The sequence below is a fragment of the Melospiza melodia genome, chromosome 17 (genome assembly GCF_035770615.1).
Source record: "Melospiza melodia melodia isolate bMelMel2 chromosome 17, bMelMel2.pri, whole genome shotgun sequence".
Lineage (NCBI taxonomy): Eukaryota > Metazoa > Chordata > Aves > Passeriformes > Passerellidae > Melospiza > Melospiza melodia.
Window position 1 is genome coordinate 1963092 of NC_086210.1, and position 71809 is coordinate 2034900.

Sequence of the window (71809 nt, forward strand, 5' to 3'; positions counted from 1 at the left end):
TTCCCTATGGATTCCCATTTAGGTTTTGGCCCCAGCTTATACTGCACAGGTGCCACCTGAATCTTGGATACCACCTCCCAGTCCCCCTCCTTTGCTGCTTTTCTCCGCATCCTCTGCCAAGAATCCTTGGGCTCATCCTCACTCTCAGATAAGCTATCACTCTTTTCCTCTGTAGAGGAGGCAGGTCTGCTGGCAGAGGCGCAGGCCTTTGTGCCGACTGGCAATGCCTGGCGTTGAAGGCCTTTGGTAGCCAAAATGGCTTCCTTCTAGTTGGCCCCATGTCCGGTTCCAGTGATGTGGGAACTGGAAGAGGCTGGACTGGAGAAGGGGCCAGGAAGGGGAGATGGCAGACAGCAGATCCCTTGTCTGTGCCAAAGGACAGGCTCCATCTCCCATCCTGTTCTCAGGGAACCTGGGTTCGGGAACGTGGAGGGTGGGTTGAATAAACCAGGGCAAAGGGTTGGAACCATGCACTCATTAAATGATCCTATAAATTGAATGAAACAACAGATAAAATTTCTCAACTTTTAAAACCCCTTGTGTTTATAAAATATAAAGCTTTTCCCCAACAGCATCTCAAAATGGTAACTGATAGATAGAATCAACAGAGATATCAGGAAGCTCCTCAAATAACTACGAACAATACCTTTTAAACTCCCTTCAGAAAATTAACTCCCCTCTAAATTTAAAACTCTCCAAAACCTAACTAAAGCATCCTTTTCAGCTTGGGAATGAGTATTTCCCATAGCTGCCCCCAGTGGAAGAGGGAATGCCCACCCACCGGAACAGAAAATCAGAAGCCAAAGTGGGGCTTATGGGGCTGTCAGAGAAGCAGGTCCCATAGATGTTGAGGGGATTGTCAACTTCTTCTTCAGTGAGATTAGATAAAACTGGATGCTCACTTCAGTGTTGTGGTTGATCTGAAGGGGTACAGCTTCCAGTGATGTCTGGCTGGCAGGATCATTTCTGGAGATGCTCATAGGGACCTCAAGGAATCTGGTTCCTCTTCGGGCACCATGTGTAGCATCATGGCCCTACTGAGGCCCTTGGAACGTCCAGTACTCATAAGCCCAAACCTCACTGCTGCCTTAGAAAGCTGACAGAATGAGCAGGATTGGTTTTCATATGATCTCCAGCAAACTGGGTTTATTGGTACAGGAACAGGCTACACAGCTGAACAGGCTCCAGGGACAAAGGCAGGGTGTAGGCGGAGGGATCAGGGTCTTATATGGAGTAGTGAGGGTGGAGCTGAGGGTCAGGGTGTTTTGCAGAGAAAAGAAGAAACTTCACAACTTTATAAAAGTTGTAAATCTCGGTATGTTTATTTACAAGGCGCGCCGGGATGCAAGTCTCTCAACAAGGCATGCGTGCCTCTGAAGACCTCGGGTCTTCTTTTATCTCCCTTCTAAATGCATATGCATACAGTTTCACAATAAGTTCATACATATTCATTCTGTGTGACATTTAGCACCAGTTCTTCTTTATCAAAGGAATTTCTAAGTCGGGGGCAAATCGACCTTGTGGTCTTTGTTGTTTTTCTTTTACTGTCTCCTTGCTGTCTCAGCATGCGAGTTCTTCCTTTAGCTTTGGCCTCACAGACTTTTCACTTTTCTTAGACACTTCATTTAATTCAGAATGGATCTTTACTCTGTCTCATTCCCCCCTTTCCTAGGAAATAAGTAAATTCTTTTACTTAATGAAAACCTTTACAACAGTAAGTGTCATTTAGTGCTTCACCATGTGCTTTTGACAAAGATGTTAGTACAGCTATTCGTTGTAGCATTCTCTAGTTCTAAATTAACAATATAATAGATAATCTTAAGCTTACTCCTACTAATAGTAGTAAAACTACAATGGGGTGGCACAACTTATTAAAGATTCCATTTGCAGTTGGTGACCACCCAAAGATCACATCTAATAATCTTAACAAAATTACATATACAGAGATTAGAATGGTTTCTACTAGACAGAATAACATCATTGCTATCAATTTGTACAGCAGCACAAGCAGTTCTCAAGCATACTCCCTTTTCCAGTATATACGAGCACAGTTTTCTGGTCAGTGACTGGATGAATTTCAAAGTGACAAATACTCTGCTCAGTGTCTAAACACACATCTTGAGCATTAATAGTATTGCTTTCACAAATGAATCTCATCTGTTCTCTAGTAATGCAGGATTCTAAGTTTACTGTTTGCCACTTCTTATTCATCTTTCGTGCTCATACTTTATGTTCTGAAGGATAGAGTATTGTTTTTTCATGGTTTAATCTTAGGGCGATGATGGGATGGATAACATAAACAGTGGCATTACGTATGGTAAGCACAAAGGCAGTTGCCACATTAGAAACAGGATCATAGGTGAAATTTACCATAGTTTGCCAGGTTTGAAACTTCCTTTCAACATCAATTGCATTATCCTACACAATTTCTTGAATTTCAGCTGGAAAATTACCTTCACTCCTTTCTCATATGATCAGAGCTGCTGTTGCTTGTATCCATAACTGTGCTTGTATACAACTGAAAGCTAAAGACACATTATCTTGTATTATACTAAGTGCTTCTACTATTAACTTGTGGTCTTGGTCTCCAGCCTTTTCATACTTCTTTACTTTGGCAGTACTTTTGAAATTTGTCACTGGCTAGTTTCTAATGCCAATAGAGATTACTATAGAGGCTGCTTCAATTTTGTTAGGCTACTTGCTGCAGTGGCCAGTTTATTCACCAGTATTTCTGAATCAATTCTATTTAAAACTTCTCATCTTGTCCCTAATATGCCAGTTAGATGTTTGTTATGGGGAACAGGAACTGCTTTCTGTTTATGACCATCTCTCCCTGCCAGAGGGATGTGCTGGGCTCACACTGCAAATTCAGACACACTTCACAAGTGTATCTGACAGAGGTTTAGGTCATATTTGAGGCAGATGTTTGTTCGGAAATGCAGAGACCTCAGGGAATCTCTTTCTCCCTCTAGAGCACCTGATTTCTTAGATGTGTGGCAAGCAGGAATGTCTCTCCTGGTCTACGAAACCTCACCCACCTTGCTCTTAGCTTCAGGTCTAAGCCTCAAGTAAATAATGAAGGGGAAGTCTGAGAGAAGAGCCTAAATTCATTGCAGTGCCTCAGAAGAAACTGGGATCAGGTTTCTGCTACTTGAAACACTCAGCACAAAAGTGATGCTCAAAATCCTACAGCCTGCTGCTGAGCTCTGAGGGGGGGGTCTCTCTTTACCTCTTTTAAGCAGAATCTAACTGCTTCAGACTGGGACAATCACTGATCCAAATCTCAGTAGGAAAAGGGATAGCTATAAATAAAGAAAATCACCTTCCTTGCTTGGGTTAATTTACCACCTGCAGTTCAGCACCCTTTACTAGCCATTGCTTGAGTTTTCAGCCAACAGGCTTGGAAAATGACCTAAGGAGGTGTTGTTCAGTCACATTCTTTACTATGTTAGGTTCAAGTTTGGAGTTTGGGTAGAGTCTGAACTAGTATGGGGTGTATAAGGCCCTGCTGTGGTAAAAAGTGCAGTGTCCACTTTGAATTCAAATGGAAGTCTGATAGTAATTCGAGCTCAAAGGCAGGTCACTTCTACAGGCTGTATCAAGGTGAAATTACACCAACAGTCTGATTCACTTAGGTTATCACAGACTTCTTGGTGTTCATATACACTAGGGGAGGTTCAGACACTAATTACATCTGGTCTCTCATAAACTGTCCTATTGATGACCTGACACCCTACTTTGATTTCTTCTCCTCTGATTCCTTGAAGTGTCCACAGTTCCTGTTCCTGCCATTCTTGCTCCTGACATACCTGATTCTCGTGGATTACTACAGTAGATATGTTTAAATCTTTTATCTCAGAAGGTTTTCCCATGGATCCAGTATACTGATTAAATGCCAGGGACCAAGGCCATTCAGCATTGCTTTGGATAGAGGTACTCTCTAGTTCTAAAACTTCAGTTAGAATTACATACAAAACAATTCTGTACACCAAAGTATGAGCTACTCCCAACCGCAATATACTCATTTTGCCCGAGTAAGTTTTAGTGTCAGTTCATTGTCTCCTGGTGTCACTCCTGAAGGGGCTTCTGGGCCTTCTTAACCCGAGAGTGATGGATCCAGGCATTCTGCTCTTTGATTTTAATTGCAGTGAAGGTGGTGAGAAGTACTCGCAGTGGTCTGTCCCACTGTGGTTCCGAAGTCTTCTCTGTAAGAGACTTAACATATATATCATCCCCAGGCAATCTAACTCCTTGCTCCGAGTTCCAGCCACATGTTTCTCAATTACTCTGAGCTGTTTGCTTAATGCCACCATGTAGGTGGACATTCTGGACATTCCCTTTGCATTGTATGTGGTCTTCTATAAGGCATTCTAAAAGGACTCAGCATTCCTTTAGCTCAAGGTTTAGTTCGAATTTGCAATAGTGCTAGTGGAACAGCTTGGGCTAGGGTAGATTAACTTCTTGCCCCAGTCTTATGATTTGCTGCTTAATCAAATGATTCATTCTCTCCACCTGGCCGCTTGATTGGGGGTGGTATGGGGTGTGAAGTTCCTGATCTATGCCCAGATGGCTACTAATCTGTTGCACTATTTTGGAAATGAAATGTGATTCTTTATCTGAGGATATCGTGGCTGGAACTCTGAAGCGCGGTATTATTCTTTATAAAAATAATCTGGTCACCTCTTGAGCTTTGACAGTTCTGGTGGGGAATGTTTCTGGCCACCCTGAAAATGTATCTATCAATACTAGTAAATACTGATACCCCCCTTTCCTTGGGAGTTCTGAAAAGTTAATTTGCCACTGCTGTACAGGCCCATGGCCTCTCCCACTCTGACCGAGTTTCGGCAGGGGGCGTATTTTGGGGTTAGTCTGGAGGCAAGGATCACATTGTCGGCTTACCTGAGTGATAGTGGCATATAAATTCCTGACAACGATACAACGATTGTTTCAATCAGATGTGTGTAATGCACTCTGTATCACTCGCAGTCTTGGTCATCTCTAAAAAGGAGCCACACTCTATAAAAGGCTTCTAAATAGTTAGCCTCTAGTGTGTTTTCTAGTGCCTTTCTTTCACTAGTAACCACGAAAATGGGAAGGGATTACTAGCTCTCTTTCAATGGTAGCCCACCCCTTGCAGTTGTACGTCTCTTTTGGTTAGTATTATTGTATTATGGCTTACCTTCGAGGAAAATCTGTACCTCACCCTTTGCTGCTTTCTTTGCCTCTCCATCTGCCAGCTCATTTCTTTCTTCTAATTTTCAGCTCACTCTCTAGTGTGCCTTAATATGCCTTTTCAGGTAGCTGAACTGCTTCTAGCAGCTGGATTGTCTCTTCTTTCCCTGTGAGGTCAGCAGTCCCCTCTCTTTCTAGATGGCTCCATGTGCATGTATGACTCCAAATGCATTCCTTGGGTCTGTGTAGATGGTTATTCTCCTCCCTTTTGCCCTTTCCAGGGCACGGGTCAGGGCAATTATCTCAGCCTTCTGCGCAGAGGTACCTGTTGGTAAGGGTCCAGACTCGATTACCTCTCTGCAGGTAGTCACCGTGAACTTTGCAATGTCGCTTTCCTGTCAGTGAACCAGGTCTCTGCATCGTCCAGAGGAGTGTCCTTTAAGTCTGGGCGGCGGGAGTAGGTAGCTTCAATGGTCTCTAGGCAATCGTGGTGTACTGCTTCTCCTTGATTCCACTGAGAAAAGAAGCTGGGTTGACAATATTAGTCACCACTATCTCTACATCGTCTTGCTCTACCATGATGGCCTGGCATTTCAGAAACCTCTGTGGTGAGAGCCAGTGGCCACTCTTTACTTCCAGTGCTGCGGACACTGTGTGGGACACTAGCACAGTCATTTTTGTCCCAGGGTAAACTTGCATGCCTCTTGAATATTCAGCATGACTGCTGCTACAGCTCTGAGGCAACCCGGCCATCCTTTGGCTGTTGCATCTAGTTGCTTAGAGAAGTAAGCAACTGCCCTTCAGTAAGGGTCCAAGTCTCGAGCTAGTATTCCCTGGGCAATTCCTTGCGTGGGAAAAATAGAAAGAATGGTTTACTTACATCTGGAAGTTTCAAAGCTGGAGCTGACATGAGGGCACTCTCTCTAGCTGGCGAAAGGCCCATGTGGTGTCTTGTGTCCACTGGAGATCTCTGTTTCCATTGGCAATAAGAGCATAGAGGGGTCTGGCGAGCAGTCCATAATTATAAACTCACAGCTGGCACTACCCTACCATGCCTAAGAGGGTTCGGAGTTCTTTCATTGTCTGGGGTTTCAGGGTTTGGCATAGGGCTTCTTTGCTTTAAAGTCTGCTGCTCCGCACTCACTTACTCCAGGTAGATTACCTTCTGTTTCACTACCTGTGCCTTTTCTTTGAGACTCTGCGTCCTTGGAGTCCTAGGAAATTCAAAAGGCTTACCGTCTAGGCTTCTCTTGCTTCTCTCGTCTGAGTGGCTACTAGAAGATCATCTACGTATTGCAACAGCCTCTTTTCCTCTTGTGGAGCTTCCTGGGACTCTGGGTCTTTGCAAGCTGTTCTCTAGTCGGAGTGGGGAATCTTGAAGCCTTCAGGCACATGGACTATGTGAGCTTGAGTTTGAATGCAAAAATTTCTTGGCTGGCTTCGTGGATAGGGAGGCAAAAGAAGGTATCTCTTAGGCCTGAAACAGTGAACCAGGTTAGCTCAGGTGTTAAACAAGTCAGTAAGGTATATGGATTTGCTACCACAGGGTATAAATTCTGTGTTATCTTATTGACAGCCCTTAATCCAGTACTATCAGTTATTGGGCTGATTCCTTCCTTATTTTCTTTTTGAGGGTACTACACAGTTCTCACTAGTTGTGTTCTTTCCTTAAACTTGATGCTCATGGGGGAGCATCTTTCACTCTCCCTGGTACAGCAGAGGCCCATACCCTTGAAAACACTTGTTTACTTATTTTAATATCTCCTTACTAATGTCTTTCTTAATTTCAGTGTCTGTTAATGTTAAGCCTAACATCTTTATATCATTTGCTTCCAGAGTAACTTTTCTCATTTGAGAATGTTTAGCAAATTGAGCGAATTGTACAAAAGCTTTTAGGTACACATAGTACACATATTACTTTAAAGGTTTGCACAAGGATGCCTTCTCAGACTGGCTAGTTGTTCAGTTGTTCTCCACACTGCAACATAAGCATTCTCTACAGGTACTAAAGTTTTATTTAAAACTGAATATATGGCCCTTGTGTCAACAAAAATTCTTCCTTTTTGGGGAGGTCATCTTTATCCTTCCTCCCTTACTTTGGGAGGAGCCTTTAGCAAATCATATGTACTCATTTTGTGAACTGTGATTGCTTTGCATTTCAGCATGATAATCCTTGCCTGATTTCATACGTTGCTATCTTATGCTGCATGCTGAACAACATGTTTGATTTGCTTTCTCTTTGTCTTGTTTTCTCTTTTCAAGAAATCTGGGTGATTTCTTAAAACACAAAGACATTTCAGCATACAAAACTCTATCCCATTTATCTTCCTATTTTAAAACAGTACTAACAGCAATGAAGTATTATAAATCTTTTTATTTTCTGAGCTGCTCTTACTGGCAGCCTTCTCCCAGTGAGCCCCTCCCAAAAGGGGCTAATTTAGGAACCTTTTTGCTCTGGTCAGTTCTCATTATTTATTTCTCCTTGCCCTATCTCGCTTCTACTCAAACTTTTTTACAGACCTTCACAGTAGTTTCTCAACTTTCTTCTTATACACACAGCTCTAGGTGGCAGGTATCAGATGTGGTTCCCACACACAAGTTCTAAGACCTTAGGTTCTGAATCCGCTTGATTAGAAACTTCTAATTTACATGTGCTCTGACACTTATTAGAACAGCAAAACCAGTGTTTTTCATAAACACCGCACTGCAATAATAACTGCACATCTAGCTTTTGCTCACAGGCCATTCCCGTGTTCCCTGGGGAGACGGGGCAGCCAGAGCTGTCCCTGTGCCCAGGGGACAGCCACTGTCACCTCACAAAGCATGCTAATCAAAAACGTGATACAGACACTATATTCTGATCAAACAAAATATCAGTCTTTTCTAGTTCTCTTCTTGCACAATCTAATTAAGCCCTGTGTCTACTTACACTTGTTTTACTGTTTTGCAAAAAGGCTGTGCTAGTCACAGCCGAAACCATGATATGCCCTCAGACACAAACACTCGCACTCTCTTTTTATCTCAAATTCACTAGAGCCAAGGCTTGAATTGCTGTGAGGGGGGGAATTCTTGGAATTCCTTTAACTCTATCATAATTAAGCATAAATCACCGTACTATAGTTCTCCTATGTAAAATGCCACTCTTGTTGCAACAAAATCTTAAAATTTCTACAAACACTACTATACAATTTGAGAATCAAATTACCACAATGCAGCGGAAGAAAATCACTACACAAAACCACTGGGAAAGGGCATATCTCTCAAAGTGCTCGCTTTTCTCAACACAACACAGCATACCATAATTCAGCATTTACTCACATCAATTTTCTTGGACACAATCAAAATCAAACATCTAAGGCAAAGGAACTCTCTGAGCTCATACTCATACTCACGGTTAAAATGTACCAGATCTACACAAATCACTACATTTAAACACGATAAATACCATCACTGACATTCTTCCACTCGCTTCTCTGCGGGGCACTTCTGTCTCTGCCCCCGGCAGCCTGCTGCAGCCGGCGCCTCAGGCCTCACTCGGCTGCTTCAAACACCGGTAGTACTGACCCTCCCGCACTGTAGATTTATTCTCTTTTATACACCATACACTTATACACTTGCACGATTAGAAACACAGTGCACCGACCACACAATGCACACATTAACCATACAGCAACACAATGTCCGGACATCACACACACACAAACAAAGCACACATGGGCTCAACAGTTCTGCTCTATCAGAACTATGAACCTCCAACCCACACATACACGGGTTCACCCGGCTCACCCCCAGAACCGCTTGCGGTCTGCTCTATCAGAAAGATGAACCCCATCTCTAATACAGCTGCTCTATCAGCTGAACCCAGACGTCTCTGGGTGGTTTACTCCCTTGCTCTCCTTTCCCTCCCCCGGGGGCCCCTCAGTACATACTGTATCTTCCTCCGCAGGCCAGCAGGTCCTTGTCTGTCCTCGCAGGTGGCAAGTTGAGACGAGCGGAGCCCCACCAGGAAAAAAATCCTAGGGCGCGCCTTGGAGGTCCGTCTATCCCCCCTGCCCCTGCAGGGACAGAGAAGTCCCATCTGGGGTGCCATAATGTTTTGCGGAGAAAAGAAGAAACCTCACAACTTTATAAAAGTTGTAAAGCTCGGTATGTTTATTTACGACGCGCGCCAGACGCAAGTCTCTCAACAAGGCATGCGTGCCTCTGAAGACCTCGGGTCTTCTTTTATCTCCCTTCTAAATGCATATGCATACAGTTTCACAATAAGTTCATACATATTCGTTCTGTGTGACATTTAGCACCAGTTCTTCTTTATCAAAGGAATTTCTAAGTCGGGGGCAAATCGACCTTGTGGTCTTTGTTGTTTTTCTTTCTCTGTCTCCTTGCTGTCTCGGCATGCGAGTTCTTCCTTTAGCTTTGGCCTCACAGACTTTTCACTTTTCTTAGACACTTCATTTAATTCAGAATGGATCTTTACTCTGTCTCAAGGGTCCAATGGATATGGGGGAAAATGGTGCAGAGGAGGCGGTCAGATCTCAGGTCAGCCAATAGGGAAACAAGGGTTGAGGAATACAGCAAACTAGGGCAAATGGAGGGACAGAGAGAGAGCATTCTAGGGCCAAACAAACGTGGGCAATAGGAGTTGAACTAGGGTAATTAGGCCAATGGGCCAATGGGGTAACCTAACATAACATAAATCAGCATGTGTCTGCAAAGGTCAATATGAGAAGAAAGCATCTCACCCTAACCTGAAAGCCTATTCCTCTTATCTAGAACCAGTCCTCCATGTCTGGGGGATTGAGACTCTGATGGTAGGCCTCTGGGCCTCCACACGTCCTCACAGCTGGCCCAGAGCAAGTCTGGAGGGGTCTTGGTGGCAGGTTGGGCTTGGCACACACTTGAGGAGGGTGTCTGCTTTCAACAGGGAGCTTAGGAGTTTTAGAGCGCTAAAAGAAAAGAAAAAAAACCCTCTTTGCCTGAGAGCAGCCAGTTCTCCAAGCTAAGCTGATGCCAGGTGAGTGAGGAGAGACAGGATGGGGTTTGGAAATGTGGAGCAAGGCTCTCCACACTGTGCCAGATCTCAAGACACAGCTTCTCAGAGCAGGCCAGAGCTCCTTTAGCAAAGTCCCTGGGACAATGTCAGTCACAGAATTCTGCCAACATTTCTTCTCTAAATAGAACCATACACCCTTAAAACAGGAATGTGGATTTATTAGAAGCTCTTTGAAATATTTCTCCATAACAATAGAAAAAAACTTCCTAGTGAACTGCACTACAGTAGAGGGAAATCAAGGCAAAACCATGGTTTGTCAGGACTTGCTTGATTCTAATGAGCCCCATGGTGCATTTGGAGCTGAGCCCTTGAATCTCAAGGTCTGAGAGGAGATTGCACAAACCTTTCCAGGAGTCAAAGACAGAAGAAAACCCCAGAGTGTCTCAAAGCATGAATGGGCCCCACTGAGGTCCATCCCCAAAACATGGTCCTCATGACTCCTTGGAGGAGAGAATTGGAGGCCAGATGGCACAAAAACCTCTCAGAAGCCTCACTGAGGAAAGGAAATTCCAAAGCACCTTAAAAACCATTATTACCTCAAAGTATTAATGAGTTCCACTGAGTGTCAATACAAAGCTCTCAAGGGACTCGTTAAAGCAGATAACTGAGGCCATGATTGCACAAATCTCTCACGGAGTCTCTATCAAAAGGGAAACACCAAGTACCTTAAAATAACTGAAGTACCTTGAAGCATTAATGAGCCCCACTTAGGGTTGTTACTGACAAAGCCTCTCCATGGACTAATTACAGCAGATAATTGGAGGCCATGATTGCACAAAGCTCTCAGAGACTGCAAGGCCAAAGCAAAACCCAAAGTCCTTTGAAAAACCTGCAGTCCCTGCAGGGAGCATTCAGGAGCCCCCAGCGCCATTGCTGAGCAAGGCTCCCCAGGGACTCCTTCCAGCAGATCCTTGAGGCCGCTGGGATGTGAGCTAGGGGGGGATGCTGAGGGCAGGACAAGGGGCTGACAGTGCCCAGCCTGGATGGGGCTGTGCCAGGAGGCCCCAGTGTCTCAGGACAAGGTGTCTCCTCACAGCCCTTGGTGGCACAGACCCTGCTGTGCCCCTGGGCAGCAAGACTTGTCTTCTCTTTGTCCCCAGCTGTCATCAGTGCCTCCAGTTCTCTGCTCTGCCTGGGGCCTGGGGACACTTTCTCTGTCATGTTCCTCAGTGAGAACCATTAAAAGTCAAAGAAACTTTGGAGTTGGATTCTGACTTGGAGTTCTGGAGAAGTTTCTTCAGCTCCCTCTCAGGGACTGATGTTCAGGGCATCAGCACAAAGCCCCAGAGGCTCATTATAGTCTTTGTGCTGTGTCTGTGCTGCTGAGCTGGGCTGGGCTCCTGGCCCAGAGGCAGCTCCTGGCAAGGACAGCACTGCAGAGAGACAGCTCTGCCCAGGAGCAGCTCCTCCTGTGCACAGCCCAGCAGGGCTGGGGCACTGCCTGCAGCCACCCCAGGCACAGCACAGAGGCACAGAGAGTTTCAATCAGGCAGGGCTGGGAAGGGGCTGAGAAGTGCCTGGGGCAGAATCACTGCCAGCCTTGGCACAGGAACCTCTGGCTGCAGGATAATGCAGCTGCCGTTCCTGGAGTGATTTCCTACAGCTGGAACATCCCAATGCCTACAGACTCTGTGAGTACATCTCTGAGTATTTCTGGTGCAGGGGAGGTGAAATGCTCATGAAGCTCTGATATGCTGTTGGCTTCTGATCAGTCACAGAATATTTCCAAGACAAGGATGTTGATAAAAATGAGGACATTTCCTAAGACTTTGTCTTCAGATTCCTAATACTGGAGAATGACATAGAGGGGGGGATAAATATTAAAGGACGATTATGAATTTTGACAAGTCCCTGAGACATCTGAACTGTTCCTTTCAGTGATCAATAGGTTCACAGGAGATCCCTGATGTGCCTTCAGCCACTCTGCCTATGGTCAGCAGCAGCATCACCTTTGCTGGAGTCATCAGGCTGAGTCTGAGCTGTTCTTTCTCCAAGCTGCAAACAGAACCTGCCCCCAGACAGTGCCCTGCAAACAGGCAGGGTTCTGTAGGGCCAGGGAGAGTGCACAGAGATTTAGGGTCTGTGAGGGCTGGAAACCCCTGCAGGAGGAAAATCTCCAGCAAGCAGAGAGAAGATCAGGCAATGAGAGAAAACAAAACCCAGCAATGCTGTGGAAGGGTGAGTTGAGAGATGTCCACAGGATCCCCTCCAGTGCAGCCCCTCCCTCTGAACAACCCCCTCCCTCCTGTGCCCCAGCCAAGCCTCTGCCCTCAGGGCCGGGGCTCCAAGGCGTGCAGCCCCTCCTGTGCAGGCAGAGCTGCAGCAGAGCCGTGGGGCAGCTCTGCAGCCCCGGGCCCAGTTCCCTCTGCAGAGCACAGGGCTGGGAGCAGCTGCCCAGCCCTGGGGGCTCTGGAGGGGGCACCGCTGGCTCAGGGTGACGCTGTCTCCAGTGCCCGGCTCTGGGCAATGCTGTCAGTGCAGCCAGGGAAGGAGCTGCATCTCCCTTCATCCAATGCCAGCATAAGGACACTTGGAAGTCCCTCTGAGATTTCAGTCCAAGCCGGGAGCTTCAACCCAGCATGCAAACCTGTCCTAGAACATCTCTCAGTGATAAGATCCATGGGGAAAGGCAGAGGTGTGACACTGAAAATGCTGCTGGGTTGGTGAAATGAGCAATGTGAGTCCTTGGCTACAAATGTGGAGCTGGGCTGTGATGGATCCATCTGCGCTCAGCAGTGCCTGGGGGGTTTTTAAGAGAAACGTGGGACTGTGAATATTCTCCACCTGAGAAAAGTGAAAGCCCAGAGGAACTGCAAACAGAATGAAGTGACAGATCATCTGCCCCCAGTCTCCACTCATTATCTTGCCTCAGGGAAATCACTCTGTTCTACCAGAAGGCAGCAGAAATGCTGAGGGTTTCTGATATCCAAGAATACCAGGAAGTACATGGAAAGAGCTTAAAAAGAAAACATCAGAACTCTTCAACACAAGAGCATGTCTCTGTGTGTTACAAAGGAGGGTGTATGGGAAATTGCTTTGATTTTGGTTACTGGTATCTCCTCTAACCCTTCACTGTCCCTTTCTCCATGAACAGGTGCCCAAGTGCAGCTACAGCAAATGTCCAACAGCAGCTCCATCATCCACTTCTTCCTGCTGCCATTGGCAGACACGCGGCAGCTGCAACTCCTGCACTTCTGCCTCTTGCTGGGCATCTCCCTGGCTGCCCTCCTGGGCAACAGCCTCATCATCAGCACCGTAGCCTGTGGCCACCACCTGCACACGCCCATGTTCTTCTGCCTGCTCAACCTGGCCCTCACTGACCTGGGCTCCATCTGCACCACTGTCCCCAAAGCCATGCACAATTCCCTCTGGGACACCAGGACCATCTCCTACTCAGGATGTGCTGCTCAGCTCTTTTTCTTTTTGTTCTTTATCACAGCAGAGCTTTCATTTCTGACCCTCATGTGGTCCGACAGCTCTGTGTCCATCTGCCAAGCCCTGCACCACAGGACCCTCTGCCCCCTGGCAGAGCTTGTGCCCACATGGCAGCAGCTGCCTGGGCCAATGCCTTTCTCAATGCTCTCATGCACACGGCCAATACATTTTCCCTGCCCTATGTCATGGCAATGCCCTGGGCCAGTTCTTGTGTGAAATCCCCCAGATCCTCAAGCTCTCCTGCTCACACTCCAGCCTCAGGGAACTTGGGCTCATCATGCTTAGTCTTTGGTATTTGGTTGTTTTGTGTTCATTGTTTTCTCCTATGTGCAGATCTTTAGGGCCGTGCTGAGGATCCCCTCAGAGCAGGGACAGCACAAAGCCTTTTCCACCTGCCTCCCTCCCCTGGCTTATCAGTACTGCAGTACTGATAACCCCTCCTCCTCTGTTTATCAGTACTGCAGTATTTGCCTGCTGTTGCAGGCTCCCAGCCAGGTAATAATTAGCATTGACTCCATGATTGCAGAAGGCTGATCCATCGCTTTATTCTACTACATTACATCATATCATACTGTACTTATTAAGAAACTCATCCCCTTTCAGACAGTCCAATACAGCTTTGATCTAATTGATCAATCAATCCAAACACCATGCAGTGGCCAGGCAGAGCTGTCAGCAAAGGAAGGGCCCAGCCAGGTGGGGCAGCCGGGGGATGCCGACAGCCTGCAGGGACAGAGGCGCAGGGCAGGGACACCGTGGGACAGCCTGGGCTGCACAGGGCACAGGGATGGGCAGCAGCTGCAAGACAGCCCTGCCAGAGCCAACTTGGGCAGCACTTTGGCCATGGCTGCTGGCCCTGGGGCCAGGAGGAGACAAGTGACCCTTGCAGGCCTGGGGCCTCATTGCCTCCTTGTCCTCGCTCAGCAGCCTGGCAGGGGCTGCCCCATGCTCCTGCCCCTGGCATTGCACATCCCCCCATGCCAGTGCCCATCCCGGGAAGAGCCCTGAGGAAGCAGGGAGGGACAGGATCTGCCTGGCCAGGGGCTGGGGCTCAGGCCTTGGCCCTTTGCATTCCTCAAACACATCCAGGTGTGCTCAGCACCAGAGACACCTTTGCCTTGTTTGTCCCCACCTGCCTCCAGTGTTCTGCTCTAGCTGGAACCTGGGGATACTTCCTCAGTTGCGTCCCTCACAGGGATCTATTTTAAGTCCAAGAAACTTCAGTGTTTCAATAAAACTGAGTTCTTGAGGGTTCGGTGACATCACTGAGGCGGTTGTGACATCACAGAGCAGGATATGAGACTATATGGATATGAGGATATGAGGATATGAGAGCAGAGTCTGCCATCATAGAGGGTGGCTCTGTGGCATCAGAGTGGGTTGTGACATCACCCAGTGGCTGTGTTACATCATAGAGCAGGCTGTGACATCAGAGAACAGATTGTGAAATCACAGGGTGACTTTGTGTCATCGGTCTTCTGTGATGTCACAGCACTTCTGTATGACATCACAAGGTGACACAGAGTTGGCTCTGTGACAAAGCAGGAGGCTGTGTGACATCACAGATATGGCTGTGTGACATCACAGGGACAATGTGACATCACAGGACTGTGTGACATCACAGGTGCAGTGTGACATCACAGAGATGGTTGTGTGACATCACATGGGCTATGTGACATCACAGGGGCTGTGTGAGGTCCCTGGGGAGGTCACTCTGCCCCAGCCCCCCTCACAGCTCTCCCCAGAGCAGTCCAACCCTACTTGTGCACAGCAGGATTCCCCGTCCCTCTGGGTCCCCCCGCCCCCGGCTCCGCAGCCTCCCCCAGAGGATGTTCCACGAGATCGACCCCAGAGCCTGACACGGAGACGGGGGGCTGGGCCCTGGGGGTGGCACAGGGGGACAGGGACCCCCCGGCAGCGTCCCCGTGTCCCCTAGGGCCAGAGCCTGGGCCAGGGCTCCTTCACCCTGTTACGAACAAGGGCTTGAGAGCGCTGAAAAAATCCCCAGCAAGGGAGCAGCAAAAACCAGAGTTAATATTAAGGGACAGCAGCACAGAGTTCCTTGGCAAGAGTCACTCTGCTCCTGACTGGACACTTCAGGCACACCAGGGAAACAAAGCAACAACAAAACCAAACAGAGTCCAGGTAATCAAACCAGAAATGAACTGAGAACTGTCCCTGTGTGTGTGACACAAAGACAGTGAGGGCAAGGATAAAAGGAATACAGCCTAAAAGCTTAACAGAGCTCAAACTTAACAGGACTTAACTTGTACCTTAATGTTAACTGATACCTTCAAGTTCACAATTTAGCAAAAGAGCAGAGTGTAACAGCATTTAACCTAATTTAACCTATGACTTTGCAATTTAACAGAGGAAAAACACTTTACAATATTTAACTTAGCTTATAACTTATATTAAAGGTAACAACTTAGTTACTAAGAACTACTCTTAGCAGCATTTAAATTCACTTACAGCTTGTGATTTAACCTTACCTACAAGCCTGAGTGGCTCAGTTATCCAAGGCACTCAAACCCCTCAGAGAGCAGCATTTCTGCCACATTTCCCCAGCACAGGCACTCCTGTGTGCACACAGACACAAAGAGTCAGGGCAAGGCGCCTGTGAGCAACTCCCCTGAGGGCAGGCAATGCTCCCTGAGAATGCTTTGGCATCTCCCCAGCGGGCAAAGGATTGAGCCTGGAGGAGTGGGGGGATCAGCCCACCCTCTGTCGTTGTTCAGGATCCCCGAGTGCAGCAAACAGGGGAGTTCCCAGCTGGGAGAGGCCCCACTCAGAGGGAGTCGCTGGCCCAGGAGAGCTCCAAGGGCTCCTTTTGGAGCAGGGCCCCAAGAGAGGGGCTTCAGTCCCAGCAATGGTTCATCCTGGCCGCACTTGGCACCAACAGCTTTCTTTGGCAGGGTGAGAACAGGGATCTTGTGCCACTGAGGGAACAGAAACAGTTCCCAGGGCTGCTGCTAAAGGAACCAGGAGCTGGTTGGGCAGCAGCAGTGCCTGGAGCAGACAGTGTTTGTGATGAGCTACAGAGGAATCGAGCCCAGCGGCTGTTGGCCAAGGCCGAGGCACAAGGGGAATTTCTCAGCTGGCAGGGTGGCCTCAGAAGGGGAAGGGGGAATAATTCACCCTGTCAGTGAGCTCCCAGTCACTCCCAGTATTTCCACATCCGTGCTCCAAGTGCTGCTCCCAGCCCTGATCAGTGGGGATGGGAACGTCCCGCTCCCTTGCTGGGGCAGGGTCACACCTGAGCCAGGTGTGCAGGGCAGGACCTTGTCCTGACCCCAAGCACTGTCCCAGCTGCAGGATCTGCTTCCCATCGGCCTCTTCCTCCTGCAGCCCCAGCCCAGCTCGGTGCTGAACAAAGGGGCTGGGCTGGGGCCATCCCCCAGCAGGGGCTGCTCACCCCCTCTGCCCCCTCCCCAAATTCTCTCTGGGGCAGCAGAGCTGGGGCAGCCCTGTGGGGAGGGACAAGGGGGTGACACCGGCATGCAGGGGTCACACACGGCCCCTGGGGATCCCCCCTCACTCCCACAGTGCCAGGAACACAAACCCCTCCATGGAGCCCCTGTCCCCCAGCAGCACCTTGTGCGCAGGGTCTGGGGGCAGCTCTGGGGGTCTGGGGGTCACGACTGCCCTAAAACCCCCTCCCAGCCCCAGAGCCACTCCAGCTCCATCAAACCAGCCCCCAGATTCCTGCTGTCCCCCACACCCCGAACCACTCTGTGCAATAGAAATGGCCCCAAGATCCATCAAAACTCTTTCCCACCTCTGCCAAGACCCACCCAAGTTCTCTCCAAGCCACACAGCCCTTCCAGAACTCCCAAAACTCTCCCATAGACCCCTCTAGAGCCCCCTTAACCCCTTCCCAGCACCACAAATGGAGCCAAGAGCCACCAGAACCCCTTCCAATCCTCTCAGGATCCCCTAAATTCCTTCCCAGCCCCCCGTGGAACTGACCAGGAGAGGCTTGTGGACAGGAACATCCACAGGTGAGAGCAGCTCAGGCACTTCAGCAGCGTTTTAGGCACTTCCATCCCTTTGGGCTCTTCCCAGAGGCTTAAAGATGTTAGAGGGAGGACTGCAGAGGGGGATGAGGGATGCCAAGAGTGGGATTTTGGGGACTGGCTGTTCCTCCTGCCTGACTCCATCTCTAGAATTCACCAGGTGTTTGATGTCCATAAAAACCTCCAGACCACCAGGATTCGGCCACCCTCAAAAAACCCCAAACCACCAAAATTCAGCAAAAAAACACCCACCAAGGAGTTCCCCTCTCTGGTCTCCCTACTTTGCAGTTCAGGGGCTCCCTCCTGTCTGGGCTCCTGCAGCCCCAGTGTGTATTGGTGTCCCCTCTCTCTGGGCTGCTGGGGCAATCCCAGAGGTTCCTTCCCCGGGCTCCCCAGGTGAGTCAGAGGGGCCCAGGGGTGCTGCCTGTGCAGGGTCCTCATTTCAGCACCCAGGGTACCCAAGGGTGAAAAACGCCAATCACTTGTTTTTAAAATTTTAAAAGTTTAATAGTAATAAAATGGTTATAAAAATAGTAATACAATTAGAGCATTAGTAATTTGGACAATTAGGATTTAGGACAATATGAGACAACAAAAGCAAAGAGTAACAGACGTCAAGGTACCTTTTTCTGGGCAGCATAAGCCCAAAAATGGACACACATTAACCGAGGATTAACCCTTAAAAATAATAACCTGTTGCATATTCACACACCTCATACATGATGCATAAATTCCATTCAAACACAGGATTCTGTCTGGTCAGTGTCAGCTTCTCCCTCTGAATCCTGACAGCATCTTCAAGCCTGAGAGAGGCAGGAAGCAGTTAGTTTCCTCTGATGGGAGAGCAATAAATTCTCTTTCTCTGAAAGATTTAGGTGTCCTGTGGCTGCCATCTTGCTGTGAGTACCTCATTCCTTTCTTTAAAAAATACCTCACATACACAGTTTCTATTTTAACATTATGTTATAACCTAAACTATATTTAACACAATTAAAAATCAATTAAAAAATCAATACAGCATAACATCCTAACATAACACATAATATTCGTTTTAATATTTGCAAAGAGCCAATCATAAAATATGCATTCTTCACACCATGGGTGTCCCTTGTCCATGGTGCCACCATCTCCAGGCTCCTGGGCTCCCCCTTATCGGGGCGTCTGACACCGCAGGCTGCAGAGGCTCCCCCAGCTCCGGGGCCCCCTCTCCGCTGTGCCAGCCCCCAGCCTGCCGGGCCCGGGCCATCCCCCCGTGGCTGCGGGCTGGTGCTGCAGTGCCTGCCCCGGGCAGCCCGACTCCCCCCCAGGGAGGGTCCCCCGCACCCCCGGCCCAGCGCTGGTGCTCTGCCGGCACCAAACACCGGGACCCCCAAAATTCTGCCAGGCCGGAGCCGCCAAGGGGCGCCCGGCCCTTGGCCTGCTATAGATTGCAGTATTGGCTTTGTGCAAATGTTAACATGGATTTTATATGGGTGCTGTTAAAATAACTTTCTATATGGGTGCTGTTAAAAAAACTGTTATAAAGATACAGTTTTTATTTCTGTTGTTAATTACCAGCTATCAGCACTCATCCTCTGAAGGCAGTGTGGGCAGCGGCCAAAACTGAAGATGATAAGAAAGGACCAAAACCACAACCAAGGAATACACATGCCCTAAAAAGGTGGAACTGAGGAGGACCCATGCTAAACAGCTCTTGGAATACGGAAACTTCTTTGGGAAAAAAGTTTACTATGCATAAGTGTCACAGACATCTTTTATGGAAAATCCTTTCCTTAGGATTTTTCCTCCTGAAGAGCTGAGAGGCCTCAGGAACAAAATGTAAACATTGATTATCTGCTGCTGTGGAACACAACAGGTGGATCTGTGATTGGTCTCATGTGGATGTTTCTAATTAATGGCCAATCACAGTCAGCTGGCTCGGACAGAGAGTCCGAGCCACAAACCTTTGTTATCATTCCTTCTTTTGCTATTCTTAGCTAGCCTTCTGATGAAATCCTTTCTTCTGTTCTTTTAGTATAGTTTTAATATAATATATGTCATAAAATAATAAATCAAGCCTTCTGAAACATGGAGTCAGATCCTTGTCTCTTCCCTCATCCTTGGACCCCTGTGAACACAGTCACAGTCAGACTAAACAGCAAGCTGCAGACTGAACTCACAGATGCACATTTCACCTCAATCCAAATGGATTTCTCCTCTGGAAAATTCCACCTCTGCCTCAGAGCCCTCTCCCCAGGCTGCGCCCCAGCCTGGCCTGAGCACTCGATGCCAGTATTGGGAAAAGCTGCACTGCCAGAGGGATCGGGGGCGGGCCGGGCCTCAGAGCAATTCTAGAGCTAAAGCGTGAAAGACATCAGAGCCGCTCAGATAATACATGCCAGCGCTCATCCCGGGCCCGGCCACCGCCTCCTCCTCCTCCTGCTGCTGCTGGGGCCCTCCCAGCCCGGAGCCGCCGTTTCCAGCGCCCAGGGCCGCTCTCTGTGGCTGCAGCCCGGCCCTGCCACAGCAGCCCTTGGCCCGGCGCTGGAGCCGGTGCCGCTGTTGGCAGCAAAAACCCACCCCGGGCAGAGCCGCCCCGGCCCGGCTCTTCCCGCGGCCTCGGCTCGGCCCCGCCGCCCACATCGCCCTCAGCGCCCTCAGCCCTCCGCCGCCTCGCCGGGCCCTGGGCCTCAGCGCCCTTCGGGGACCGCGCTCGGGGCAGCGACCGCTCGGGGCACCGCGGATCGGCCCAGCCCTGCACCGGCCCCGATCGGGTACCGCGGATCTGCCCGGCCATGCTCGGCCCCGCTCGGGCACCGCGGATCTGCCCGGCCCCCCCAGCCCCGCTCGGGCACCGCGGATCCGCCCAGCCCTGCACCAGCCCCGGGCCCGGCCCGCACCACGCACCCGCTGCCGCCGCCGCCGCTCCGCTGCCAGGGACACGCAGCCGGAACGGGCAGGGCCGGGCTGGCAATGGGACCCGCCCGCAGCCGCCTCCGCCTGCCCCGGCACCAATCAGCGTCTTCCACCCAACGCAATGGGCATTTTGAATAACGCGCGGTTTCTGATTGGCTTTTGGCAGATATTCAAACGAATACTTTGTGTGTTACGTTAGAAAGTGATGCTGTATTAGTTTTCTTAAGTAGTGTGTTAAATCTAGTTGTAGATTGTAACAAAGCGTTAAAATAGAAACTATGCTATGTAAGATACTTTTTTTTTTAAAAGAAAGGACGCACACCAGTCAGCAGCCAAAGGACACCTCAATCTTTCAGAGAAAGAGAATTTATTGCTCTCTTATCAGAAGAAACGAACTTCTTCCCGCCTCACTCGGGAAGAAGCCGTCAGGATTCAAAGGAAGAAGCTGACACTGACCAGACAGAATCCTGTGTTAGAATGGAATTTATGCATCATGTATGAGGTGTGTGAATATGCAACAGGTTATTGTTTTTTAAGGGTTAATCCCTTGTTAACGTGTGTCCTTTATCAGGCTTATTTTGCCCAGAAAAAGGTACCCGGACATGCATAACTCTTTGCTTCTATTGTCTCTTATTGTCCTAATCCAAATTGTCCAAATTATTATTACTCTAATTATATTGCTATTTTTATAACCATTTTATTATCATTCAACTTTTTGAAAATTTAAAAACACGTGATTAGCGTTTTTCACACTTTTTAACACCAATTCGTACATTAAAAGCAGGCATAGCTTTATTTTGTCGCTGGGATCACCCAGCCCCAGCTCTTTCACTCCCCAGCTGGTACCTGTGTCACAGGTGAGCCGGGAGATGATGCTGCCCTCAGGAGCTGGGGCCCAGCACCCAGGTGCAGGTGAGGTGCAGCAGTTCTTTTCAGGGATTCTGAAGGTGAAGGAAAAGGAAGTTTATTTTCTGACTAACATTTATAGGTTTTTAAAAGTGACCATGGATTGGAGGCTGAAAGTGCCATCTCTCCAATGACACTGGACAAACCAACAGTTTAATAAATTTCTTTTCTTCTATAAAGGAATGCAAAACAAATCTCAGGAGCTCATTCCTTCCAGAAAGATTATTGATACTGCTCTAGAAGGCACCTGGGAACAGCATCTCAATCCTGCCCATGTTTTCCCAAAATCGCTCCCTGCAGCAGGAACAGCTGGGTGCAGTTGTCACTGCAGATGTTCAGGCACCCAAAGCAGCTGCAGCTGTTTGTGAGCAGCAGAGCAGATATTCCCTGTGCCATCCCCTTTCCATAGGGATACAGAAGCTCTGGTTCTGGGGTATGTGATCCTGGCTGCTGAACTCCAGGGAAATCCACATTGCTCATTGGAAAACCCACCTGAACTTTTCTTTTAAATGTGATGGAGAAATGTCTCTGCATCCAGGGGCTACTGTGGTGCTAAATCACCTGAGGAGTGTTGGGGTGTGCAGGAACCCTACAAGTAAGGGATCAATAATCCCTGGACAGAAGCTGGGCTGCTCAGGAGAAATAATCCCTGGACAGAAGCTGGGTAGCTCAGGATCAATAATCCCTGAACAGGAGTTGGGCTGCTCAGGATCAATAATCCTGGACAGGAGCTGGGTAGCTCAGGATCAATAATCCTGGACAGAAGTTGGGTTGCTTGGGATCAATAATCCCCACACAGAAGTTGGGCTGCTCAATCATCTGAGGAGTACTGAGGTGTGCAGGAACCCTACAGGCAAGGGATCAATAATCATTGGAGAGAAACTGGGGTGCTTGGGATCAATAATCCCTGGACAGAAGCTGGGCAGCTCAGGAGAAATAATCCCTGGACCGATAATGGGCTGTTTAGAAGAAATAATGCCTGGACAGAAGCTGGGCTGCTCAGTTTTAATATAATATATGTCATAAAATAATAAATCAAGCCTCCTGAAACACGGAGTCAGATTTTCATCTCTTCCCTCATCCTTGGACCCCTGAGAACACAGTCACATAGCTCCCTCTCAAATACATCTGCATGCAATTTCACAACAAGTTCATACATATTCATTCTACTGATTTCCTGTTACATTTCCTGTGAATTTTTCTTTATCAGAAAGAATTCCTGGGGTCATTTTGACCCTGCTTTCCACAGCAGCCTCTCTCTCTGTTTCAGAGTTCAAGGGCCCCCCCTTTATCTCTGTCTTGGGCTGCAGCAGTTTCTTAGAGCACAGGCTTTTGTCAGAACAGGCAGTCAGGCTGTCACAGACATCTCTCCTGAAAAATCCTTTCCTTAGGATTTTTCCTCCTGAGAGGCTGAGATGCCTCAGGAACAAAATGTAAACATTGACATTATTTACTGCTGTGGAATGCAACAGGTGGATCTGTGATTGGTCTCATGTGGTTGTTTCTAATTAATGGCCAATCACAGTCAGCTGGCTCAGACTCTCTGTCCGAGCCACAAACCTTTGTTATCATTCCTTCCTATTCTACTCTTAGCTAGCCTTCTGATGAAATCCTTTCTTCTGTTCTTTTAGTATTGTTTTAATGTAATATATATCATAACATAATAAATCAAGCCTTCTGAAACATGGAGTCAGATGTTCATCTCATCCCCAACCCAAGAACCCCTGTGAACACAGTCACCGTGAAGTTCTACCTGTTTGTTATTGTAATCACCAGTCGTTTTAGTTAATCGCTTCTTTTGTATCGGGATGGCCCTGCCTGAGGCTAAATTGATGGCCCTTCTCTCCAAACAGTGAGAGGACGGGATATGGGGGGGGGGGGGGGGGCATCAGAGAAAATGCAAAATAACCTCGGGACCAGCATGCCATGGGAAGCAACCCCACCAAACTTACCGAAAAAAACCCAAAAACAACGAGCCAATACAGAATTAAGAGATCAGAGTGATGTCTGGAGGTGAGGAACAAAGTACCGAGCCTGCAGAGATGCTGAGAACCTTTGTTGCCTCTCACCCTGAGCAAAGACCTCAGCTGCCAGGCTGTCACAGCCCAGCTCTGTGATGGCTCAGCGGGGATGGACAAAGGGGTCAGGGGTGTTATAAATAAAAAAATCTGCCAATTTTTTGGGCAAAAAAGGGTTGCAGAGTGAACCAGTTATACCAGTTGCTGCCAAGGTGAAGTGTCACAGACATCTTTTCATGAAAAATCCTTTCCTCGGGATTTTTTCTCCTGAGAAGCTTAGAGGCCTCAGGAACAAAATGTAAACATTGATTATCTGCTGCTGTGGGATGCAACAGGTGCATCTGTGATTGGTCTCATGTGGTTGTTTCTAATTAATGGCCAATCACAGTCAGCTGGCTCAGACTCTGTCCTAGCCACAAACCCTTGTTATCATTCCTTCCTATTCTATTCTTAGCTAGCCTTCTGATGAAACCTTGTCTTCTATCCTTTCAGGATAGTTTTAATGTAATATATATCATAAAATAAAAAATCAAGTCTTCTGAAACATGGAGTCAGATCCTCATCTCTTCCCTCATCCAAGAACCCCTGTGAACACCGTCACAGGTGGGACCCCCAGCTCTGCCCTTTAGTGGACAAAGCTGCACTTTCCTCCTCCTCCGAGTCACCCTGGGAGCAGTTTCGGACCCATCGAGCTTCCCAACCTTGAGCTGATCACTTTTAATAAAGGCATTAAAAAGGAGAAAAAGTCTCCTGCCCTGTTTATTTCACCCGGTGTCACCCACCTACCCAGCCCCAGGGGCCACACAGCGCCTGAGGCGTCCTCCTCCTGTGCCACCCGGTCGGTGACATGGCCCGTGAAGTAGGGGGCGGCCACCTCACCGGTGGGGACACAGCATCAGCATCACCACGATGGGTGGTGACCCCTGAATTGAGGGAATGGGACTGGAAATTGTATCCTGACCACTGCCAAAATTGTGTGTTGAACCCCAAAATCAGATCCTGATTTCCCAAACTGGGTGCTCAAAACCTCTAAATTGGGTCCTGACCCCTCAAATTGGTTTCTGACCTCGCTCAAATCAGATTCTGCCTCCCCCAAATTGGGTCCTGACCCCTCAAATTGGCCTTGCAACCCCCCACGGCATCCTGTCCCCCTCCAGTTATGTCCAAAAAGCCTCAAAATCAGATCCCAAAGCCTCTCAAAGGGGTCCTGTTATGTCCAAATCGGATCCCAAAGCCTCTCAAAGGGGTCCTGTTATGTCCAAATCAGATCCCAAATCCCCTCAAAGGGGTTCTGCCATATCCAAACCCACAAATCGGATCCCAAAGCCCCTCAAAGGGGTCCTGCGCCTCCGGTCGGGGTCCCCCCGTACCGAGAGCAGAAGCCGACATCAGCTCCCCACCAGCGTCCATCGCCCGCCCTCGGGCCCCAGCAGGGCCAGGAACCGGCGAATGGGGGGAGACAGTATCGGGGACACGGGGACCGGTGGGTTCTGCTGTGTCCGGTGGGTCTCGGTCTGTCCTTCTGGCTCCCGGTCCTGCTCCCGGTTCTTCTCGCCGGTGGTTCCGGGCAGTCCCGGGGGCCCGTGCGGGCCCCGGTGCTGCTCGCAGCGTGTCCCGGTCCGGACCGTGTCGCCCTCGGACGGTCCCGGTGTGCTCCCGATGCCGGCCCAGTGCCTTCCCGGCAGCCGCCGCCGTTTCCCGGAACGCGCGCGCGGGAATCCTCGCCTGACACGCCCACGCCTGAAATGGCGTCTGTGATAGGTCAAAGCGGAGGTGACATCATCGGTTGCCAGGCAGAGGGGGCTGGAGCGGGTTTGAGAGGCGAAGGAGGCGGTGCCCGGAGGGGGCGGGGTCTGGGCAGGAGGAGGCGGGGTCTGGGCGGGATGGGGGCGGAGCAGGGCGGGGTCTGGGCGGGGCAGAGCGGGATGGGCGGGGGCTCGAAAGCGAAACCTTAACGGAGCTTTTGGGAGCTGAACTGGGAGTACTGGTGTGGACTGGGCAGTGCCCCAAGCTGGACTGGGAGCACTGGTGTGAACTGGTGAGTGCCCCAAGCTGGACTGGAGACATTGATGTGGACTGGGGAGCTGAGAGGGCTGAACTGGGAGCACCGTAGTCTGGACTGGGAGCACTGGTGCGGACTGGGGAGTGCCTTGTCTGGACTGTGGAGAGTCCCAGGCTCGACTGGGAGCACTGCTGGGGACTGGTGAGTGCCCTAAGCTGGACTGGAAACATTGATATGGACTAGAGAATGCCCCAGGCTGGACTAGGAAGTGCCCCAGGCTGAACTGGGAGCACTGGTGTGGGCTGGTGAGTGCCTTGTCTGGACTAGAGAGTGCGCCAGGCTGAACTGGGAGCACTGGTGTGGACTGGCAAGTGCCCCGAACTGGACTGGGACCACTGGTGTGGACTGGAGAGTGCCCCAGGCTGAATTTGGAGCACTGGTGTGGACTGCTGAGCTCAGGGGTCTGAAGTGGGAGCACTGGTGTGGACTGCTGAGCTCAGGGGGCCAGACTAGTAGCACCGTAGTCTGGACTGGGAGAACTGGTGTGGACAGGGGAGCGCCCCAGGCTGGACTCAGGAGCGCCCCAGGCTGGACTGGGAGCACTGGTGTGGCCTGGGTAGCTGAGAGGGCTGGACTGGGAGCACTGGTGTGGACTGGTGAGTGCCCCAAGCTGGACTGGGAAGTGCCCCAGGCTGAACTGGGAGCACTGGTGTGGACTGCTGAGCTCAGCGGGCCAGACTGGGAGCACTGTAGTCTAGACTGAGAGCACTGGTGTGCACAGGGGAGCGCCCCAGTCCTAACTGGTTTTAACTGGTGTCTCCACAGGCTGTTGCTCATTCCCCGGGAACCCCACAGAGAGCACTGTCCGTACTGGTCCCACCATGGCGCTGCCACCCGCCGCTCTCCTGCCCAGTGTGCTGCTGGTGTGCTGACGCCCTGGCACTGGTGTTACTGGTGCCGCTGGTGCCGCTGCTGGCGCCGCTGGGCGTGCTGGGCGTGTGGCTCGAGGCTGCCCTGCGCTTGCCCATCCTGGCCGCGGCCACCCGGCTGCCAGCCCCTCGCCGTCCTTCCGGAGCCACCGCGGCCGCCGTCACGGCCGCCGCCACCCCCGCGGTGTTCGGAACCTTCCGGAGCCTCCTGGGGCCGCTCGGGGCCGGCCCGGGGCTGTTGGCGGCCGCAGCGCCCGCCTGGCTCGGGGTCACCCACGCTGCTGCCGCCCTGGCCGTGCTGGCCTGGGCCGCGCCCCCAGCCCCCGGCAGCGTCCCTGAGACCCCCGGAGGCGTCCCCAAGGTTCCCAGCAGCGTCCGGCGCGCTCTGGCACTGACCTGGGAGCAGAGGAACGTCCTTGGAGCTGCTGTCCTCTGCCTCATGCTGGCTGTCGTTGGTGGGTGACTGTCTTGGTTTAGGGCAAATCTGGGAGAAAACCTCCAAAAGGGGCCCCTCCAGAAAGCAAACCCACACAACCCGTCCCCAAACCAGTTCAGGAAAGATTCCTCAGAGAGAAGTGGGAAGAACCTGTTTATTTAACAGGCAAAGCACACAAAATGAACAATACCAGATGACAACATTCTTTCACCACTCTGAAAAAGATGACAAATTCAGAAAGTCTCTCTTGGGGGTGGTCGCTCTGTTGTCAGTCCCTCTGGTCCTGGGGCAGCTGCTGCAGCCACAAGGTGCAAACTCTCGGTGTTCCCAGGTCCTGGTCTGGAGCAGGCTCAAGTAGGTCCAAAAAAGGGAAAGGAGAAACAGTCCAGGGAAAAATTTGGACTGCTTAGCTAAACTAAATAATGAGCAGAAACAAAAGCAAGAGCGAAGCAGGAGCAAAGCAGAAGCAAGAGAAAAGCAAAAAGCCAAGCAAAAAGCAAAAGCAGCACCATGTACTGCCCCGTGTCTGTGTCCCGCCAGCCGTGGGGGAGCGGCTGATAGCAAAACCAAAGCAAAACTTTCACTCTTCAGAGCCAGTCTTGAAGGCACAGAACATGATATCCAGCATAAACAGAACACACAGATGGGGATACAAACATCCTAACGTCACCTTAGGACGTTGACATGTGGTGACAGGCATTGACACCCCCAATTTGGGCTCTGCAGCCCCAAATTGGGAAACCCCAATCTGGGATACCCCACCAAATTGGATGCTGGTGCCTTAAAATTGGGTGTTGAGCTCCTAAATAGGTGATGACCACCCTAAAATAGAGTGGTGACCCTCCTAAATTGTGAGTTGACCCCTTCAGTTGGGTGCTGACCCTGCAAAAATGGGGTGCTCACTTTCCAAATTGGGTTCTGACCCTGCAAACTTGACTGTTGGTCCCCCAAAATTGGGTGCTGACCATCAAACTAATGGTCTGATGCCCAAATATGGATGTTGACCTCTAAGACCTGGGGTCTTAAGGTCCTGATCTCCTATGTTTAGGTTCTGATCCATAAAATTGTGTGCTGAACCCCCCCCAAAATTGGTACTGACACTTTAAATTGGGTGTAAAATCCCTAAATTTTTCACGAAACCCCCCAAATTGGGTCCCGACTTCTCTAAATTGTCTCCTGCCCAAATCGTGTCCCGCCTTTCCAAAATTAGATCCCCGCTCCCCAGACTGGATCCTGCCCCCCACAAATCAGGGTCCCCCTGTGTCAGTGGTCTCACCCGTGGTGATGCAGCCTCGGTGACACCCAGGGGAGATGGCGGGGCCGTACACCACCGGCAAGGTGCTGGATGCCATCGGGAGTGGGGACGGAGTCACCGCTGGAGCTGTCGGGATGGTGGCGGCTGCTGGAGCCACAAGGTGGGTTGGAGCATTCCCAGGGCCTGTCCCCATGTCCCCAACGTCCCCGATGTCACCGTGTCCCTGTGTCCCCACAGTGTGCTGTTTTCTGGCTGCCGGGGGTCTCTCTTCATGCTGTTGATGGCGCGTCTCCGTCAGAGCCTGAGCCTGCGGCTTTTTTCCCACCTGGTGCACCAAGACCTGGACTTCTTCCAGGGAACACCAGCAGGTAACGGGGTACGGCCCAGCCCCATCCCCCCCGACCCATCCCACCTGTTCCATCCCATCCCAGCTAGTCTGTCACCCCAGTCCCATCCCCACCATCCCATCCCATCCCGTCCCGTCCCGTCCCGTCCCCTCCCGTCCCGTCCCGTCCCGTCCCATCCCATCCCATCCCATCCCATCCCATCCCATCCCATCCCATCCCATCCCATCCCATCCCATCCCATCCCATCCCATCCCATTCCCACCATCCCATTCCCACCATCCCATCCCATTGATCCCATCCCATCCCATCCCATCCCATCCCATCCCATCCCATCCCATCCCATCCCATCCCATCCCATCCCATTCCCACCATCCCATCCCATTGATCCCATCCCATCCCATTCCATTCCCACCATCCCATCCCATTGATCCCATCCCATTGATCCCATCCCATCCCATCCCATCCCATCCCATCCCATCCCATCCCATCCCATCCCATCCCATCCCATCCCATCCCATCCCATCCCATCCCATCCCATCTGTCTGTTATCCCATCCCACGACTCCATCCCCATCATTCCCATTCCCACCATCCCATCCAATTCCATCCTATGCCATCTTCCTGGCTTCATTCTACTCCAGTGTTCCATCCTGTCCCCATCCCACTTTCCCATTCTAGCCACTGTTCTGTCCCCATTATTCTCACTCCCGTGCCTCCACCCTGTTGCGTATCCCCAGCTGCCTCCCACCATCCCATCACCCCATCCCACCATTTCCTTTCCCACCATCCCATTTCCCCTGTCCTGCCCCATTCCACCCTGACCATCTCCACAGCCATTCCCATCATCCCATCCCACTGCTCCCCATTACATCATTCCCATCCCAAATGGGATCATCCATGATGGGATCATGGTCTCACCCACCACAATCCCAACCTCTTTTCCCACCCTGCAGCTGAGCTCCTGGCTCAGTTTTCCATGGAAGTGCCACGGGTGTGCAGGGCAGCACCGAGTGGAGCCAACCAGCTGCTGCGGAGCCTGGTGATGGCCCTGGTGGTGGGGGGGTTCATGGTAGGACTGGCACCGGAGCTGGCACTGCTGGCACTGCTGGAGGTGCCCCTTGGAATCGCCACCCGCCGCATCCAGAGCACCCGCAAACAGGTCAGGAGTAGGAGGGAAAGAGTGGGAGGGGACTGAAGAAAGGTGGGAATGGTGGAGCTGGGATGGAGGCTAGGGGAATGGGATGGTGGGGATGGGATGGGATGGGATGGGATGGGATGGGATGGAGAATGGAAAGGAGGATGATGGAGGTGGAAATGGTGGGATGAAAGGGGATGAAGACAAGGGGAATGGGATGATGGGGATGGGATGGAGAATGGAAAGGAGGATGATAAATGGTGGGATGAAAGGGGATAAAGACCAGGGGAGTGAGATGGTGGGAGTGCTGACATGAGGATAGAACAAAATGGTCGAGATGGGACTGGTGTGGATGAGAAGAGAAGGATGAGATAAGGTGGTGGGTATGGGATGAGACAGTGGGGATGGGGATGGTGGGATTAGGAGAATGGATGGGAATGGTGAGGGTGAGAGAGAAGGGCGTGGGATGGCGGGAATGCAATAGTGGGGATGCAGTGGGTGTGGTGGGATGGGATGTGGATGGTGGGCCCGGAAGGTGATCTGGGAAAGTTGGAGATCCCCTGTTGCTGCCACAGGCCCTTCAGCGATCCATGCTGGAAGCATCCGCCCGCACAGCCACAGGGGTGCAGGAATCTGTTGCCGCCATTGAGACCATCCGAACCTTTTCGGCAGAGGAGGAGGAGGAGGAGCAGCACAGATGTAACCTGGCCAAGGAGCTGAGGCTGAAGGAGCAGATAGAGCTGGAGCTGGCAATCTTCGTCCTTGTCTACAGGGTCAGGGGGGACTGGGAATGGGAACAGCAGAGAATGGGGATGCCAGGATCAGGGATGAGGACACTGGGAATGAGAACACTGGGACCAGAAATGGGAAACCAGCGGCTAAGATGGGGGCACTCAGAGTACAATGGGGGCACCAGGAATGGGGACAACAGAACAGGGACATTGAGTTCAGGAACGGCATGGCAGGAATGGGAATGGTGACATTAGAAACAGGATGGGGACACTGGGATAAAGGTTGGGAACATCAGTGTGGTGGTGTTTGCAGGTCCCCAGGATGAGAAAAGAGACAAAATTCTTGACTTCATGTTTCAGAAAGCTGATTTATTATTTTATAATATATATTATATTAAAAGAAAATTATATACTAAAGAAAGAGAAAGGAGACATTAGAAAGCTAGAAAGGAATGAATAATAAAATCTTGTAACTCAACAGAGAGTCTGACACAGCTGGACCTGTGATTGGTCATCAAGTAAAAACAACCACATGAGACCAATCAAAGATGCACCTGCTTCATTCCACAGCAGCAGATCATTATTGTTTACATTTCGTTTCTGAGGCCTCTCAGCTTCTCAGGAGAAAAATCCTGGTGAAAAGATTTTTCAGAGAATATGTCTGTGATAGATCAGGATCAGGAATAGGGACATCAAGAGTAAGATGGGGACATCCAGAACTGGAACAAGGACACCAGGAACAGAGATGAGGCCACCAGGAACAGAGATAAAGACACAAAGGAGTGGGATGGGGACAGGCAGAATGGGGACACCAAGAGTGGGTTGGGGGCAGATGGAATGGGGACACCAGGAGTGGATTGGGGGCAGATGGAATGGGGATACCAGGAGTGGGTTGGAATGGGAGCAGATGGAATGAGGACACCAGGAGTGGGTTGGGGGCAGCAATATGCCTGTCCCACCTACAGGTGATCAAACTGGCCATCCGGGTCATGGTGCTGGAGCCACCAGCAGCTCCGTGACGGATCCATCACTCCTGGGGTCCTCGTCACCTTCCTGCTGTACCAGGACAGAGTTGGTAACCATACCCAGGTGATCCCATGGAATGCATGTGTTTGTCCATCCGACCGTGCTTCTGTCCATCCCGGTGCCACCCCCTTCCTTCTCCCCAGGTGCTGCTCTACGGCTTCAATGAATTCCTGACCAACGCAGCTGCTGGACAGAGGATCTGGGAATACCTGGATCGGAAACCCGCAGGGAATGTCGGGGGGACGCGGGAGCCCCCCGAGCTTCAGGGCCATGTCACTTTTCAGAAGGTCTCCTTCACATATCCTGGAAATCCAGAGCACCCTGTGCTGAAGGTGGGTCTGGGGGGAGGTGGGGTTTCCCAGGGGTGGGAATTTTGGCATCACCTGCTGTCACAATCCGTCCTTACAAACGGGTTTCTTGATAGTTCATGGATTGATCTCAGGGTGCAAAAAAACCAATACGGCACAGGAGATTTGCAGTAATAAAACGAATGCAGCTTTATTGAATGACCACCACAAAATGCAGTAGAGGGATTAAGGGAGAGAAAAAGATAGAGAGAGAAAAGAGAGAGAGAGATGGAGGGGGATATAGCTACCAAATGCAGAGACGAAATCCTTTGGTCCAGTCCAGTCGAGGATCCGCCTGTTACGTCGGGGAGATCTCAGGGTTGCAGTCCATCTGGACCCCAATTATACTCTTTTTCGATGGGGGAAGGGGAATGGATTTTGCAACCGAGTCAAAGGTAGTTTATTGTATCTTCGGGAAGGAAAGAATAATGTTTGGAAAAGGGGTACACACAGTCCATGTTCAGCAGTGGGTGTGAGCCATTGTTTTCGTGGTCCACTGCTCACACCTGCAACATCCATCTTGCTTTGGTTAGGTTGCCTCCCCCACACACCTCTCCCAGGTTGGGGGTCTCAGTCCCAGTCCTTGGAAAGAGTGTGGGGGGCCTTTTCACATGGGGGTTTCATGTCTTGGTCTTTGATGGAGAGGCTTCTTACATCTCAGTTCGTCTGTCACGGCAGTTGTAAGACGAGTGAAGGGTCTTTTGTGGGGGACCACCCAAAACTCAGGAGAAGTCCAGCCAGGCAAAGAGGGGACAGCTTCCAAGGCTACTGTTGCAAAAAGGCAAGGTGCCCCCTTCTTCTTCTCATTGGGCTCAGTGTAGCATATAGTAAATACACCTGTGGACAACAGCTTAACAATGCTCTCAGGTCTCGGGGCCTTGTTGGCATGTGACTTTCTCCTTCAGAACCAGAGATTTTAGACAGTGGGGACTCTTCAGTGGTCCCCCAATGATGATGGTGAGGCAGATGAGGAATATTTCAGACAGACTCACACACCTGTCCCCATCCCACAGGACGTGAGCTTCGAGGTGCGCTCCGGGGAGGTGACGGCGCTGGCGGGGCCCAATGGCAGCGGGAAGAGCACGGCCGTGGCGCTGCTGGAGCGGCTGCGGGATCCTGGCAGCGGGACAGTGCTGCTGGATGGGATCCCGCTGCCAGAGTATGAATACCAGTACCTGCACCGCAAGGTGGGACAGCAGAGACACTGGGAACACTGGGCATGGAATGGGGAAAATGGGGACAGGGGTCAGGGGACAACTGTGATGGTGTTCACAGGGGTTTTTGGATGAGGGAAGAGACAAGGATTTGACTCCATGCTTCAGAAGGCTTGATTTATTATTTTATGATATATATATTACATTAAAAGTATACTAAAGTAACAGAAGAAAGGATTTCATCAGAAGGCTAGCTAAGAATAGAATAGGAAAGAATGATAACAAAGGCTTGTGGCTTGGCTCTCTGTCTGCGCCAGCTGGGTTGTGATTTGCCATTAATTACAAACATCCAACATGGGCTCATCACAAATGCACCTGTTGCATTCCACAGTAGCAGATAATCAATGTTTACATTTTGTTCCTGAGGCCTCTCAGCTTCTCAGGAGGAAAAATCCTAAGGAAAGGATTTTCCATAAAAGATGTCTGCAATAAACAATGAAATGGAACTGGGACCACAGGAGCATGGGAGCAGAAATGAGGATACTGGGAAGAGGATGGGGACATCAGGAATAGGGTGGGGACAACAAGAAATGGGATAGGAACATTGGGAAATGGGATGGGGATGAAAGGAATGGGGAAAAGTGGAAAGTCAGGGGTGGGGACACTGGGGACACAGATGGGGAGAATGGGATCAGGGATGGACACTATGGGGACACCAAGGTGGCATGGGGTTATGGAACAGGGGTGGGGACACCAGGAGCCAAGACAGCATCATAGGGCTTGGGGCTGGGGCAGGTGGTGCTGGTGGAGCAGGATCCCGTCCTGTTTTCTGGAACGATCCGTGAGAACATCCTGCTGGGGCTGGAGCACTGCAAAGAGTCAGAGCTGCGGGAGGCCGCCATTGCTGCTGGAGCCATGGAGTTCATCCAGGGGCTGGAGCAGGGCTGGGACACTGGTGAGAGCTAGGGGGATGGATGTGGCACCCCTGGGGCACATCCCCCTGATCCCAGGATCCTCTGGCAGCGATGGGAGAGCGGAGTGGGTGGCACATGGTGGGGTGTGCGGGGGATCCCTGAGGTCACATCCCACTGATCCCATGGGATTGCTCACGCAGGTCAGATCCCACTGATCCCATGGGATTGCTCACACACTGGTGAGGGAGTGTGGGGGGCAGGGGAAGGGGGGGGAACCTCTTGTGCTGGGATCCCACTGATCCCAGGGTCCCCCCGCAGAGGTGGGGGAGTGTGGGGGGTGGGACAAGAGGGGAGAACAGGGCTGCACCCCACTGATCCCCTGTGGTCGCTCCCACAGAGGTGGGGGAGCGCGGGGGGCGGCTGGCGGCGGGGGAGCGGCGCCGTGTGGCCCTGGCCCGGGCTCTGCTCCGGCGTCCCGCCGTGCTCATCCTCGATGAGGCGCTGGATGATGGAGATGATGGAGCGGTGAGTGGGGTGGGATGGAGGGGGTTGGTGTGGATAGGGGTGTAGTTGGTGAAAATGGGGTATGATGGGATGGCTGGGATGGCTGGAATGGGATGGTGGGATGAGGTAGTGGCAATAAGGGATAATGATTGGCATGGAGTGGGAATGATGTGATGAAGACAGGGATTGGATGGGGTGGTGTGGGTCAACGAGGTGGAGAAATAGGACAGGATAGTAGGATGGGATAGAGACCAGGGGTGTAGGATGGCAGGAAAGTAGAATCAAAGGATGAAGACAAGGAGATACGATAGGGTGGGGTGGGATGGGGTGGGAATGAAGGGGATGGGAATGCTGGGATGAGGACAGAGATGGAGTGCAATGGGAAGAGTTGGAGTGGTAGGAGTAGGATGGGATGGGACAGTGGGAATGGGGATAGTGTGGGCAGGATGGCATAGTGGGCATGGGGATGGGATGGAGAACAGGGAGATGGTAAGAACAGGATGATAGGATTAGGGTGGGACTGAGAGTGGGATGGGATTGGTTGGTCGGGACTGGGTGGGATCAGGTGGGACAGGGTAGGACTGAGTTGGATGGGTTGGCCTGAGGGTTCTCTGATTGGATGGGTTGGGATGAGCGTTCTCTGAGCTGGATGGGTTGGGATGAGTGTTCTCCTAGCTGGATGGGTTGGGATGGGAGTTCTCTGCGCTGGATGGTTTGGAATGGGAGTTCTCTGAGCTGGATGGTTTTGGATGAGCGTTCTCTGAGCTGGATGGGTTGGGATGAGCGTTCTCTGAGCTGGATGGGTTGGGATGAGTGTTCTCTGAGCTGGATGGGTTGGGATGAGAGCATTCTCTGGCCGCAGGCACAGCGCTGGGTGCGCACTGGGCTGGCAAAGACCATGGTGGTCGTGTCCCACCGGCCGCGGGTGCTGGACGGGGCCGATCGCCTGGTGCTGCTGGAGCGCGGGGCCGTGATGGAGACGGGAACACCAGCGGAGCTGCGGGAACGCCGCGGCACCTACAGCCGCCTGCTCCTTGGAGGAGGCAGCACTGGGCAGCCCGAGGGCCCTGGGATGGGCAGCAAGAAGGGGGCTGCATCTGGCAGGGAATAAAGGGGAATCAGCCCCAGTGTCCTCATTCCCGGTGTTTGTGTCACCAGCCAGCTCCTGGTGTCCCCAGTCACAGTGTCCTGTGAATCCCTTCTCCCCACATCCTCAGGATCCCAACTCCCTGTGTCCCCCATGTCCCCACTGTGTCCCCCAGGTCTGCCCATTCCCTGGATGTGTGTGTATCCCCTGTATCCACCATGCCCCCATGATCCCTGGTCCCCATGTCTGCTCCTGGACATGGGGCACAGGGTGGGAAATCAATCCCAAGGAATGGATCTGGGCATGGGTGTCATGTCCTCATCTCACTCCTGCTGTGCTCACTCCAAGCTCCTGGTGTCCCCAGTCCTTTCCCAGTGTCCCCATCCCCAGTGTCTTTATCCCAGTTCCCAATGTCCCCTTTTCTATTCCTCATTCCCTGAGAGGAAGTGCTGGGCACTGGAGGATGGGACTGAGATTTATTGCCCAAACCAGGGTATTTATACATGAGAAATAAAACATTTTGAACAACTGTAATTCTTGTGTTTAAAACATGGGAAAACAGGAAGTCAGTCTGTTGGGAAGGGCTGCTGTGTGATGAGTGGGAACAGCAGGATGAACTCTGCCAGCAATTTGTGGCTTTCTGCAGGGAGAGGGAAGGGGTTGGACCTGCACCATGGATCATTCAGCTGGTGATGAGAGTAAGAGTTGGTGTCACCCTGTCTCTGTCGCCATGGGTTGGATCTGGCTGAAGAGCCCACAGAGAGCAAGGATCCCACCAGATCCTACTGCATCCCTTGTACCCCAATCCTGCTCCACCAACACCACCTGATCTGTTTTGGAATCCCCTCAATCCTGTTCTGGAATCCCACTCCAATGCTGCCCCATCCATCCCACCTGATCCTGCTCTGGAATCCAGCCCAGATACACTTTAGAATTCTACCTGATCCTGATCTGGAATCGTGCCCTGGTCTGGAATCCTGCCCTATATCCCTTCTGGAATCCCGCACAGATTCCCCTCTGTACCTGTGGTCAAGCAATTGGTTTCTCTGCCTGTTTCTGCAGAATGAGAGGATCCATGAGATTCCAGCATGGATCACACACCAGGATTCACCTGCATGGAGGTGATCCAGAGCTGGATCTGCCTCTGTGTTAGGTGACATGTGGAGGGTGAGGGGCACAGGAGACAGACACCACTCACCCTGATGTTTGTGTGGCAAGAGAGGGTTTTGTTTTCCACTCCCTCCTTTATATAGAGCATTTGAAAGGCCTGGTCTGGATGCTGTCATTGGTTTGAACTCCACACCCCTTTGGGACCTGGGCCACTGAGATGTCTGCAGGCTTATGAGAGATCAAATTGGCCAAAGCTCTTGTCACTGAGCCCAGGGGCTGGCAAGGTGACACCAACATCTCACCCTTTCTTTTCTAGAAATTTTGATTTGCATTCTAGCTGCAGCATTTATGTCCAGGAACTGCTAGGGGAGAGCTCAGGTAAATATGCCCCAGGCATTAGGCTTATAGGTTACAGATTGCAACTTATTTGTAAAAACAACAAACCATTTAAGCCTTGAAGAAAATAAAACAGTCTGCAAGAACAAGAATCATTCAACCCTTATTAAAGAAAGAAAAACAAACACAAAAACTAGGAAACAATCTGTAGACAAGGAAAACAGTTTGTAAACAGGGGAATAATTTGTAAACAGATGAATCTTTATGTGAACTGCAGTCCCAGATTTCCATGAGGTTGTCACCAATCACTGATCACACGGCTCTGTGTCTGCTGAGGGTTTATCAGGAGGTGCTGTCAGGATGCAGTGCAGGCTGGATGCATCTGGCAGGTACCCAATGTGTCCCACTGTCTGTTGGAACACATGAATGTCCCCAAGCCCAGGTAATGAGATCCCAGGGACCCCCCCCATGTATTGGTAAGGAGGTCTCGTGCCATTCCCTTGGATTTGGGCAGCTGAACATCACATGATTGCATTGATAAGGAGTGATTTAGCATAACTGGGTTCGGGGATTTTCCTAATACTGTTAAGTGATTTAATGTGTATAGAGCTTTAGCTATTCTACTCTGTGGGGTCTCACCACATACCTCCCTTTTGTTTATTAACTATACCTTTTCAGGCACCATGTGCTCTTTCCACTATTGCTTGTCCAGCTGGTAAATGAGGGATGCTGGTTTGGTGTGATACACCCCAGAGCTGTAGAAATTGCCTGGTTTTCTGGGAAGTGTAGCAGGCCCTTTATCAGTTTTGATGGTTTGAGGAATGCCCAAGGCTGCAAAAGCTGATTGCCAGTGTACCATGGCACCCAGTCCCCTTTCCTCTGTGTGTACTGTAGCCCATATTGCTGAGGAAAGGGTGCCAATTGAGACACGGGTGTGTTTTAAACGGCCAAAATCAGGGATGTGTGTGACATCAATTTGCCAGATTTGCAAAGCACACAGTCCATGAGGGTTCACTCTCATCTGCAATGGTGCAGCGTGACCTTGACAGCACAGATGCTAACAATATTACAAACCTCTGTGTTTGACAGCTGAAATTGCTGTTGTAAAGCTCAAGCATCTTGGTGGAAAAAACTGTGCAGTGCCTTTGTTTGTGGAAGCACATCTGGCTGTGGTGCTGAATGGGTACCAGAAAAAGGTACCCGGACCGTCTGTAACTCTTTGTTTTTATTGTCTCATATTGTCCTAAATCCTAATTGTCCAAATTTTTATTACTCTAGTAATATTGCTATTTTTATAACCATTTTATTACTATTAAACTTCTAAAATTTTGAAAAACAAGTGATTGGCGTTTTTCACGCAGTGCCTGACACAACATCCCATGGACAGGGAGGTCACAGGATGTAAAAAACGCCAATCCTGTCACTGCTGTGTCCCAGCGCTGCACCGAGGACATCCCCCAGCGTGATGGCCATGTCATCCCCAAGGGTATGACAGGGTGTCCCCAGTGTCACCACCCACCCTCATCTGCTGTCCCTAAAGTGACCATTCCCATCCTACCATAGCTCATCTGCCCGATGAGCATCTACGGGACCCACCACAGCCCAGACCTCTGGCCTGAGCCTGAGGTAGGGCCACCCTATGAGGTGTCCCTTGAGGAAGCAAAGGGAGTCGACCACATCCTAATTGATCAGCATGGAACTCCGATTTGTTGATCTAGCTTACACTCTTTTATAGTGGTGTTAATTAAGCTTATACATATTACAAAACCCGAGCTCATCATAGGTTGCAGATTACACACCAACCCCTCTTTGTTGCCGATACCTGTGGTTTTCTTGTTGAGACTAATACTTGCTTTTCTCATCCTGTTATTGACTTGTTATTAACTGTTGTCAAGGCCTCCATGTTTTCCACCATGTTTTTTCTCATCACTTCCTCAAGGACATGGTGTTTACTGTTGTTAAGGGAAAAGCCTGAGAACTTGCTGCTCACAGCTGCCTTTTATTTTTTAACCAGCTGTATATGTTCATGGCCTTTTTTCCTTCAAGCCATGTCTGAGCAAAATTCTCCAACAAATTCCCCGTTTTTCTTTTTTGCGCAAGGAGGTTAGTCTGCCAAGTTTTTTCTATCATTCTACTGACCACATTTTGAATATAATCAAAAATACAAGGTAAAATAAGCAGAAGCATTAAAAGCACATCTAATATCTCTACAGCATATGTCACAAGGTTCCTCAGCCACGGTCCAAGCAATGGCTTTTACCCCAAAGGGTTAAAACCACCCCCAACTGAGCCATAATGTCCTGCCTTATCAGGCATTGCACGGTAGGTGGTAATTGGACTACTGAAAAGGAAAGCTGTTAGCTGTTTTTCATTCATGCGAACCCAGAGAGGAGGCGAACGGCTAGGGCTAATACTGCTGGAATCGACTCCAGTGTCCAACAAGCCTGAAAATGATCTTTTCTGTCTCCTTGAAATTCCACTTCCACCCTTTTCTTGGGTCTCTCAGAAAGGTTCAAAGCCAGTAAGGTAAGTCCTCCGGTGGATTCAAAACCATTTCCCCCCCTCTCTTGTCCTTTCATAGTCTGTAATCCCTTAGTCATTTGGCTCAAGTGGCACCAGCTGAGCACTTCTCAGTCCTTTGTTAATTTGGAGTGGTGGGAAAAGAGTACGCACCATAACATATAGTCCACATCAGTGACGCCAGGCAAAACAAATAATCCCAATGCAGATGATCTTCCGAAAAGCAAAGCACCCACCGTGTGACCCTGTATAACAATAGGTCCGTGAATCCCTGTCGGGATCTTCCGTGGGTGCAGGTCATCAGCATATCTTCTACGGCAGCTGCCGGTTCCAAGCCGAGGCTCCCTGTGGTGTCGGGTTGGAGACACGAGAGGTGCTGATGCTGCAGCGACGACTTCTGTTGGTGCGTGGTCACTGCGGCCCTGGCACCAACTAGGCATTGAAGGCAGTGTTGCTGACGTTTGAAGAGGTCCAAGAGCAGCTAACACCTGATTTTGAGAGGTCTTTGCCTGTTCTTGTAAGCCTAGCCCTAACTGTGCTACGCATTCATTTACAAGCCCTTGCCAATGAGCATTGAATAACAATTGCTGAGGCTGAGTAAAGATCAATTTAGCTATCCTCATGACAATCATTCACCAAAAGAAGAAGACTGGCATCAAAAATAAAATCTAACATCTGTTTGGCTGGCTCACTTTTCACTCCAAACTGACTAACAGTAGACCTCAGCTGAGACAGCAATTTCCAATCAAGGGCTGTAATAGTAGCCTGCATGCCCCCTCCTTCTTGCGGATTGAATACAACAGGACAAGCCAGCTGGGTAGCAGCGCTGATAAGCTCCCCATCCCCCTTTTTCATAGCGTCTCTGGCAAGTGCAGCCCAGGCCAACCTCCACTCCCTTGCAATAGCCCCCGCTAGGTCATTTTCCGCCCCAGGGATCGGCTCATTGATTTTCGGGAGATTATCGGGTGGTCTTGGCCATAGTTCGTGTTGTTCAGGGGGTGTGGAAGCCTCAGAAGCACTCTGTGTAGCCTGGCTTAAAGCAGAAGAGGGTGGCGAAGCAGGTAATAAGACCGTCCTCATTGCAGGGGCTAATGGTAATCCCCTATCCTGATCGTACCCCCTGTCCTGATCGTAATCTTTATTACACCCATGAGCAGCGGTAGCCTGCTGGGCAGCCTCTTTCTCAGCCTGAAACTGCAATAATTCATTGCGAACGACCCGCCACAATTTACCTAACTTCTTGGCAGTTTTATCGCCCTCTAAAGTAGCCTCCCATAATAAATCACCGAATTTACGCCACTCCATTAACTCGTGAACCGTATGGGGATTAATAAAAATTCCCCTATCGTAGCCATAAGCCAAAAGCCCTGGTAAATCCTTTTGCAAATCTGTCCCCTTAACCTGCCTTTTTTGTAAAAAGGCAGTCAATAAATCATATGCTGCTTGCCTTTTCATACCTAAAATCGTCAGTGCTGTTGCAGCCTCTTCAAGGTCCATGCAGCACGTATCAGTCAGGCTTGCCTGTACGACACCCGAGGCACGACACGTCTCAGCTTCTTTTTTATCTGCTTTTTTTTTCTGTTCTCCGCGTTTTCTGCCGTCTCAGCTGCTTCTCAGGACCTGAGCCGTGTCTTCACTCCTCCGTGGTGCATTGCCGTATCACGATCGGGTGTCACCATTTGAGGAAGCAAAGGGAGTTGACCCATCCTAATTGATCAGCATCGAACTCCGATTTATTGATCTAGCTTACACTCTTTTATAGTGGTGTTAATTAAGCTTATACATATTACAAAACCCGAGCTCATCATTGGTTGCAGATTACACACCAACCCCTCTTTGTTGCCGATACCTGTGGTTTTCTTGTTGAGACTAATACTTGCTTTTCTCATCCTGTTATTGACTTGTTATTAACTGTTCTCAAGGCCTCCATGTGTCCCTGCCACCACAGTGGTGACAGCTGTGTCCCCTCAGTGTGACTGTGTCGGTGTCACCCCAGGTGTTCAATCCTCTGAGGTTGTCTGGAGAACAGCAAGGGACAGTCCTTCCTGCCGTCCTTCATCCCCTTCTCTGCTGGCCCCAGGTATGTGCTGGAGTGGGGACAGGAGTGTCCCCAAGTGCCACCCCTGTCCCTGGCTGGGTTCACAGTGGGATGACAGTGACAGTGGGGACGTGGTGGCAGGAACTGCATCAGGCAGAGCTTTGCCATGGCTGAGATGAAGGTGGTAGTGGCATTGACACCGTCCCAGCTGGTGCTGCGGAGGGACAACGTGAGGTCACCCCTGTGCCGCCAGCCCGAGCTGATCCTGCGTGCCAAGGATGGGCTCTGGCTGCTGCTGGAGCCACTGGTGGGAGTGGCCTGAGTGACACGGGTCACCAGGACATGGGGACATCCCACAAGGCGGGTGTCACAGCCAGGGGAAGAGCAGGGAATAAATGGTAGCATGAAAGGGACAGTATCATGGTGGTGGTGGGGATGTGATGTCCTTGGCCATGGGACACCTCATGGCATGGACATGACAACCCATGGACTTGTCCCCTAGGCCACTTGTGTTGCCATCCATGGCCATGTCCCCCATGTCCTCATCCATGGCCATAGAGCCCCATGTCACCATCTCTATCTGTGACACCCCCCCATGCCCAATATCGCCATCCACAGCCATGTTCACACCCATGCCCTTGTCCCCATCCCTAACATGTCCCCACCCATGTCCCACAATGTCACCATCCGTGTGATATTTAAATGTCTTTATATTTACCCCAATGTTGGGTGAAGGGCAAAGAAAAATGAGAGAAAATAAAGGCCAAAATAAAAGCATTTACGTGTCCATGCTGGCTGAGGATCCATATGCTTGGGTGGGTAGAAATGACCTGTTTAAAGAGGGATTTCCACTCCATTGTCTCCAAAATCCTGGTTTTTTGCCCCAGTCCATCACCATTTGGCTGTGGAAGATGCTGGTGGGCCAGAGAGAATTAGAATCATGGAATGATTCAGGTTGGAAAAGACCTCCAACACCATTTGGAATTGCTGGATGCCACCCAAAGCAATGATTGGATGCCAAAGGTCAGACTTTTGGTGTCAAAAGTAAAAAAAATGTGCTGTTCCCTATGAAATTCTGATGTCAGTTTGCATCCCAATGGATTTTTCTATGGCTGTGTCCAAGTGCCCAAGGGAAGCCAGGAAGATGTGGAGACCACCAGCCAGGTGTCTTCCCAACATGGATCACCAGGACCATGGATGACCAAGTCTCTGCCTAGCGAGGGTCACTGTGGACTATCCAGTGGAGGTCCCCAACGGGGGATGGAGTTGAAGCAGCGCTCAAAGCTCTTCCTGTCACTGTAGGACACAAAACAACACGAGCACACACATTGCTGCTCTCAAGAGGGAGAAAAGGTGAGTTTATTTTCTGACTCCAACATTTATAGTTTTCTGAAAGTGACAGTGGATTGGAGGGTGAAAGTGCCACCTCTCCAATGACACTGGACAAACCAACAGTCCATCAAATTTTTCTTCTTCTAAAAAAGAATGCAAAACAATAAGTTATTTACAGAAACTGTGTGAGAAAATTTGCTACAAGAATGTAAACATCAGAAGGCTTAGAAAATCTTAAAAAATCAAGGCGACACTCTTCCTGCACACAGGGCACTTGTAGGGCATCCCTTACTGCTGCCTCCCTTGGTGTTGGGTCACAGCAGAGTTCTGGGAGAAGCTCTTCCCACACTTAGGACACTGTCAGGGCCTCTCCCCAGTGTGGATCCTCTGGTGCATAATCAGGCTGGAGTTCTGGCCGAAGCTCTTCCCACATTCTCCACACTTGTAAGGCCTCTCCCTGGAGTGGATCCTCTAGTGCAGAATCAGCCCACTGCTCCTCCTGAAGCTTTTCCCACATTCCCTGCACTTATAGGGCCTCTCCCCAGTGTGGATCCTCTGGTGGACATTCAGATGGCAGCTCTGCCTAAAGCTTTTCCCACATTCCCTGCACTTGTAGGGCCTCTCCCCAGTGTGGATCCTCTGGTGCAGAATCAGGCTGGAGTTCTCGATGAAGCTCTTCCCACACACTGAGCACATGTAGGGGCATTCCCCAGTTTGCACTGTCTGGTGGATGATCAGGCGAGAGCTGTCACGGAAGCCCTTCCCACATTCTCCACACACAAAGGGTCGTATCCCAGTGTGGATCATCTGGTGGAGTTTTGTCAGTTTCTGGGCTGTTTAGGTGACCTGGAAAGGCCCGGGGTGGCCTTGGACAGCCCGCGATTCAAAGGACGAGAAGAGACTTCAGATCTTTTCTCGGTCTCGGCGTTTATTAATTGTTTATCTAAAAGATTTTCTTTTGGCCCGACAGAGGTCTGCTCAGCAGCCAGCCATGAGCACACTGCGAGCCCCCGGGGCAGTCACCTATCTTTATACTCGAAGTTACGTATACAATATTTATCATTTTTCCCCAATACCTTTTACCCTTATTAACCAGTGCACTTTTAGTAATAACTAATCCCAAAGTGCCAACATCACCACAGAAGATGGAGGCCAAGAAGAAGAAGAAGAAGAACAGGACACGCCCCAATTCCTCCATCTTACTTCTTTAGACCACCCTGTACAGAAATCCTAAACCCTGTGTTTCACTCTAACTAACTTATCCCTTCACCATTTACCCCAGTGAAATCCTCCTATCCTCATACAGGTGTTGTCTCCTGTGTAGGATCAAAGTCCAGCCACCAGACACTTCTGGCAACATTCCAGGACTCCCGAGCCCCCCAAGGGTGGTCTCGGTCACTCTGCACCTCAGTCCTGAGGCACTGAGATCCCACATCTTAGCTCACTGTTTCCAGAGGTGTTGTTTGCTATATGCGACACTGAACTCGAAGGAGCACCCTGCCCTTTTTCCTGAACAATGGTCCTGGAATTTCTCCCCGCCTCCTGGCCTGGCTGGTTTGAGCTTTAGCGTGGTCCCTCCTCCAAGAGAAGACCCCTCTAGCCTGTTCTCAACCATTGTGATAGACAAGTAGAGATGTAGGCCTCTTCATCAAGGACCCGAGACATGAAACCCCTGTGTGAGAAGGCCCCCTCTCACCTTCTTCCAGGGACTGCGACTGAAACCCTCCCAACTTGGGGGAGGTGTGCAGAGGGCAGGGAGGAAAGCTGCCCAGAGCAAGTACAGGTGCAGGCACTGGGCCATGAAAACAATGTTTCTCGCTTACTGCCTGGCTCGATTTTGTGTACCCCTGAACAGACACTATTCTTTCCCCCTTGTTGCCTTCTCAAGGCGTGGCGACCAGGTTCTTAGTCCAGCACGGTGGCCGTAACCCCAGGGTCACTCGGTCCATATGCTCCTGACACCAACGTGGTGGACAGCAAATGGCGTTTATTGAGGGGTCGCAAGGGTTTTTATAGCTTGGGCAGTCAGTGTCATTTCCTTCTTCTCACGTCCTTCTGCTCACGTCCAGGTACGGAGCAAAGGTCTGACTGCAGGGTGGAGGGGATGTCCTGACTGACCGTACAGCCCGACTTCTTCCGCACACATATCCCTAACTCTCCACGTTTCCCTCCTCCCTCACAATTAGTAAAAATCGTATAAAATTATAAAATGTAGAGGTTACAAAATTTCATGGGTTAGTAAAATTAGTATAAAATTTTAAGTGCGTTAGTAACTGGTATGCCTTAAAGTAATTGTCGGCGCTCGACAAACATAATGTTAAGCGTTTCTAAACGCTTTTTAACGAATAGCACCAGTTTGTTTAATATGCAAGGCCCAAAGATTAGGGTTAGTAAGATTATAGCAAGTGGGCCTATTAGTGTAGAAATCAGGGTGGTGAGCCATGGGCACTGGTTGAACCACGACTCGAACCAGCTCTGTTGAGCTTCTCTGTCCATTTTTCTTAGGTTTAGTCGGTTTCTCAGTTCAGCCATGGAGTCTCTCACGACTCCGGTGTGGTCCACATAAAAGCAGCATTCCTCTTTCAAGGTGGCACACAGGCCTCCTTGTTGCATGAACAAAAGGTCCAGTCCTAGCCTGTTTTGGAGGACAACCTCTGAGAGCGAGGAAAGGGATTTTTCTAGGGAAGAAATGGATTTCTCAATCCTCTGCAAGTCCTTGTCGACAGTCATCTGCAGTTGTGCCAGTCCTTGATGTTTTGTTGCAAGGGCCAAGATGCCTGTGGCAGCGCTGGTAGCTCCTAAACCGAGGAGCATTGCGATGGTGATGCCTGTTATCACTTCTCGTTTGTGGAGCTGGTCAGGTTCCTCGAACAAGTGGTACACCTCTTCTTCCTGGTGATACAGGACTCTGGGGACAATTAAAACTTGGACACAAAAGTCAGTAGAATGATCGAATTTGTCAAGGAGTACACATGAGCTTACCCCGGATCGTTGACAGACCCACATTCCTGATGCAGCTGGGATCACCCACTAGAACTTCCCTCCCTTAAGTTTGACGAATTCCCGGCAGACGTTGCCCATCTGCTTTGCCAAGGTTGCATTGCCAAAGCATTTGTCTTGGCCCGTAACCTGACTTAGGGTAATGCCTCGCCGGGGAGTGTCCCATCTGCATTGGCGTGGATTGTCTGACTTTGAGAAGATGAATAGGAGATTGAGGGCAACACCTTCGGAAAAAGGCGGTTGTGCATCATAGCATAACCAGCATGACTCTGTGAGGTTCGGGTTGGATTGGTTTAACGATAAGAAGGTAGCATTTAACACGCTTAAGAATGGATTGGAGAGGGTTGGTTTGGCTAAGAGATCGGATGGGGAGGAGGTTAGTTTTAGCATCTGTGTTTTGTGGCTAGAACTGCTGTTAGCTGTGATCCCCTTCCTGGGTCTACTCATTGCTAGAATCGGATTGGGTCCGACTGATTGGGATATTGGAGGTGGGAATCTGATAATTTGCATGTTTGCCCAGATGCAGCGAGAGAGATAAATAAACGCTGTCCACACTTTGCCCGTGGCCCAGCCATCATTGGTTGCAGGATTGTCATTATATAGCCTGTGCAGGTGTGCTGTTTCCTGCCTTGGGGCAAAATCACATACCCACCCATATCAAATTTTGGTTCGAGACAGCTGTGGGGAGTATACCTAATTTGCAGGAACTTATCAGGCTGTTGTGGTTTCCATCTATTGCTTGTCACAATAGTTTCACACCCCCAATATCCACAATATCCATACCCTGGGTAATTACAGTAATTTTTTCCTGGGTTGGAAGCAGGGCACCAGTAGGTCTGAAATAATGTCGTCTCCTCAAATTTGGGGTGCCCTGTATGCGAGGGAAAATGTCTTTTAGCCTGAACTCGAAAGATGGGGTGTCAGCTGTAACAATTTTTTTGATGACCCCCTCACCTGAGAGATGGCGTAGAACCCACCTGAATGGCTGGTGAGGGGGATGTTTTGTGTCTGCCTGTCCTCCACCTGCTAACCCTAGAAACAAGATCACACAGAGATACTGTTGCTGCTTTGATTTTGATGGTGTGAGCTTCTCAGGTGATGTCGGGTTGCTCAGTGGTCTCTCTCTCTTTCCTGGTAGTGGGGCGTATGGGTTGCAGGGGCGTCCTGACTGGGGGCAGTTTACTGCCACGTGGCCTGCCTGGCCACACTTAAAGCATGCCATCACACTGGTTATTGCAGTGTGAACGGCTGCTTGGATGGGAGCTAGGTGTTCTTCCTTTGCAACATGTCTGATCATGGCAGCAACATTGGACCCAGGTGGCAGTGATCTTAAAATGTCCTTGGTGGCTCAGTTTCATTGCTGGCATAGGCAGTCTGCTAGCACAGGACCCTTCACCTCTGAGGGTAATGCAGAGAGATCTAATGCTGCCTGAAGGCGGTCCACAAAGTGAGTGAAGCTCTCACTCTCACTCTGCTTTATAGTTGACCGTGGGGATGGTTTGGCTATTACTTTGGAAGCAACACGGATGGCTTCTCGGGCAGCATGGGTTGTTGTCATAACCTCATGGGCCCGCAGGCCCTCAGCCTGCACCTGGGGGGTGATCATAGTGGGGTCTGTGCCCATTAGCCTCTGTATGCTGGAGCCGTGCAGTGGATGGTCTGCCCCTGTTACTAAGGCTAGCTGCTTTACACAATTGTCCTCCCATTCCTGTTTAAAAACGATCATCCCCGCCCCATCGAAAATCAGCCTGCAAGTCTGCAAGTCTTGATATCAAAGGGAAGCATATCATCGCCTCCAAAAACGCTGTCAATGAGTGTGGAAACCATGGCAGAATTAATCCCCCTGTCTGCAACCGCTTTAACAATTGCCTGCGCGTCCTTCGGGTTTACCGGGGAGTAGGTTCTTTGATTTCCGCCTGCCCCCCCACACGGACCGGGAACACCAGTGTGGCAGACGGAGCCCACTACGCACAAGCCATTTTTATTTTCCACCAGTCTGTAAGCGGGGTTCGATCTTTCTCTGATATCCGCTTAACCCACGCAGGAGCGCTGCAGCTAGTGATCTTGTATGCCGCTGTTCCCTTTTTGTTAAAGCTCAAGTTAGTGTCGGAATCGTCCTCTGACCACCTTTCGAGCCCGTCCCAGCTCAAGTCAGAGTCCGAGCCGGAAGCCGACTGCCTGGAAATTTCCGGGCTGCTCAGCCGTTTTCTCGGGCTCCGACCACGCCCCTTCCTGCGGAGGTCGGGCCGTTCCTTCCCCCTGGGCTCCCCCTGCCTCCTTCTGAGGGAGGTTCTTGCCCTATAGGGACCTAATTTAAAATGAGCGCTTTGAATGGTCTTACGCTCCTTCTCGGGGGCCGCCCCTCCTCCACGCTTGCCCACGCTTGTGCTGTTCACCGAGCCTTCTGCATTTTCACCCCCCCGTGTCATCATTCCAGCCCTGGTCACGCGCTCCAGCACCATTTTCAAACGCATATGGCAGGGGTGCCTTTTTATCAACTGCGTCGGGGTCCGATATTATAGCAGCATTCCGTGCCTCCTCTGCTAGCCCCTGCCAAAACGTCTGCGTGCGCTCCCCCCCCCCCTCTGATGGTGAGTCTGGTCACTGAGGGGGTTCCGGCGTTCGCGCCTCCGTGCACCTGAATGGGTCAAAGTCCTCCGCGGTTTGCGTCGCTGCTCCTATTCCCAACTGCGGCATGGCTAATAAACAAGTTCGCGCAGCTTTCCAGGATTCTTGCTCTTGCCGAGCTTTTTGCAGAGCCTGGATAACTCTGCCCCACGATTTGAGGGTTTTCCCTGAGCCTGAGGACATGGTTTCCTCGGCCAGAGCCTTCGTGCAATTATCCCATATCTCCGGATGGAGAATATCTACTGGGCTTTCTATAGACCCTAGCTTTATCAGTCTTGGCACTGCGAGAATAAAATCCTTAAGCTTACACTCGATACCCCACTGAGCGTGGATCTGACTTATGACCTTCGCAATAGCGTCCATGTTCCTCACTGGTCCGGGGGCATCCCCCCCGCTGCACTAGGCCAGCTGTGCAGCAGCCAGTTCCTCGTCCAGGCGATCCCCGAACCCCGGGCGGTGATCGTGTCCCGGGTTTTCGGCACCAGATATTGCCTTCTCAAGGCGTGGCGACCAGGTTCTTAGTCCAGCACGGTGGCCGTAACCCCAGGGTCACTCGGTCCATATGCTCCTGACACCAACGTGGTGGACAGCAAATGGCGTTTATTGAGGGATCACAAGGGTTTTTATAGCTTGGGCAGTCAGTGTCATTTCCTTCTGCTCGCGTCCGGCTGGGTGTGGCCAGGTACGGAGCAAAGGTCTGACTGCAGGGTGGGGGGGATGTCCCGACTGACCGTACAGCTCGATTTCTTCCGCAAGCATATCCCTAGCTCTCCACAGCCCCTGAAGAGCTTTGTTTCGGTTGTGAAATTCATTCCCCCTTCCCCCAGTGAAAAATAGTATAATTTGGGGTCCAGATGAATTGTGCCTCCAAGATCTCCCCGGACATGGCCTGGCAGACTCCATCGGCTGGATCCCGAAGGATAACTCAGCATCACGTTTGGTAGCTATAACCCACCCCTCCTCTTCCTCCCTCTTTTCCTTATTTTCTCCTTTGTTCCCCCGGTTCCCCTCACCAATGCATTTCTGTTGTGGTTATTTCAAGAAAATTGCACTTGTTGATTGTTACTGCAAATCCCCTGTGCCGTGTTGGTTTTTTTGCACCCTGAGATCACCCCTACGAACCATCACATCATCCATTCACTAGGACGGATCACGACAAATGGTCTCCATGATTCCATGGGGCCTTGCAATGTCACAATGATCTCCATGGATCCACGGTGCCCCTCAGGATCACAACGGCCCTTTGGCTCCATAAGGCCCTGAAATGCAGCAATGGCCTCTTGGTTCCACAAAGCCCCGCTGCTTCACACTGGCCCCTTGGGACCATGCAGCCCAACAAAGCCGCAATGATGTCCTTGTTTCCACGAGGCCCCACAGTGTCACAATGGTCCCTTGGATCCATGGTACTCTGCAGTGTCACAATTGCCCCTGCATGTCACAAGGCTCAAAAAAGTCACAATGGTCTCCATAGTTCCTCAAGACCCCACAGTGTCACAATGGCCCCATGGATTCCATGGTACTCACAGTGTCACAATGATCTCCTTGGTTCCACAAGTTCCTACAGTGTAACAGGCTCCACAAGGGCTTGCAGTGTCACTATGGCCCTTTGGCTCCACAACGCCCCGCAGTGTCACAATGGTCTCCATAGGAAGGAAACAAGTGAGCCCCAATGTGCAGGGGCAGATGAGAGGCAGTCACCAGAGGCCAAGGCTAGCCAGACTTGACTGTATTAGCAGATTTTATCTGGGAGCAACCCGTGGATATAGGGAATTTTAGAGGTGGAATCCTAATTTCAGCCATGGGAGGCTAGACAAGAAAGACAGTTCTTTTCCATAGGAATAAAAACACAGAGCCCCAGTGCCTCATGGTCAGATGGGAAGTGGTCCTTGGCATGTCTAATTCAGTGGGACCTGTCAGACAGCCCCCAGGAGGCCAAACCAGGCAGACCTGTTCCATGTTCCCCTGATTTCATGGAGTCCCATACTGCCACAATGGTCCCCTTGATTCCATGAGGTCTTGCAATGTCACAATGGTTTCTTGGTTTCATGAGGCCCACATGGCTCCATGCGGTTATGCTGTGTCACATTGGCTCCTTGTTCCTATGGGCCCCACAGTTTGATCATTGACCCTTGCTTCTATAGGGTCTCTGAGTTGCACAATGGCCTCCTTGATTCCATGAGGTTCCATAGTCTCACCGTGGTGTCCTTGGACCCACATTGTCACAACTGACCCATGGTTTCATGAGGTTCTGTAGTGTCACCATGGTCGCTGTCAGAGGCTGGATGAGATCGACGTCCCGAGACACCTTGGGATGCTCGGAATGCCCGTGTGGGGCCAGGGCCGGGTCAGGCCTTGGTTTGTGGTGGGACAGAGCCCCGCTCCCAGCCCTGGCCTGGCAGAGCTGTCAATCACACAGCAGGGGGTGATGTTAACCCAGCTCTGCTTAGCCCAGCTGTTAATCAATCAATCACACACTAGCAGCTGGTGCTACCCTGGCTCTGATTGGACAAGCAACTGACAGTCCCACCCACAGGCGGGCTCATGAAGGCCCAGGGGGTTAAAAGCCGGAGCACGAGGCCAGACCATGGTCTGGGTCCTGCCTTCTCCTGGGGTTTCTTTGTTAGTGATGCTGGAACCTGAGCAGTTGGTACCTATGCGTGTGTCTTTCTATGGATCTTCTGTCTTTCTGTTGTTTGCTATTTCTTCTCCTTCTAATCCTACTTAGCTGGAACATTTTTTGGTAACTTAACATCTTAAGGGATAAAGGTTTTTCAACTAAATTTTTAGATTAACTTATTGAATTTAATGCTATGATAAGGGTTTCATATTGAAGTGGATATTGTACTAAACCTTTTACAAAAATTCCTTGATTGTCTATATTTTGCCAGTAATATTTTGTGTCATTTTGACCTCTTAGCTCCATTGATCAGAGCATGGTGCTGGTATTAGTGGGCTGTGGGTTCAACCCTGTTTGGGCCATTCACTTATGAGCTGGACTTGATGATCCTTCTGGGTCCCTTCCTATCAAGAATATTCTTTGCATCTGTCCATGTTGATAATATCTGGTTGGTGTTTCTCCTGTGCACCAAATTCGAGTCAAGGAACCTTTGGTTACCCCCAGCATTTCAGTGTTCTGGGGTGTTGCAGCCCTGCAGGCTCACAATGGCCTCTTGTTTCCATGAGGCCCCACAGTGTCACACTGGCCCCTTGGTTCCATGGGCCCCAACAGTGCCACCATGATCCCCTTGGTTGCACAACTTCCCACAGTGTCCCACTGGCCCCTCAGTTCCATGAGGATCTGGAGTGTCACACAGGTTTATGCCATTTGTCCTTGCTGCCCTTCACATCCCCCTGGCCCACAAACAGCCCTGAGCCAGCCGTGAGGGACAGGCCCTGCTATCCCAGGCTGGGCTCAGGACTTGGCCTTTCTGCTTCCCCCAACCAGCCCAGGCCTTGCCCAGCACTGCAGTTCCCTGCTCAGAGCCTTGGGCTCCCTGCAATCCTGGCCTCTCAGCAGTCCCTGGGCAGCCTTTGGCACTCCCTGCCCTCAGTGGGGCCCAGCCATGCTCCAAGGGACTTGGAGTTTTGCTGCTGACTCCTTGAGCAGCTTCTTCATCCTTCTCTTCGTGCCTGAGGCTCCTGGACCCAGCTCCAAACCCGCCACGGGGATCATGAAAATACAGAATGCCCTCGGGAGCTCTTTGTCTCCCTTCCATTATCTTTGAGTCTCCAGGGTTTGTGCAGTGATTAGAGTCAGTTTGGAGTTCTGTTCAGGAGGATAATTTCAAAGTGCACCTCATGATTTTTAGTTTTTTAATCACGAGTATTTTTTTTTTATTTTTCAGTTCAGAGAAAAGGTAACTGAAGCTTTCCCCAAGTGATCTTGATGCTGAATGTCTCCTTAGGAGGTCTGGGTGCAGAGAAGAATGACACCCTTGCAGGCTGACTCTGTTTGGACAACCTGCTCCTCATCCCCAGCCTCACCATGTCTGACATCGTCCCCCTGGGATTAACATCCCAAAATATAAAAGAAAAAGTAATTTATTCTTTTGTCGACGGAAGGGAACCAGGACATCATTTTGATCATCACAGGCTCAATTTTATTGATCAGTACGGCGGGTTAAATACAGTTAATAATGAGCTTCATACATATTGCAAAAGTTGAGCTCAGGATTGGTCAGCTTGCATATCAGCACCTACGCCTACTTCTACATTCCTATGGTTCTACTTTTGATACTTTCTACATATTCTTAGGATGTATTCAGGACTAATCTCAACTCCCTATCCTCATGTTGCAGCAAGGTCGCTGCTGACTCTTCCTTTTAGCTTGCTGACTGCTGACTTTTCTCCTTCAGTTTAACCAGTGGCATTATATCAGTGTGGCCTTTCTCAGCTAACCAATTATTAATAATGCTCTCCACATTTCCCCCGTTTTCTTCTTGTGCAAGGAGATTAGTTTGCCATGTTTTTGCTATTGTACGGCTGACCATGTTTTGGATACAGTTAAAGATACAAGGCAAAATAAGCAAAAACAGTAAAATTACACCCAGCAATCCTATAGCATAGATCACAAGGTTCCTCAGCCACGGTCCGAGTCCCAGGCCTTTAAGCCATTCGTCAATTCCTAAACCGTCTTCTTCCTTAAGTTTGTGAAGTCCCTGTTGTAACTCTTTTATCTTAGTGTGAATGGACACTGAATGATCAGACAGATTCATGCAACACATTCCCTCGAACTCTTCACATCCATGCCCTTGTGCTAAGAGCAAAAAATCTACAGCAGCTCTGTTTTGCAAAACAGCATGGTTAACACTTTGCACATCTGCAGTTAGCATGTCTAGAATTTGTGATGTCTTGTTCAGCTCATTCTTTGCCCAGCATCCTAATTGTTTTGCTAAATTCATAGCTTTATTGGCAGATCCTCCTGGTAAGATAGTTGAAACCACCACCTGTTTGAATGTGCCCCAAAACCGTGGATCTCCTATCTTGCTGCAGTCTAAGTCATGTATGCTACGTTTTCTCCTGTTTGAATTTTGACTCAGCTGCATTAGCAAGGACACATTAGGATGAAACAGTGACAATTTTCCCAAAAAACAGGGTCCACCCTGTGGTTTAGCTGGTATACCATTCCACGCCCTGTCTCCACAAATCAAAAATATTCCTGTGGGTAATTTCATTGGTGCTGTGATATTTGTGCCGTTACATTGACTGTAATGCTGTGGAGAGAATTAACTCACATTCAGGGATGAATCTAGGGTGGCCCATGTTTCTTTAGGTTGGTTTAAATTCTGAGCGCCCAAAAGTTTGAAGCTAAACCATCCACCAGCTGTAGTGTTAGATATGCTGGCATTTGTACTTCCAAAAAGATCCAATTCCTCAGGAGGAGAGTGCAAAGAGGTGTTAAGTGATCGGATTAGTAAGCATTGACGATAGCCATCACTCTGACCTGCAGTATACCCCTGTTGCACCGGCAATGTGATGTTTGACATGTTAGACATACATAAGGTTTGATTGTTTATCAAACTACAAAATTCTCCAGGAGACCACACCGGAAGTCCCACCAGGCATGTTCGAAATGGGTTAGTGACTCCTCCAAGACTAAGACAAAGTGATGATTGGTTAGTTTGATTAGCAAGTGTTACCCATAAATTTTCCCTTGGTTGACTAAAGTGTGTTACTCCTACTGCTTCACTTGCTACAGCATTGAGCAGTATTACAAAAACAAACCTCATTTTTCTTTCTGCTTGCTTTGCTTCTCCTTTTCTTCCCTCTGCTTACGTTGTTTTTCCTTTCTTCGCTGTCTTTTCCCTGGTTTGCTAGATTGTCTATTGTAAGGCTGAGTCAATTCTTGGATATACTGATCTAATTCTAAATCAGCATCCTTGCTCACAGGTATAGCACGAGGTAAGTTTGAAGGCAAATCAGCTTTGCAGCGAGCTGCTATGATGCGTGAGGCTTTAGTAATTTCAAATATTCTAAGGTTTTCCTGTAACTTCCACCTAAGATATGCTATAACCACTTGTTCTGCACTCTCAAAGAGCTGTAATCCTGTCCGTCCTGGCAGGCCAGTACTTTGTTCAAGAGCTCTAACCCAGATATGATTTCGAATCCACTTTCCAAAACAAGATGTACACCATAAATATCCCAATGACTTCTGTGAATACCAATAAATCTGATTACAATCTGCACAATGCAAAGCTACCCATGCATAGCATTTATCTTTATCCTTTTTGCAAACATAACAAGGAAGCGAATGTAAGTAAGGACCAGTATAAAATTGTGTATCTTCAACCCAAAGCAACCAATTCAATGGTGGTGATCGCAAAGCCTCTTCAGCCTTTTTACTATATGAGGCTAACAGCTCAAGGTCTTTCTTTAACACAAAGTGTATCTTATTTCGTAATCGTAGTTCTTGTTCGTTATCCTCCTCAACAACTATATCCTCCCGAGGGTCCCACAACAGTAAAATTGTTCTAATCATAGAAAATTAATTAGCAATCACTGATACTCCTATTCAAATGAGACCATTCCCTTTTTTGCCTTCTTTTTCTTATCTGTCTTCAATCTTGCTGCTCCTAATTTCACTGGTCCTGCCACTTGCAAACTTAATTTTTGCAACTTATCAATGCAGCAATCTAATGCTCTATCAGGATCCCCTTGGAAGGGTCCTACAACTGAATGCTGTGTTAAAGGCACTAATTTCCTACACCTTATAGAAACTATACGTGATTTACTTTGAACCTTAATTCTATTTACAATACATTGTATTTCCCATCGATAATAAGCAAGAACCTTCTGTTCAGGAGACTCATAAAGATTTAAAGCTATATATGCGTTTTGCCCCGTTTGTCTCCACAATTCATCTTGCCAGCTTTTTCCCCATGTATGCTCGTGTTCACAAGTATGACACCACAAATCCCGTAATAATGATTGTTCTATCCAAAAAGTTCTTTTACAACCCCCACAACATAGAGCTATCCAGGCAGCACAATGTGAATTGTGACAGTCAAGGCAATGTAGTTTCGCTGGATCTGTTAAATGAAAAGTTGATAATGAGTCAATGAAACGAATCAACTCCTGGGCCGTCCGGTAGTGACGTGTCAATGCTCTGTCCACCGCTTCCGAGTACCCCTTCAATTGAAACAGTAGTGGTTGTAGGACTAGAAGCAGTTTCTTCCCAGTCGCTCCTTGTCCTCCTCCATAAGGTGGTCCACCAGAGGCTGCATCAAAAACAGGTTTAGTCCACTTAGCAGGCACCCACAAAGGCCCTGTAGGTGAGGAAACACAAAGATACCCCGACCCCAATATAATACTTTTGCAGGTTTTTCCCATAATCCTGTACTTGGGTTCTTATACTTAACCCAGACCTCTGTTTCCTTAGTATTTTCCTGACCTGACCTCGGATGATGCTTCATTGCAGGGGGGGTATCGTCTTCCCCAAAAATGCATAAATGATTAATCACATACAAAACCTTAGCCAAACATGCTTGTGGATCTGCCAAATCTTGATGTTTTTCAATATACTGCTTAAGGGTACCGTTTGCTCTTTCCCGTAAAGCTTTCCTTAACTGTATCAGTAACTCATACAATCGTTTATTATTCACTTCCTTAATTGCTGCTTCCTCTATTCGTTTGACTACTCCTGCAACATACATAGAGTCTGTGACCACATTTAAAGGCTCCTGTAAGTTGGACACCGCCCATACTACTGCTAACAATTCCAAAGTTTGTAAGCTATCTGCAGGGTCTGCTGTGAGGAGTTGATGCTTCCATTGTCCTTTTTCTTGCCAGGTAACAGCAGCACGCCTTGATTTCTTTCCTGCATCTGTAAAAACTGTAATAGCTCCTTCTATGGGGTTTTCTTCTCTCAAAGGTCGAGTAATCCAGTTCCATTCTGTCATCCATTGCAAAACTCTAGGCACTAATTTACTAGTCTCTACTTTAGCAGGTGACATCAATAATGCTTCTTGTAAATTCTTTGAATTTATCAAGTACCAGTCCAAGGTTTCTTTTTCCATAGGCAATCTAATAGTAGCAGGTTCTCTACCATCCACTTCAAGAATTCTGAGACACCCCTTTTTGATTAATGCAGCCAATTGTTCAATTTTTGAAGATATTGTTTTTTTATGCTGTAGTGGTTGTGACAACCATTCCAACACCCGTATCTCCCCTGTTTTCTTTTGCAACTGAGAGAGAGCACCAAGCAAGTGGCAAGGGCTATTCCAAATAGTAAGGTCAATGGGGTGGTCGAGTTGTCGACGAGACACATACCCTTGCTGTACACAGTTACCAATTTGCTGCAAGGCAAGACGATGCTCCTTTGTCAGGTGTACAGGAGTAGTAGGGTCCACACCTTTTAACAAAGGCCGTAGGGCTTCTAATAAGTGATTTGGTATTCCCACAATAGGCTTCAGCCACTGTAAGTCTCCCAGCAACTTCTGTGCATCATGTAGAGTTTTAATGTCCAATTGTAATTCCAATTTTTGTGGTATCACTATTTGATTCGTCAAAGTCCATCCCAAATATTTCCAGGGCTTTGTAGTCTGAATTTTCTCTGCAGCAATAACAAGTGAATATGCAGCAAGAGTATTTTTAATGGTGTTAATCTGTAAAGAGGAGAATGGCTGTTGCTGTGCAAACAAAATATCGTCCATGTAATGATATATTATAGTTGCTGGCCATTTACGACGTAGTGGCTGTAATGCTGCATCAACATAAAGCTGACATAAAGTGGGAGAGTTGCGCATGCCCTGCGGAAGAGATGTCCATTCAAATCTTTTATCTGGTTCCCCACGGTTTATTGCTGGTAAAGTAAAAGCAAATCTCTTCATTGTCATCAGGATGCAGGCCAATAGTGAAAAAACAATCCTTTAGGTCAATAATTAAAAGTGGCCAGTGTTCTGGAATCATAGCTGGATTTGGAAGACCAGGCTGTAAGGCCCCCATTGGTTCCATTTGGTCATTTACAGCCCTCAAATCATGTATCAAACGATATTTCCCTGATTTCTTTTTGATTACAAAAATAGATGTATTCCAAGGGCTTGTGGACAGTCGCAGGTGTCCCTTTGTATATTGTTCCTGTACCAATTCATGGGCATGCATAAGACTCTCCCGTTTTAATGGCCATTGCTTAACCATCACCGGTGTATCTGTTTTCCAGGTGAGTGGAATGGGGAAAGTCCAAGCAATGGCAATTACCCCAAAGGGTGCTGATTAGTTAACACCACTCCCAATTGTGTTAAAATGTCCCTTCCAATTAAGCAGGAAACTGTAGGAGGCAGTTGAACAATTGAAAACACAGCAGATATTTGTTGATTCTCAATGCACACAGACAAAGACGGCGACCTGCTTGCCAATGTAAATCCTCCCACTCCTGTGAGCATGTTTGATGAGGGAAATAGAGGCCAATGTTGTGGCCATGCTTCTGGAGAAATGATGCTAGTATCTGCTCCTGTATCCAATAATCCATAAAGGGTTATGCTTTGATGCCCATAGGTAATTTCAAACTTTTGTTTTGGTCTATTTTGTAAATCCACAGTTAAAAGTGTAACACCAGTAGAGCCAAAACCTTTTTCATCCCGTGCTTGCCCAGTAAATGATTGTATTCCCAATGTCATTTGTGACAGTGGTACCAATTGAGCAATGCGTTGTCCTTTTGTAATTTTAATCGGAGGCTAAAGGGTGTAAGCCATAATTTGTATTTCCCCTGTAAAGTCCGCATCGATAACACCAGGCAAAACAAATAATCCCAACATAGTTATAGAGGCACGTCCCAGCAATAATGCTCCACATGTTTGTCCATTTAGTATAAGAGGACCCTTTATTCCAGTGGGTATCCTCTCAGGCCGGTTTGTCATTAGTGTGACGTCTACTGCTGCTGATAAGTCCAAGCCGAAGCTCCGTGTTGTTGCGGGTTGCAGACAGGAGGTAGCAGCGATGTCACGGCAGCTGCTGGTGTCTCCGATGTCACGGCGGCAACTTGTGTCTGTCCCTCATTGCCGCATCGGTAACACTTGATGAATGGTCTCGAGCCTCCTTGCGTGAATGCCAGTGAGCCGCTTTGGAGAGGAGCAAGAGCAGCTAACACCTGATTTTGAGTAGAATAGGCTTTTGCAACCCTAATCCTAATTCCTTTAAGGCTTCTGCTATAAATGCCTGTGAAGCTGTTGGCATCAATGCCATTCACTCTAATGCTTCCTCAATAGTCCAGTTTGCCCCTAAAGTAGCTAACACTCTTTGGGTTGCTGGATTGCTATTTTGCAAAGCACACCTGCTTCAATAGTGCCCTGCAACACCAGCCCGATCTATAGCAGTAGCTGTTCTATCGATAAAATTTCCAAATGATTCTTCCCTTCCTTGTTTAATACCCATATAAGCCGGTAACCCTCCTGGCTCTTTAACCATATCTATTGCAGCACGCACTAACCACATAGACTCTGTAAGTTTATCTGCTCCCGATATCATCTGTGCCTCTGTACGTAAATATGCCCCTAAGCCCATCAGCTCCTCTACTGTCACCCCACGTAATGGGTCTCCCTGGGCTCGTTGTACAGCAACCGATTCATTTACCAACGCGTGCCAATGGGCATTAAATAATAACTGCTGATGCTGAGTAAATATCAACCGAACTATTCCTCTTAAATCATTAGGACATAAAACCTGAGTATTAAAAAGATAATCTAACATTTGCCTAACAGGTTCACTTTTTACTCCAAACTGACTAACCGTAGAACGTAGCTGAGTTAACAGCTTCCAATCTAAGGGAGTATATTCTGCTATATTATGCGTAAGGTTCCCCTGTGCATCATACTGTGGTGTGTATGTGACTGGACATGCAAGACTAGAAGCTATTTCCACCGCCTCACCATCCCCCATTTGCATTACTTCTTTCGCCAAAGCAGCCCAAGCTTCCCTCCTCTGTTTAGCCATCTCCCCCCATGGATCACGGTGTGCCCCTGGGATGGGATCTGGCCCTTTAAGGGTGCTATGCTGCTGGCGCTTCGGTGCAGACACCGAGCTTTCGCGCGGGGGGGGCAGTGAAGCAGAGGCTGGCTCGCGCGGGGGAAGCAGGGGCCCCCCCTCCCCCGCTGGAGCTGACAGTGAAACCGGAGCCGGCTCGAGCGGAGCCAGCCTGCGGGGGGGAACCAGCCCCCCCGCTGGAGCCGGCTCGGGCGGGGAAGGTGACCCCCCCACCGAAGCTGTAACCTGAGCCGGCTCACTGAGAGGTAGCGGCGGAGGCAAGGCTGGCGGCGGAGGCGAAGCTGGCTTGCCCCTACTCCCACCATCCGACCCGCCTGAAGCTGGTGGCGGAGGCAAAGCTGGCTTGCTCCTACCTCCACCATCCGACTCGCCCTCCCCCTCTGACAGGAAAGGTGCAGACGGTTCCACTGCGCCTATAGAGAAATCCTCCACACCACTTTGCTGGGGACTCTTAGGCATAAGTACTTTAGTTACAGAGGGTGCCAGGGGATCATCTTCACGACCATACCCTATATTCCTCTTATGAGCTTCTGTTGCCCTTTCTGCTGCCTTTCTCTCAGAGACCTGCTGAAGTAACGTGTTATACACCACCCGCCATAACTTCCCGAATTTCTTTGCTGACTTATCATCGTCTAGTACTGTATCCCACAATATTTCCCCAAACTTTCTCCACTCTGATAACTCATGAACTGTATGAGGATTAGAAAAGATACCCTTAGCATGGCCATAAGCTAATAACCCTGGTAACTCCTTTTTTAAATCTATCCCTTTTATCCCACGCCGCTCTAAATAGGCGGTAAATAAATCATATGCCGCTTGCCTATCCATACCTATTAATCAGCGCGCGCTGTTGCAGGTCTCCAGGCTCCGGCGGACACGTATTGGCTTAAGTCACAGTTGTGAACCTTAAGGGTGCTTCAAATTCCGGCACCGTCCCGGCTGCTGGGACCCAAACCCAACTTCCCGACCGTGGCGTAATCCCTTTTTCTTTTAATCCGAGAAAAAGGGCAGAGATTCGGTTATGCCCGCATTCTCCACCATTTGTCGACGGAAGGGAACCAGGACATCAATTTGATCATCACAGGCTCAATTTTATTGATCAGTACGGCGGGTTAAATACAGTTAATAATGAGCTTCATACATATTGCAAAAGTTGAGCTCAGGATTGGTCAGCTTGCATATCAGCACCTACGCCTACTTCTACATTCCTATGGTTCTACTTTTGATACTTTCTACATATTCTTAGGATGTATTCAGGACTAATCTCAACTCCCTATCCTCATGTTGCAGCAAGGTCGCTGCTGACTCTTCCTTTTAGCTTGCTGACTGCTGACTTTTCTCCTTCAGTTTAACCAGTGGCATTATATCAGTGTGGCCTTTCTCAGCTAACCAATTATTAATAATGCTCTCCACATTCTTTATTTTTAATATTTTCCAATTAAATGTATTAATTGTATTTATTTCTTATTTGTAATAATAGTTGTTTCATTTTTGTTACCTAACTTTATATTTATATCAAAAATCGATCCGTGTTTAGCAACCAGTAAAATTAATGGTAACTGGTTCTAAGTATCACAATTCCCTTCATTCACTAATTCACCTCTATTGGTTATTAATTTTTCCTCTATGCTAATTCGCCCTATGTTTAGTCCTTTTGTAATGTTTTTAATCCTGTTTTTCTCACACATGGTTCAAGGGGGCTCTTGGGCTTACACGGAGATCATTTTGGGGCACATTTGGGGCAGTTTTGGGTCTAGGGGGGGAATTCAGAGAAAACTTGAGCGTCGGGAGAACACTTGGGGGAGCCGGGTGGGAAATGAGGGGTGGGGGGAAGCACTCAGGGATTCTGAGGGACAATTCGGGGTCCAGAGGACCCCTTGGGGATGCAGGGGGGCCCTTGGAGATCAGGGAGGGGAATTTGGGGCCCTTCGGGGTCCGGGCGGGCCCTTGGGGGGCTCTAACAGGGCTCTCTGGGTGCGGGGATGAAGGCGGAGCGCTAATGGCGCCCTGCAGAGCGCGGGGGTGACGGGAAACGAAGTCTCGGCTGCATTCAAACGCCACGAGCGCCGCGGAGCATGATGGGAGATGTAGTCCCAGAAGTAGCTCCACTGCAGCACTTGGGGGTCCGGGGAGCCAGTTGTGGGTGCGGGCGGCCACTTCGGGTCCTCAGGGGGCACCTTCGGGGAACCTATGGTGCCGGGAAGCCCTTGGGGGACATCTGGAGAGTCGGCCCCTTTGGGGAACGGAACATGACGGGACTTGTACGGCCGGAACAGGTTATGTCGGGCCTCTGGGGTCGCGGGGCATATTGAAAATGGTGGTCCGGCTATAAAGATGCTCTACGGTGCGCAGAGCATCACGGGAGATGAAGTCTCGGCTGCAATGGCGCTCAGTGGATGCCGCGGTGCATGATGGGAGCTGTAGTCCCGAAAGGACCCATTGCTCACTGTCATCCTCCCCAGCCCATTCCATCATTCCAGAGGCTGGTCCATCACAGGGGATGTCCTAAATCCCCTCGGTGCCTGCTTCTTCCCCAGGTGTCTGTAAGGTTGCTTTGGCAATGAGTACCACACTCTGATTAAATTCTTTCATGGGGCACCTGTGCCCATAGCACCCATTTCCAAGCTCAGGACAGTGTCCCAGGCAGTGACATGGGACACAGGGTCTGTCTGCAGTCATCCAGGGGTTGTTCTCGCCACCACAGGCACACAGCACTTGCCGTGGTGGGTTTGGGGGATAGTCAGTCTGCCAGGACTCCCCACACTTATATTCCAGCCCTCAGGAGCAAAATCCTCCCCAAAAAGGTTTTTTATTTGGGAGGTCAAAAACTTTATTTGATATTTCGGAGCCCAAATCCTCCCTAAATGAGTGTTTCTTAGCTCCCTAAACTGGTATTTCAGACACCAAAATATCCTTAAATTGATGTTTCTCAGCCCAAAATCTCTCCAAATTGCTGCTTCTGAGCTAAAAATAGCCCTAAGTTGCTTTCGTTGAGACTCGGAGCTCCCAAAATATTTTTTTTTTCCCCGAGCCAAAAACCTCCCAAAATCAGTGTTCTGGAGCCCCAAGGCCCCCAGAATTGCTCATTCTCGGCCCCAAAGCTCCTGAGCTCACCATTCTGGCCCCGAAGCTGCTGACACAGGGGTTTCTAAGCCATGAAGTTCCCAGATCAGTGTTCCAGAGCCCTGACGCCCCTCACTCACGCCCTGTGCCTGGTGTGCCATCAGCCCGTGGGGTTGATCCCAGCCAGGGAGGCTCCGGGAGCGATGGGCGGGGAGCGCTGGCTGTGCCCATTTCCCACCCCCAGCCAAGGAACCGCTCCCAGAGCGGGGAAACCTCATTTAGGGGAAATCGGTGTAAAACTGGGAAAGGAGCTGCGGGCAGAGAGGGAGGAGCCCGTGGGGGCGGGAACGGGTCGGGCACAGTGAGCTAGTGAGCTGTATCTATCCCAGTTTTTAAGCAGTGCTTGCGCCCCAGCGCAGAGCGGCTCCTTCCCAGACCTGTCCCAGGCAAGCGCCTGCCCCTTGCTCCCGGGTTTCCTCAGGGCTTGCTCCCGAAACTGATGTTTCTCAGCCCAAAAGTTCTATAAATCGCTGTTTTGGAGCTCCAAAGCTCCCTAAATAGGGACTACAGAGCCAAAAATCGGCTTAAATTGGTTGTTTTGGAGCCCAAAAGCTCTCTAAATTGTTCTTTTTGCTCTGAAAATATCCCAAAATCACTCTCCCTGATTCCCAAAGCTCCCAATATGATTTTTTCCCAGCCTTAAACTCCCCAAATCAGGGTTTCATAGGCATGTGTGTCCCTAAATTGGTGTTTAAGAGCCCCAGTGCTCCCTAAATCAGTATTTCTGCACCCAAATGCTGTTTCAGGTCCCAAAAACATGCCCAGGTGGGTGAGCCCCAATGCTCCTGAGACTCCTGTATTCTCAGCTGTGAAGTTCCCCAAATACCAATTTTTGAGGCCAAAAGTGCCCTGAAATGGTATTGCTGAGCCCCAAAGTATCCTAAATTGCTGCTTTTGTGTCCCAAGTGTCTGGACACTGAGTTTTCTGAGCCCCAAAGCTCATTAAATTGATGTTTCTGAGCCCTGAAGCTCCCCAGGTTGCTTTCCCTGACCTGCAAAGCTTCCTGAGATCCCATTTTGAGTATTGCAGTTCCTTAAACATTCGTTTCTGAGCCCAAGAGCTCCCTAAATTGGAATTTTGAGCTGAAAAGCTGCCTAGAGGGGACTTTCTGAGGCGAAAAGTTCCCCCAATCAGTGGTTTTGAGTCAAATGCTCCCTAAATTTGTGTTTCTCAACCCCAATGCTGCCTAAAGTTGAGGCTTCTTCAGAACCCAAAATCTTTCTAAATCAGTGTTTGGGACCCCAGAGCTCCCAAACTTGCAGTTTCTTAGTCCAAATGCTCCTGAGTGGGAGTTTCTGAACCCCTGAGAACCCAAAATTGCTGGTTTTGATCTCAGAAGCTGCCTACATCATTTTTGTTCAGAGCCAAACCCATCCCTAGATGGTTTGGAAGGCTGTGCCTGAGTGCTGGTGGAATGCAGAGGAAGGGGAGAGGCTCTGCCAGAGGAGTGTCAGGGAGGATGAGGATGGGAGGTGTGAAGAGCAGCTGGGATACCTGGACATCCTCAACAGGATGGGCAGAGGTTAAGTTGACTTGTGTGAGTGAGCAGTGGAGGGGTCAGAAAGGGGGGACGCTGCCTTGCCAGCTCAGAAACCCCCTGATCATCAGGGAGAGTGGGCAGAAGAGCTCTGGGGGCAGCCTGGAGTGGTCTCAGGCCAGTGAGCAGGTTCCCATGGGAATGGCAGCTGCCCTGACATCCATGGCCAGGCACAGCAAAGGGCTCCAGCAGCATGGGGGATCCGGGAGCGATGGCTCAGCAGAGCTGCCTGGTGCGTGGATGGGGGGTGCTCACGGGGAGCTGCTCCTGCCCCACACAGGGATGAGCTCCTCAGTGCCAGCCTGGGCTGTCACAGCCGGGAAATAGCGGGGTCCAGGCACCGAGGGGCAGGGACTGAGGCCAGCAGCAGAGCACACAGCTGGGGCTGCAGAGGAGAAGGCTTTGATGGGCTGAACCAGCAGCTGCGGAGGGGTTCCCACCCCCACGGGCTCCTCCCTCCCCCCCAGCACCTCCTTTCTCCGTTTGACACTGATTTCCCATAAATGCCTATCAGGAAATATGCCGAGCTTTCCAGGGCAGCCTCTTCTGAGGGCAGGAATGGTCTCTCCAAGAGCCAGGAGTAAAGCACTCCTCTCCTGAGGCTCTCGGCTGAACTGAGCAAGCTCCAGGTGAAAAGGCAGCGCTTGGGAGAGGGAGCACACGGGCCAGCAGCCAAACAAGGCAGCAGCACCCGGGGCTGTGTGAGCAGGAGCCCAGCCAGGGAAAGGGCTCAAGTGCTGAGTCCAGTTCTGCCAGAGGGGGATTGAGTGGGAAAAGCTCCCTGGACCATCCTGGGGCCTTCACTGGGTTTTGCTGAGACCTGAAGGACCCCCAGGGCCCCCAGGGCTTTCAGTGTCTTTGCCTCATCAAGGCCCAGCTGTGCTGCAGAGGGTGGGGGACCAGTCAGGAAGGGTTGGAGGGAGACCACAAAGTTAATATTTCATAGAATTCCTTTCAAAGTCGATTGTCCCTTCCTGCCCTCAGTCTACAGACACTAATCCAGTTCCTAATTCATTCCTACGTAGAGAAAAAAATGGTCAATTCAGGCTTTACTTATTTATTTCATGGGTTTTTTTTCTGATAGCAAAAATTGTTACCATGACTCTTGCTACACATTAAATGGGAAAAAAGTGAAAAGTAAGTAGCATATTGATTAGGCACAGCCTGGTTGCCATGAATACATTATGGATAATTGTTTGTTGCTTTGATCTTGGCTGATTGGAAAAATTTTTAGTCTGAATATAGAATGAATAATTATTTCATGGAGTGACTAGAACTTAATTTAATTTTTATATTTAATATTATTACCTCACCTTAGCACACAGAAAAAGCATAATGAGATTTCACCACCACTCATACAATCCTCCTGGATTTAACTCACATGCTGGTAATAATGTTTTATTGCACTCAATGCATAATTCAAAATGTCTAATTTATTTGGCATCTGTTGGCAGACCAGACTCTCTTGGTCTCTGGGCAACAAAGCCATCACTGACAATGTGGCAGAGAGAGTTTCTTCTTTTTTTGTTTCTTTTATTTCTTTTTTTATTCCATATTTTTTCTGTCTTCTCTTACCCCTGCCCCGCCCCCCTTTTCTTTTTTATTCTCCTCCCTTCTCCTGTCTTTCCCCCTTCCTTTTCTTTTTCCCCCTCAAAGCTTCAGCTTTGGCTCAAGAGTGCAGATGTGGCCCTGCATAAAATAATTCTCCTGTCTAAAGCAGTTGTCAGGGCTCCTTCCAAATATGAGAGACACAGAGGACAATGTGTCTCTGTCTGTGAGAAGTGGGGTGACCCATCCCTGGAAGCACAACCATCTTTCCATGAGCGGTGATCTGAGCTAATGTCGGTGTTCATCAGTGATCAATGGCAGAGGTACATCCAGGACAGCTCCACGTGCACATCATCTACTCATTGTTACTGTTTGAGAAGCCATCACGCTATTGCTCTGCTTTCAGGAGAAAACCCCTCAAACTCTGAGCATTTTTTGCCATTTATATGCTTTCCCTCCTTTCAGACCAGAGCAAAACAGTAAAATGTAGTGGGAAGAGATGGAGCAGGGTTCATTCCTGGGAAATCACCCCTGGCATTTCCTGTCTGATGCTTTCAGTTAGACCCGTGGGACAGCCATGGGCCCTGGGGCTGTGACTTCTCATGGTTCCCTGCTGGCATTTCTCTATTTCTAATCCTCCCCTCTTTTCCTCACCTGGGTCTATCCTCTCCTTGAGCACCACGAAAGCTTTCTGGACATGCAGCAGCTTTTGGCAAGGGGTCCCTTAATTCAGTCCAGGTCCTCCTTCTCTGGAACGTGGCCAAAGAAAACAAAGTCCCAAGGAGCAGACAGCCCAGGGAAATGGAGTGCAAGAAAGAGGGAGAGCAGAGCACAGCAGTGAGTTGTGCCCTGAGCAGACCTTTCCTCACTCTTGAGCAGTCCCTGTTTCTGCCTTCACCTCGTCCCTGCTGCTCTGATGGATGTGCTCAGAAGGGACAGGCGGCTTTGTTGGAAGGGTCAGCAGGGCCCTGCTTTCTGCAGCCAGCTGTGCAGAAGTGGATATTTAGGAAACTTCCCAGTCTGACCCTTCCCAAGGCTCTCTGGCCATCACACTCCAGCCACCAGAGGTGTTCAATGTTGGGAAGAGCCCCTCCACAGCAGTGGCTGCAGGGCCCCAATGGGCCCTGCTGGACTCCCCACACCCAGCCCCTGTGTCCTCCCTGGTTCCAGCCCAGGTTTCCCAGAGCAGTCTCAGCTGTCTGATTCCATAAAGCCATTTATTCCCAGTGCAGTGACACAGGAACAGCCTGAGCTGTTCCCCCAGCAAGGGAGCCCCTCAGTTTTATCCCCTCAGTCTGGATGCCCAAGGCTCGAGTCTGGCTCTTCCTCCCAGGCCCTCAGCTCCTGCTGGGTCTCTCGGTGTCCCTTCCCCAGCGGTGCCACCACTCTTGGTGCCCTTTGTTGGGCTCTGTTGGCCATTCATGAGCTCCTGTCTCGGGCTCCCACCTGGAGCTCAGCTTGCATCAGGCACTGCAGCTGCCCCAGCCACCTGCACCAGGTGTGTTCACAGCCAGGAGAGGGGAGAGTGGGAGTGAGGTGATTTCAGTTTTGTCTTTGTTACCCAGCTTGCTGCTCTATTGGGAATTGCTGAGAAAGCAAAGCAATCGACCCCAAGTGGAGTCTGGTTTGCCCATGGTGGCAGCTGGAGAGGGATGTCCCAAGCTTTATGTGAGCTCTTCAGTTGTATTTTTTCCTCCTGTCCAGTTGAGGAGGGGGAGTGAGAGAAGTTTGATGGGCATTTGGCAGCCAGCCTGTAAATATTCTCAGTTCAGTCAAAGAATGAACAGAGACAATTCCTCACAAACTGAACCTAACAATCCTAGAAAAAAAAAAAATCAAACAATTATTATCTCTCTTTCTATAACCATTGTTTATAAAAATGGTTTGCTAGAGTGTACTAATCATAATGCATCACTAGTGTGAGAGGTTTTCACCTTAAGACCAATCAGGTCTTAGGTCCACTACTGTTCCTATATGAACTGTATATTTCTTAATACTATACACGAATAATAAAGTGTCTTTCATGCGTTCTGCATCATGGAATGAGTGGTAATTACTCTCTGGTCGGGACACTTCCTGCGTCGACTCCAGCCAAGGTCACTTGTCCTTTCACCATAGATTTCTTCATAGCTGGTCAGGATAACCTCCAGGATTTGAGTCTGAAGGAATGGAAAATGGTCCCTTGCCTCTGAGGAAAATATGACTGGGGTTGAACACCAGGTTCTGCACTCTGCAAAAGCAGAAGGTCTTAATTTTTACCAAGGAAGATGAAGTGTGTGTCTGTGAGAATTCTCAGAGCTCCAGGGCAGACAAGATGGGTTAGGGACCAGCTGGGAGTGCAACAGAACATCTTATCAACTGCCTTGTCTTCTCTAGTGCTGAGATGTTGCTCACCACAGAGATTTTGCCCCTCTTTTCCCTTGCATTGCAGAGTGAACCTAGAGAAAATGATACGGGAGACCACAAGCAAGGACTGAATATCTTGGAAAGAGCTGTATTCTGTTTGGACAGTGATGGAAAGGAAAATCAGTAAATTAAAAAACCCTGAGTAAATCAGAGGTTTGAGTAGTATATTTTGAGGGATATATGTGTCACAAAAAAGCTCTTAAATGCATTTTTTAAAACCTAAGGGGAAATATCATAGTTAAGCTTCCTCTTTTTCATTTTTCTTTTTGTTTTCAGGTGAACCTAATGGCCACAAAAAAAGGGAGTTCATGGCAGCATGACCAAGGAGGCCAATTTGAGTTCATAAGTAAGTGTGGACTCATGGCTCCCATTGCTCTTGCCTGTGCCCATCCTTGGGAACCTTGGATGGGATGTGTTATCCCTGGGAGAAGTGAGGCCAATGGAGATCTCTCCCATGAACACATTGCCTGCAGAACCCCTTCCAGAGCCCAGCTGAAGGCCTGGCCTTTGGGCTGGGATCAGTTTGGTCAGAGGGGTGACCTCCTTTGACCAGGGACACATCCTACTCTAGCGGGGGATGTTGCTGAGCAGGGCTTTGAGGGTCAGGCTGAAATGAATGTGCCAAGGGACAGTGAAGGGGCCTGGGAGGTTCCTCTCCACTCCTGGTGTGTGGCAGAAGAGTCTCACCCTCTCGTCGGTGTCTGTCCTCTGGTGGGACTGAGGCACCTGTGTGGTGCCCGAGTGCTGTGGCAGTTGAGGCAGCTCCCTGGCCCAGGAGAGCCTCAGTGGGCCCGAGGGTCAGGAACCCCCAGCACTGCATGGGGCTCCTGGGCCAGCTGTGGGATGTGTTCTGCCCGAGAACCTGCTCAGTGCAGTCCTGGAGGTCCTTGGGGAAAGGTCCTTGTTAAATGTCTTGGTTTTCTTTTTTATTTTATTTTCGTATCTACTTCATGTTCAGGATATGTGGTTCATGACTGTCTGGTTGGGAAAGTCCTAAACCTGATATTCGACACAGTCGTTAAGTGTGCTGGATCCCATTGCTCTTGTCTGTGGCCATCCTGGGAACCCTTGGGATGGGATGGGATGGGATGGGATGGGATGTGTTATCCCTGAGAGAAGTGAGGGCAGTGGAGGTCTCTCCCCTGAGCACATTGCCTGCAGAACCCCTTCCGGAGCCCAGCAGAAGGCCTGGCCTTTGGGCTGGGATCAGTTTGGTCAGAAGGGTGACCTTCTTTGATCAGGGACACATCCTACTTTAGCAGGGGTGTTCCTCACAATTGGTAATGATTTCAAAGACAGAGCACATCCCTTCTGGGATTTCCTTTCCTTTCTTTGAGCACTAAAGGAGGAATCTCACCCTGGGTTTAGCTACAGGGACAAAAGGCAGAAGCCTTTCTGTGCAGGTGAGTGCCAGTCCTTGCCCACACTCCCTGGAAACGGAACCCTGCCAAGCAGGAAGGAGATCCAGAGGTGAGGGCCTGGTGCAGTCAGATTGAGCAGTCCCACCTGTCCATAAATTCCCATTTCCAAAGGCCTCCAGACAGTCCTTTGTTATGTTGCCCATCCCCATGCAGATGCCCAGGACCCTGGGATCCCAGGGTGCACAGATGTCCCTGCAGTGGGCTTTTCCCAGCACAGGCCAGGACAGCCTGGAGGAGAGGAAACAAAAAACCAACCTGTAGAAGACCCAAGAAGAGACCCTCAAAAAGAGACTTTAAAACAGAGGAGTTCATCATTCTCAGGCAGGATGGGTGGGCTCCCCTTCAAACAAGCAATGTCAGTTTCCCACTGACACCAATCCTTTTCTACAGGATGGACAAATAAGGAGTAAATAAAAACCCACGGAATGTGACATAGATGAAGACTTCCAGGAGCCCAGTTGCGAGGTGCGGATGTTCAGGGACATCACACCATGACCAGTATGATCAAGTGAAGCCAAATTTATTATCCCTAAAAAGACTAGATTTATAATAAGTTTCTACTGCCCACGCTTCTCTAGCTAATACATGATTGGTTAATCCTAGCTGTTTACACATCTAAATTAAATGCTGATTGGATCATCTAATTTTTCGTGCATCTTGCTGTGGATGTCTGGCCCACCCATTGCTTTCTCTTTTTTCTCACTCTCCCAAGCTTGCTGACAAACTTGCTGAGTCCTGATGACTCTTCTTCTTGTATCTTTCTCAAGGATATACTGACCCCATTTCTGAATATGTCCATTATCCATTGTTTGTGAATGTGTTCATTGTCCATTAGTACAAGCAGGCTGGATTGTGCATCGGCCGAATATGGCCATTGTCTAGCAAGAACTCCTCAACCTACAAAAAATCCTCAACACCCCAGAGCCTGACCACGCCCCACAGCCCACCTCAGAAATGAACCACCCAGATTGGGTGGGGGGTCTGATGAAGGAGATGTGTGAGATGGGCCAGATGCTGAAGGAATACACTTCCCCAGCTGGTGAGGAAACCTCCCCCTGCCTCAAAGAGGGAGAGTCTGATGGTGCAGCAGCGGAACCCACAGATGTTACAACTGTCCAAGTTCCAGCTGAACTGCAGAGGCAGTCACAGCCAGCAGCAGTTGCCCTGTGGAAACGAGGAGGTCTAAGATGAAATCAGAGCACCCAGACAAGGATAAGAATGGAGGGCCCTCACAACTCACAGGGGAGCCAATGGTTGAGATCATCACTGAGTCCCTGATGTACAAAAGTCTCTGTAATCTGCACACAGACATTGTACGCACAGGGACGTGAGGCTTATACAACCTGGTTACTCTGGGTCTGGGATCTTATGGGTACAGGTGTCCAGCTGGATGGTGGTGAGGCAAGGAATTTGGGACGCTAGACCCAGGACTCAGGTATCAATCAGATTTTTGTAAGGGAGCAAGGGCTTTTATTAAGTGTCAGAGAGAGGTTTGTTCATAGGGAGAGAATGCAGGAGCAGCACCATAGAATGTGCTGGAAGACTCTTGAGGATGGGATCCAACAGCTGAGAGAAGTGACAGTATTGGAGGTTGTGGAGAGTATTATTAATAATTGGTTAGCTGAGAAAGGCCATACTGACATAATGCCGCTGGTTAAGCTGAAGGAGAAAAGTCAGCAGTCAGCAAGCTGAAAGGAAAGGTCAGCAGTGACCTTGCTGCAACATGAGGATAGGGAGTAGAGATTAGTCCTGAATATATCCTAAGAATATGTAGAAAGTATCAAAAGTAGAACCATAGGAATGTAGAAGTAGGCGTAGGTGCTGATATGTAACTGACCAATCCTGAGCTCAACTTTTGCAATATGTATGAAGCTCATTATTAACTGTATTTAACCCGCCGTACTGATCAATAAAATTGAGCCTGTGATGATCAAATTGATGTCCTGGTTCCCTTCCGCCGACAAATGGTGGAGAATGCGGGCTTAACCGAATCTCTGCCCTTTTTCTCGGATTAAAAGAAAAAGGGATTATGCCACGGTCGAGGAAGTTGGGTTTGGGTCCTTGCAGCCGGGAGGGTGCCGGAATTTGAAGCACCCTTAAGGTTCACAACTGTGACTTAAGCCAATACGTGTCGCAGGAGCCTGGAGAGCTGCAACAGCGCGCGCTGATTAATAGGTATGGATAGGCAAGCGGCATATGATTTATTTACCGCCTATTTAGAGCGGCGTAGGATAAAAGGGATAGATTTAAAAAAGGAGTTACCAGGGTTATTAGCTTATGGCCATGCTAAGGGTATCTTTTCTAATCCTCATACAGTTCATGAGTTATCAGAGTGGAGGAAGTTTGGGGAAATATTGTGGTATACAGTACTAGACGATGATAAGTCAGCAAAGAAATTCGGGAAGTTATGGCGGGTGGTGTATAACACGTTACACGTTCAGCAGGTCTCTGAGAGAAAGGCAGCAGAAAGG

The 71809-nt window shown here is 49.6% G+C and overlaps 1 non-coding gene and 1 pseudogene across 1 annotated transcript; one reads left to right on the top strand and one right to left on the bottom strand.

Annotated features, from left to right (window-relative positions):
• Positions 1-19989: 19989 nt before the first annotated feature.
• LOC134426091 (small nucleolar RNA SNORD45) lies at positions 19990-20072 on the bottom strand. The gene has a single exon (XR_010029868.1). It is a non-coding gene; the product is annotated as a small nucleolar RNA SNORD45 (small nucleolar RNA).
• Positions 20073-25415: 5343 nt separating this feature from the next.
• LOC134426024 (antigen peptide transporter 2-like) lies at positions 25416-35895 on the top strand (annotated as a pseudogene).
• Positions 35896-71809: the final 35914 nt, after the last annotated feature.